Source organism: Amphibalanus amphitrite, unplaced genomic scaffold (genome assembly GCF_019059575.1).
Source record: "Amphibalanus amphitrite isolate SeventyFive unplaced genomic scaffold, NRLGWU_Aamphi_draft 000266F_arrow, whole genome shotgun sequence".
Classification (NCBI taxonomy): domain Eukaryota; kingdom Metazoa; phylum Arthropoda; class Thecostraca; order Balanomorpha; family Balanidae; genus Amphibalanus; species Amphibalanus amphitrite.
Window position 1 is genome coordinate 305,068 of NW_024881761.1, and position 72,089 is coordinate 377,156.

The following is a 72,089-nucleotide window of genomic DNA, read 5'->3' on the forward strand; positions in this document are numbered from 1 at the left end:
CCTACCAACTTTGGTGTTTCTAGGTGCCATAGGAGCCAATCGCGGGGGGAACGCATCGACCCCCCTGCCAGGCCGTGTTATGAAAATGCCCTGCCAGGGCGAGGGTTATACGATGCCTTTACCCATTATTTGATACGTGCCTGTGGATGATTTCATGAATAAACAAAGCGAAACTGAGCCATACCACCTCAAAGACATTCATCAACCGAATGACTGTTTTCAGTTGACTTACTGGACAGTGAACTAACTGTTCTCGGAAGTGACTCGGCTCAGTCGCCGCGTCCAAAGGCCGCCGGTCCGTCCCGCCCGCGGTACAGTCCCTCGGCCGTGCCAGACAACACAGCCTTGTCTAAGCAGTGCCGATTGGCCATTCACCCCTCCCACACACTGGGGGGGGGGGGGAATCCCCGGAGGCTCTGACCCGGATAGAGACTGCGAAACGAGTGACGCTATCGAACGGTGCAGCTGGTGGAGCCCCTCAGACGTGCCAGACCATGCAGCCACAGATTTATGTAAACAAATCTCCGTGCTTCACCCACCAGAGGGGACCCCAGTAAACCACAGAGGACCACAGTGGACCACAGTAAACCACAGAGGACCACAGTGGACCCCAGTAAACCACAGAGGACCACAGTGGACCCCAGTAAACCACAGAGGACCACAGTGGACCACAGTAAACCACAGAGGACCACAGTGGACCCCAGTAAACCACAGAGGACCACAGTGGACCCCAGTAAACCACAGAGGACCACAGTGGACCCCAGTAAACCACAGAGGACCACAGTGGACCACAGTAAACCACAGAGGACCACAGTGGACCACAGTGGACCACAGCAAACCACAGTGGACCACAGTAAACCATAGTGGACCACAGTGGACCACAGTAAACCACAGAGGACCACAGTGGACCCCAGTAAACCACAGAGGACCACAGTGGACCACAGTAAACCACAGAGGACCACAGTGGACCACAGTGGACCACAGCAAACCACAGTGGACCACAGTAAACCACAGTGGACCACAGTGGACCACAGTAAACCACAGAGGACCACAGTGGACCCCAGTAAACCACAGAGGACCACAGTGGACCACAGTAAACCACAGTGGACTGTAGTGGACCACAGTGGACCACAGCAAACCACAGTGGACCACAGTAAACCACAGTGGACCACAGTGGACCACAGTAAACCACAGAGGACCACAGTGGACCCCAGTAAACCACAGAGGACCACAGTGGACCACAGTAAACCACAGAGGACCACAGTGGACCCCAGTAAACCACAGAGGACCACAGCAAACCACAGTGGACCACAGTAAACCACAGTGGACTATAGCGGACCACAGTAAACCATAGTGGATTATAGTGGACCACAGTAAACCATAGTGGACTATAGTGGACCACAGTAAAACATAGTGGACGACAGTAAGCCATAGTGGACCACAGTGGACCATAGTTGACCACAGTGGACCACAGTGGACCACATACTGCCGTCAGGTAAAGCGGCAGTTTCATTTATGTGCCCGTTGTTTGTATGGCAGTTTGTTTTGTGGCCTGAAGTTGGAACTTAAAATTGAAGCATCCGAAAATGATCGATATTGATCGAAAACATGATGTTGATGTAAAATAATATGTGAAGTTGAGAGAGGTCATTTTATCCGGATACGGTGGCTTACTTCTTGAAATAATTTTTGCTTATTGACGGCTGCGCATCATCCGTCATTACATGGCGGTCGTCATAAACAAAAATACTTTCAAGAAGTAAAATACCGCATCTGGATGAAATCGCCTCCTCTTTCAACTTAACGTATTCTTCTTTTTTCATCAATATTATGTTTTCGATCAATATTGATCATTTCCGGATGCTGCAAATTGAAGTTCCAACTTCAGGCCACAAAAAAAGGTATGCTTCAACGTTGGACTACCATACAAACAACGGCCATATTAAAGCTGGTTTATTCTTCTTGCACAGGTGGCAGCACTTCTTTTCCAAAATCAGTGCTTGTATTCCCAAAATCGTGTTTTCCTCGCTAAGGAGTGAAATCGACTTCATCGTTGCCAAAAATAGCTGATGGCGTTGTCATTTTTGGCACATGGTTGCCAAAAAATGGCATGTGCTAAAAATGACAGCGATTGACCAAACCTCCCCCGACTGAATCGCCCGAAAAAAATAGTGACGTAATAAATCAACCCCAAACGAACTCACCTACTACCGGTGCTCAGACCGGCCTGGTGACCCGGCAGGCCTGCGGTAGGATACCCGACGACCGAAAATAAGACCCCGCGGGGATGACCGCCGGAGACACCGTGCCAAGTAGCTGACTTCATCTAGTCAACAAATGGACAGGCAGGGCGGCGGTAGGACTTCCCCCCCGCGCCCGGGCCCCTCCCGGCTTCTCCGTACCTAAATAAACTGGCCGCCAGCGTCGAACCGTGGGATTGGATGAGTGTGTTTGTACGAGTGAGTCATGTGCAGCCCCCTATCAGGGGCACAAAAGACAGTGGCGGCGGCTCCACCCGGTCACAGTTCCACGATGTCGTTCAGCGGAGAGACCGCCGCTGGGCCGGAGACAGCCGACGAGAAACAGGTGAGCTGATAGTAACAACTTTTTTTTAGAGGAAATATATCACTTACCCCAAATTGATTATTTTCCTACGGTTTTATAATTTACTATGCTTAGCCTGCGCCCCACTGGGGCATTTCTATAACGCTGCCCGGGGGGGGGGGCTAATCATATCCCCTCCTGACTTCAAGTTCAAACTACTGGGACGATTGTCAAATATCAAATGGCGTCCGATAACCCGCGCCCCGTTGGGGCTGCCGAGCAACGCGCCCCGTTGGGGGGAGGTTGCCCCCCCCCCAAGTTCTCGAGAGCCAAGCAACGTAGCGACAAGCGGCAAACGGCGTTGGACAGCCCTTGGTGCGAGCTATCTAAGGCATGCATTTTTTAATCGAGGTCAGGTCAAACTGAGGACAAAGAGCAAATATTATCATTTTTACTATCAATCAATCAATCAATCAATTTATTATGCGTCTTTTCGAGACAAGATAAAGCATACAGTAAAACATACGACACAATATAACAAAAGATAAACACTCATCACGACGCAAAGATACAACATCGTAGCAGAATGCACAAAGCAGGTTAGGCGCACAAAAGCCTCAGCAGGCGACGGGACATAACTGTCTGACTAGAATTTAGCACGAAGCGAATCGAGTCGACCAAACCGTCACCTTCAGTCGGGCTTCTTATAAAGCTAGGGTCAACATGGCCCCTTACAGTATCTAGGGGTATCTAGAGTATCTACTAGAGTAGGCCCCTTACAGTATCTACTATGGCGCCTACTGAGACCAAACAATGCTTTATAAACTTTTTGTTTTGTTTTGTCTCTGGACGGTCCTTAGATAGCCACAGCAAGGTACTGAAGTGCCCATGGAATGGTGCTAAGTAAAGATCAGGTCAAGGGCAGGTTGCAAAAGGTCAACTTTTAAACATGAAGAAACGTGGTCATGCGGCACAAGTTTTTAGGTCATCTTTCAAAAAGGTATTAGCTTGTAATGGTCTAAAAGTTATGTAAGACATCAAAGCGAAAAAGAATGAATGAGATTGGTCAAGGTCAGATCACAAAAGTTCCAACTTTAAAAAATAAAGAAAGATAGTCATGCGGCATATTTCTTGAGGTCATTTTTCCATACGGAATTCACTTGTTAGAGCATTGAATGTATATCCCGACAATTACAGGTCAAAGAACATAGCTCAGGTCAAGGTCAGGTCATCAAAGTCAACTTTCGTACAGTATTGAATATAGTCGTTACGGAGCGAGCGAAGCGAGCGTAGTCTTTCCTTAGATTAACGGAAATTTCTGATATGAGACTGTAAAGTCATATTTAAACCCAGGTATATTAATGATAATAAATCGTTTATAATAAATCGTTTAGCTCAGGGACAAACTAGTTAAAGCCAAGGACGTACCACCAAAGGATTTGCAAAAAGGTGTCATTTACAAGACTACTTGTGATTGTGGTGCCACGTATGTTGGCGAGACCGGGCGTCCTAAAAGCATGCGACTTAAGCCTGAAACAGACTCTTTCCGCAGTCAGGAAATCGCATGCGAGAGCCTATTCAAATACATGGAAGCACGCTCGCATCAATCGCACGCACCTCCCGCAAGCGATTGATGCGAGAAGAATTATAATGTATTTGAATAGGCTCTCGCATGCGATTTCCTGAACGCGGAAAGAGTCTGTTTCAGCCTTTAAAGAACACGTAGCAGCCATAAAGCATGGGAGGTCAGACACATCCCCTTTAGCTGAACACTGGCTCCAGTGTCGCCAACCATTTGACCCAGGTCAGGCTAGCACGCTGGCGGTCGAGCCAACATGGTCCCGCCGTGTCGTAAGGGAGGCCATCGAGATTCGATTATGCAACCCATCACTGAATCAGGGTGTCGGAAAGTTCTCGCTTAGCCCTATATGGGATAGTGTTTTGAAAAAGTAGACCTACTGGAGTACGAACTGTCTGTAAGTTGTGTCACGTGTTTTAGCATCGATCATTTTGAGAATTTCGTGGATGGCAGTATAGCATGATTATTGTTTGTTTTTTGAATCGCATTGCCCCTTTGAAGACCTGTCAATAAAGGTCGAAGTACACAAGGCCGTATAAGTTAGGTAAGATCGTCCGGGCTCGCTAATGTTACAAATCTGCAACACTACGGTGACGTCACCGGAGCATACGCTCCCTGGCTCCATCCGGACCCTGATGCGGCCGCTGGAATCGCTGCTAATCGAAAAATTACTTGTGCAATAGCGCTTTTAAATGACTTTAAAAGGGGGGAAAATATGATAGCAAAATAATAATGAGAATCCCTTGTCCTGACTGGGATTGTATGACCCCGCCACCTATCGGACAACGTCGTAATTAGGGTTGAGTTGGCGATCGCCAGGTGGCTTGTCAGTAAGCTGTCAGCCGGACAGGAGAGGGGCCGTCAGGCTGTAAACGCCAGATCATGCTCAGAAAAATGCGACACGCTTAAGAACGGTCATTTATCTCGAAAAAGATGCGGTGCCCTGTGGTGATATGGCCCACATGACTCGGGACCCGTAAGCCGTATACGGCCTACGGGTACCCTCCCGAGTCATCAGGGTCCTTATAAGGCCCCTGTGGTCACCGGCAGCTCCCAAGGCCCCTACGGACGCGATACATGCTTCGAAAATCGCTAGACAAAGGACTCAGGGGCGCAGCCAAGGGGGAGGGGCACACTAGGGCTTTAGCCCCTCCCAAATCTAGCAGGCGCCCTCTGGAAAGACGCCATCCAGGCGCCAAAGGCGCCCTGGATGCAGCGCCTTCCACGATCATTCTGTGCGCCGATGGCGCCTTTTCAGTGTCCAGCACTCTAGTCGCCCTCGACGGTAAGCCATTGCGACGTCATCATGCGGTACTGGCGCCCAGATTTACAATTTTATATCTCTTTGTGGGTGAAGATGCACCCACAATCCTGAAATGCCGGATATCCACTCCCAATCACCTGACCATCTAGCGCCCTCGGCTCACCTTCAGCGCCCTTCTGTCTGCTCGGCGCGCTTCTGATCTGTCGGCACCCTTCTCGCCCTTCAGCGCTCTCCTGGCCTGTCGGCACCCTCTTCACATTCGGCGCCCTCCGGGCAGACCAGTTAGCGCCCTCATGGACATTATCACACAGCATCCTCCTGATCTGTCTCGCCCTCCACACTTGTCAGCGCCCTCCTGACCTGGCAGCGCCTATCGTATTATAGCGCCCTCTTCACCGTACAGTGCCCTCCTGACCTGTCGCAGTCCTCACTGTATAGCGGCCTCCTAACCATACAAAGCCCTCCAGACCGGCTCCTGCTACGTTCAGCGCCCTCCTGACAAGTCGGTGTCCTTTTCACCGTAGACGGCCCTTCTGATCTGTCGGCGCCCTCCTGACCGTACATTGCCTTCCTCACCTTGTCCGCGCCCTCCTCTTTATACAGTGTCCTCCTGACCTGTCAGCGCCCTCTTCACTCGTATAGTGCCCTTCTCATCGTACAGCATCCTCCTCACCATGGGCGCCCTCCTGACCTGTCGGCGCTCTCCCGACCATACAGCGCCCTGCTGCCTTGTCGGCGCCCTCTTCACGGACAGCGTTCTCCAGATCTGTCGCAGCTCTTATCACCGTGCAGTGCCATCCTGACCTGTCAGCGCCCTCGCCTCACGCCTGTCGGCGACATCTTCGCGTTCAGCGCCCTCCTGACCAGCCTGCGCCTTTTGCAACGCATAGCGCCCTCATCACCATGCATCGCCCTGCCGACCAGTCAGCGTCGCCGTTCATCGTACATCGCCCTCCTGACCTGTCGGCGCCCTCCTCACAACACACCGCCCTTCTGAGCGGTAAGCGTTCTCCTCACCATGCAGACAATGCAACACTTTACAATTAGGAAAGCGTTAAGTAGCCTTTGCTTAACCCTCGCCGGCACAGGCCATTTTGCGTCATTCGACGGCAGGGGGGCTGGTACGACCCCCCCCCCCTCGCGCCTCTGACAGCTTCGTAACATGTTACGAAGGCACCAAAACTACTTCGTAAATGTTCAAATGGTTACTAAATTCGAAATCAGCTCCAAAAACTAGCCTAGAAACATGTAAAACTTGAAAAAGTGAACCGAGGTCACCAAAGGTCAATGACCTGACCTGACCTTGGTGACCTTGACATCCACCCTAATGCATAAGAGCAACATCAAATCACATGTTTGAACATTTGAAACCACGAAAAGCTTGCAAACGCGCGGATAATGCGAGCCGACATGCGCCGAATCGCGATTCCGGCCAAACATGGTCTCGGAAAGTAGGTCACAGGTCAAAGGTCATTTGGGTCAGGGTCATGAAATTTTCAGGGTAGGTGTACAATTGATCAATGCGAAGGTACTGAAAGTTTCGTCACGATCAGCCGCTTTTTACGCGAGTTATTCGCGAAAAACCTTAGGGGGATTGCATCAACTCAACTTCCTGTGCCGGCGAGGGTTAAAGTGATTTTAGACGCAAAGTAGTAATGAAGCAATTTCCGGAAAGTAAAAGGATCACAACGTTTCCAGCGTTTCCGGAACGTTTCCGGAAAGGAACTTGTTTACAACCGTGACCCTCAAAATCGTATTCAGGGCCAAACTTGCGGGGAAGGCCAGCTGACAAGTGTACGCCCCGGTGACGTCACGGGTAATGTTAAACAGTCTGGCGCCCGGCACATAGGAAAGCTCGGGATGACAGCCCCCTGGAAGTACAGGGAAAATAGCTTCTTTACACCCTTACACCCAGAGTCAGTCTGCTAAACGATTTATTATCGGAAATTTCTGAGTATGAGCGGCCGGCCGGCCGGCCGGCCGGCCGTGCGGACGCTTTTGCGAGGCTTATATCTCAGCAACCACTTGACCGATTTACATGCGGTAATTTTTTTAGGGTAGCTTCATTCCTTCTACCAAGTATTGGACTATTCCCGATGCATGTGGGTGACCCCTTATGCACGTGCCACGTGCAAAACGAAGAGGTGTCAGTTTTGTAATTGTTGCAATATCTCGGTAACTACTTGGCCGATTGCGCTGAAAGTTGGCATGTAGGAAGGCACCCACTAGGCAATGCATATCCATGTGCCAGAGTTGGGGTGCTGCTGCACGTGCGCACGTGCAGGGGTCGATTTCAGATCTTGAGAACGGCTGGACCGATTGCGCTCAAATTTGGTACACGGTTAGGGACCAGTTAGTAGGGTGCCGTGCACAAGTCAGTTGGGACCCATTTTGCACGTGCGCACGTGCAGGGTGCCGCTTCCAGATCTCGAGAACGGCTGGGCCGATTGTGCCCAAATTTGGCACATCGCTAGAGACCGGTTAGTAGGGTGCCGTGCACAAGTCAATTGGAGGTATCCCCTCGAAATTTCGCACGTGCAAGGCTCACCCTCTCGCTCGCTCCGTTACTCGCCCCAAAAGGCGTTATACTGGTGTAATATAGAGGATTATTCATGGCTCCGAGTGGAATATAAGGATATCTTTCTAGTTGAGGTTTATTTGCCATTGGGTCTACAGCGCAGGGATATTTCTATCTCGCAATCCTCTGAGATGCAAAGATAAGAATGTGTTATCTCTGGGTCTCGAGGGTGCTTAGCCAAAAATCAAGAGTTCAAGTGATGATGGGTCAATAGCCGAGCGACATTTTTAATGGTTGTTTATGGATTAAACTTATGAAATAAGAACAAACTACTCTTAATCTATCTTAACATAGATGAATATGTTTAAATATAATATTTAATTAATTAAGAATGAACCTCAGCATAGAAAGATATAGGATTCCTCATGGCTCAATCGTGGAAGAAAGGATATCTTTTCCTCGCGTGTTACAGAAAAACCTCGCTCCTCCGTCGCTCGTCGGTACCCCGCATGGAAAAGATATCCTTATCTTCCACTCGGAGCCATGAAGAATCCTTTTCCAAGTGGGTTACTGAAAAACCGAGCGACGAAGGAGCTAGTTTTTTTCTGGAACACGCGAGGAAAATATATCTTATCTTCCACAAGTGAGCCATGAAGAATCCTATATCGTTCTATGCAGAGGTTTATTCCTAATTCAGTAAATGTTATATTCAAATGTATTCATCTATGCAAAAAAAAATTAGAATAGTTTGTTTTAACTCGGCAGGCGGTGGGCCTCCCGGCCACCTTCTGCGCGGGTTTTTTGCCCCCCCCCCCCGTATCTCCGAAACTACATACTGGACGGATCCGGAAAATTCAAACGGCGTTCGATAGCCCTGTCTAATTTGTTGAAGGAAACAAAATTTTATTGACCTCGAGGTCACCGATGACGTCACAGGTCAGGTCAAAGATAAAATGTTTCACCGTACACGGTTCATCTAAGGAAAGCGCTATAACACCGAGTAAAACGCATTTAGTCGAAAATCAGCGATAGTGCGTCAGTTTTATAGTACATATGTTTCTATTAGAGGTCACTGGTCATACCAGGTCAGGTCACAGGTCAGGTCACCAAAGGTCACCAAGGCCCAACTTTACTAGGGTTGTGCGATGCATGTTTTATGGCCAGTTTTTCATTTCCAGCTCAATGGTGTTGGTTATAAGACCATCAGGTACGGTTTAGGTCACTTTCTGGTGGAGGTCAGGTCAAGGTCAGGTCAAAAAAGGTCAAATTTCAAAGTTGATATTTTTGCATAAAATGGGTATTGATTCGATGCACCTTGTCACGGGGAGTCTAATTGTGGTCTTTGTTTTGCGCTACGTGGTCTTGAATTGCTAAAAATTGAGTTTGAAAATTTGACGTCATCAATTTTGAAGTTTTTTTGCTATAACTTGGCCAAAAAGAGAGGTATCGATCTCAAATTTGGTATGTAGATAAAAGGCGGTAGGGACTATCACATATCTTCCGTTTTTCGAAATTCAAAAAACTTTTTGGATTTTTCGGCTATTATATTCAAAAAATCTATTTTTATTTTTGGGGGTCAAAAAAAAAATCAAAAATCCGAGATTGCAGTTTTGTAGCGCTCTAAATTCTACACCTTTTATGTTCGAAACATTTTTCTGTATCTCTAAAGTTGTAGGCCTGACAGCTCTTCTCGCGAAACCTTTAAGTCGAACATGGCAGAAATGACGTCACTCTGACGTCATAAGCGTCCAACCTATCATAGCCTTTGGAAAATTTTTGGTTACAATGTGCAATAGCTATTCATGGGAGGGTATTGAAAGTCTGGTGACGATCGGCGAAGCGGTTTTCGAGATATATCGAAAAAACTAAGGGGGCAAAAATGCCCTCCCCCACCGCCTGGAAGGTTAAAATTAAACTCATAAGCTTCATATACAAACAACTTGCAAACAAACATTAAAATGCTTCGGTTATTGACGCATTATCACTTGAACGCTTGACTTTTTTCGCTATGAACCAGCGAGACTTTATCTTTGCATCTCAGAGGGATGGAAAGCAGTGGCGTCACCACGGTTTCAGAACTTCTAGGGACAATTTTCCAGGGCGTCGCCACAAACCTTTGCTTGAGTCTGGTCGCCAATACCCACCTACCCCCAAATCTGCGTTCCTCGTTGGATTTCGGCCGCTTTAATTTTAAAACGAGGGAGAATAATTAATGTTAAGTTGAAAAAAACGAAGAAGTTACGCGGTAGTAGGCATATTCTTCGATCATGAAACGCGTGCCCACATCCTTCTGCCTATGCATGCAGGGACGGTCGCAGATTTGGCGTTTGGGCAGGGGGGGCGGGCAACTTGGCAAAGAGGCCCTGTCGACCCTCGGGAGGCCCAGTGCTAGCTTGCAGGGGTCCCATTATTACCATACCGGCCTCAAAGGCCGCTATGGGGCCCCAGAGGCCGGTGTGGGCTCTCAGAGGCTAGTGCGTGACGCTCAAAGGCAAGTCTTGGGCCCCCAGAGAACAAAATAGGGCCATCAGTGGCCGGTTTAGTGACCTCATAGGCTGGTTGGGGCTCATAGAGACCTGTTTGGGACCCGCAGAGGCTAGCGTGGGGCCTCAGATGTCAGTGTGGGTCTTTTAAAGACTGGTATGGGTCCTGAGAGACAGGTATCGATCCTTCAGAAGCCAGTACGGGGCCCTCAGAGGCACATAAGGGCCAGTCTTGGGTCTTAAGGGCAGAAACTGGGCCATCAGAGGTCGGTGTGTTTAGAGGTCGGTTTGGGCCCTCATAGACCAGTTTAACGGCCTCAGAGACCAGTAAAGGGCCTAATGGCAGTTTGAGACCATCAGAGGCCGACTTGGGCTCCCAGAGACTAGGGGTCCTTACAGGCAAGCATGAAACACTCAGGGGTCAGTACGGGCCCTAAAAGACCGGCATGGGAAGGCGTTGGACCCCATAGGCCAGCAGAGGGCCCTCAGAGCCCAAGATGGCCCCCCAGAGGCCAATGCAGGCCATAAAAGGGCCGGTATCGGATCTTCCGAATCCAGTGCGGGACCCTCAGAGGCTAATATTGGCCCTTACAGGCCAGCATGGGGCCTGAGAGGTCAGTGTGGGGTCCTAAAAGACCGGCATGGGCCAGCGTTGGACCCCAGAGACCAGCAGAGTGCCCTCAAAAGCCAAGATTGGCCCTCAGAAGCCGATGCGGGCCCTTAGAGGCCGTCATCGGGTCTTCAGAATCCAGTGCGGGGCCCTCAGAGGCTAATATGGGCCTTACAGGCCAGCATTGGGGCATCTGAGGTCAGTGTTGGGTCCTAAAAGACCGGCATGAGCCAGCGTTAGATCCCACAGGCCAGCAGAGGGTCCCAAAGGCCAAAATAGGCCCTCAGAGGCCGATGCAGGCCCTTAGAGGCCGGCATCGGGTCTTCAAAATCCAGTACAGGGCCCTCAGGAGTCAGGGACACGTAAAGGTTAGTCTTGGTACCCCAGAGACAGAAATGCCACCAGAGGCCGATGTGAGGCCCTCAGACGCCGGATGTAACCAGCCGAGTTCGTTTCAGCAATCATGCTGGGCACCTCCAGAATCGGCTCGGGTGTCTCCTCGGGTGACTGAGAAACAAACTCGACTAATTTCTCGGACGAGTGCCGGCCTGCCGTATCCAGCTTTACGGCGACCACACGGACGTGCCTGGAGGCCGGAGGGCGCCGTCACATCTGTGGGGAGGCACACCGCTCGCGGACCTTTTTATTTACCGTGGCGATGTTGACGCGACCGTTCGCAAGGCAAAACACATGTGTTCGGAGAGCTGAGCAAGTTGCGCCATTATCGTGTCCCGGGTTCTTTGCGTGTCCCCAGTAGAGGGAACTCCAAAAACTTTTAGGGACAATCCCTAGTAGTTTTCGATGACTTCAAAACTTCTAGGGACAATGTCCCTAGTGTCCCTAGTGGTGGTGACGCCCATGATGGAAAGATAACTAATTCTTATCTTTGCATCTCAGAGGGATGGAAAGATAACAAATTCTTATCTTTGCATCTCAGAGGAGTGCGAGATAGAAATATCCCTGCACTGTAGACCCAATGGCAAATAAAACTCTACTAGAAAGATACATATTTTATATAGTTTTTGAAAAAAAGAGAATTCATTACAACTGGTCTCAAAACTGTATTTCACAGTCTTCAGGGTTAAGGGTGCGTTTCACGCGTAACGCTATGAGAAACGTTTTCCGTAAATATCTAGAGCATCATTGCTTCGATTGCCTTTATTTTTGGATATGTTATGAAGGAGGTTAACCTCGTCATCACAGAGTGGCTACCGTTGTTCTGCAATCCATATATACTGAGCAATTGAGACAAACATATTGCAAAATCAAAATTTCAAACGAATAGAACTCAACAACGGGTTGTCGTACGACTGTGATGTTTGCAGTTTTGGACTGACGAAGTCAAGGAAAACATTTCCTAGCAAGCCTTTTTTCAAATTTTGTACTATGTTTTGCATGATACAATTTTCATCTTGCAGTGCATTGCATGAAAGCCATGACTACAATTTCAAAAATGTGGCTGCTAGGAATCATAAAGACATCGATTCTCTACACAATCCTGTAGAGTGAATCATCATTGCATGCATCACTATGCAGTTCTATTCATTTGAAAGTCATTGCACAGCTAGTTCATAAAATCGCCGAGAGATGTCTCTGGCTGTATGGCCCGCGCGTTTCGACGGTCCCCTCGGCTCGTCACTCAGCGGCGTTTGTTGACTCAGTGTCACACCCATTAGTTACGGCGCTCCGCTGGCGTTCGGCCGCCGTCGAGGTGCTCTGAACCCTCCCTGCTAAGTTTCGCCGTGACCAGACGGGTCGGAGACTCATCCCACGATCTATCCATGAGCGGCGCCCAGCCAGGCGTCTCCTATCGCGCGCCCCTCACTCTTGATCGGGAGTACCTACGCCGGGAAGAGCTTGTGAGAAACTGACAACTTTGAAAGAAGTCACAAGAAGTCACGGTCTCCTAATTGCGCCTTCGTCATTTTCATTGCAATTATCCAAATTACTTAGCCAATATTGGCGAATCTATGAAAGATAGCGACAAAAAACCTTCATGACCGTGTTTCTCAACGAATTAGCAACAGAATGATGTATAATTGATTGCATTTCAGTCAAAATAGCGTCTCTAGAGATAATTTTTCATGTATCACTTTTGAAGTAATAAAGCTAGGCAAAAACTGCATAATAGCAATTATAAGCATCGTAGTTCTCTCGTAATTTCGCCTCGTAGCATATATGTGTTGACTTCGAAAGGTCAAGGTCAAAGGTTGACCTCGGATCACATGACCTTAAGCCTCACACTAGTGGGGGTTAATTTTTGCCTCCCCCTTCCTCGTATCTCCGAAACTATTAGGCGAATTTGCAAAACTCAAGCGGCGTTCGATACCCCTGTTGCATTGAGAAAATTAATTTCATTGACCTCAGGGTCACTGATGACGTCACAGGTCAGGTCAAAGTTAAAATGTTTCACCGTCCACGGGCCTTCTAGAAAATGCGTTATAACATTGATTAAAAGGCATTTTATCGAAAATCATCGATAAAGCGTCTGTTGTAGTGATGTCAATTACGGAAAATCTTGATACCGATACCAAACCAAATATACCAACAATAACCATGTAAGAATACCGAAACCGAACCAGCTTAGTAAACTCAGGAAAATACCAACTTTTTACCAAATTCACAGCCACTTTTACATTAGGGACGATTCACAATACCAGCAAAATGCCAAATGCATTAGCATTGAAATACCAATTACCAAGTTGGTATCGGTTTGGTATCGGTATACCAAAAAGTTGGTATCTGATTGACATCTCTAGTCTGTTGCCTAGTACAGATGTTGCTAAAAGACGTCAGATGTTGCTAAAAGACGTCACTGATACCAGGGCCCAATATTACCAATGCCGTGAATAGGATTTGGCAGCACTGGCCGGAGTTTACGGCACTGATATCAAAGATGTCCTTTTTATTTACCTCCAGCCTCCAGGTAATCTTGTCCAATGATTTTGATAGCATGAATGATTATGAATGTCGCCAGAACGAATGAATAAGTGAATGTGGAATAGTTCTGAATGTTACCAAATGCCGTGAATGCGCATTCACGGCATTTGGTAAGATTGGGCCCAGGTCAGGTCACAGAGGTCAGGTCATCAAGGGTCAACACATGAACCCAACTTTACTAGGGCCGTGTGATGAATGTTTTGTGACCAATTTTTCATTTCCAACTTAATGGTTTGGGTTAGACGACCACGAGAGACGATTTAGGTTACTTTCTGGTGGATGTGAGGTCAAGGTCTGGTAATTAAAAAGGTCAAATTTCGAAGTTCATACTTTTGCATAAAAAGGGTAGGGAAGAGTGGGGCACATTCGTGCAAAAAATGGATAAACCCATATATCTGCTCTTTGGTTAGTGCAATGGCAAAATTGTTAATTGTAGTATGGAAAGGAACTATTGCAGATAGTTTTCCTCTTTAAAAGTTATCCTATAAAATTATTGCTTCCATTAGAAAAAATGACTTTTATTAACTCTGAACATTTGCACGAAACTGCCCCACCTATGGGGCACATTCGTTCAAGAGATGGGGCACTTCCGTTCACCCGGCAAAATTCGAGAAATTACCTGGCATTACCAGAAATTTACCAAAGGAAATTGGCAGGGGGTCATTTCACTTGATTCCTTTCGACAAGAATGCATTGCACAACAAATGTAGAAAGAATGGGCTGGCCAACAAGAATGTGCCAATTGCCGGCCTCCGTGACCTCGCCAAGTTCGCGTGAATTGCTCGTCACGACGTCGCAAGCAGTCGAGACTGAGTCAGGCGAGCGTCATTAGAGAAACCTACTACAGATAAAGTCATAAATCGCAAAAACTAAAAAAAATATGCACGAATGTGCCCCCAGGCAGTGCGTACACGAACCTGCCCCACAACGTTATTAGTAATATATTTCAAAATTACTTTTTGAAAAAATGACACTTTTTCAACAAACAAGTTTGCAGCAGTTCCGTGAATAGAGTGGTCTTCTTCACCCCCAATTTTGAAAAGCTGAACCACATTTCCGAGTCAGGATCACGAAAATGGATGATATGAGAAAAGTTTGGAAAGCTCACGAATATTACAAATTTGCGTTTTTATCAAGCATGACAGCAGGTACAGTGTTGTCTTCTACGGTGAACGAAGGGCGGCAATGATAGACATATTTCCATAATTTACCTTGAGCTCGTGCAGTCACTCGTGTTCCCATAAACTGCTGAAAACGAATGTGCCCCATGCACGAATGTGCCCCACTCTCCCCTACCTATTTCTATCTGTAAGAATCTTGCCTATTTCGATGTACCTCATCACGGGAAATCCAATCGGTCGCAAAACGTCCTCAATTTTGCTACCGATACCCCCAACCCGATTACGACACGCTGACGAAGTTTTGTAATACCTACAATTCGAAAGCTCCGACCTAAACGATTTCTTGGGGGACCTAAGTCCGGGTGAACTTATAAGATTCCGAGACATACAAGTTGTAGCCACCAATGGCCTTATTACATCGTGCACTGCAGCTTTCAAAGGACTCAGGCATCTACTGTAGCTCTGAAGAGGTGACAAAATTGAAAAAAGTGTTTTATAGGTAAAGCATATTCTGCTGTGCCTTCTGATGCGATAGTCCGGCACTATACAGTGTAGCTCATGCTGATAGCTCATGCAATAAACAACCCGAGTTTCGAACATTTAGGATATACCTGAACTGGGTGACCTAAACTTCTGAGACCGGGGTTCCACAATTTCACACACGATGAGAAATTAATGTATGATAAGCTACCTATGCCAAGTTTCGTGGCGCTTATACGGCAAAAAAAAAACTTGCAAGTTTGACCAAAAAACGCCCCACTTCCCCAAGCGAGGATTAATGAAGCTAACACTATGAATGTGACTGAAGCTGCTTTCCTGTACCTCATTCTGTTAGCCCTTTCATTTTTCCGGTCTTTCCCTATCAGTGTGTGTCGGCGCGGGTTCGGCCCAATGTGGTTCGACTGAGAGCATGATATCTGGTCCTTTCCGTCCGGCCTGACCGGCGCGGCGCGGCGGACCCGTGCCACCCCTCCCCAAACTCCCGGGGCGCGAATGGGGAGGGGCGGCCCGGCAGTCGAACGCCTCTCCGCTAACAGATGGATGGACAGGGGAAATGTGATACTTGTCCTATGACAACAAACCGGCGTTCAGCGCTAGGGCCATCTACTGGTCTAGAAACGTATCTCTATGTCGGCAAGATCCTCGCCAGGTGGTGTAAAGGTCGCGTGAAACGCACCCTTAAGTGCATAAGTTAGTCGACGTTAGTTAATAAATGGTCATATTTTCGTTCAACCACGGACATTAAAAAATCAATTTACCTATCAATAAAATGAAAAATAACAATTTTCTAGATTTTGTTTTACCAAACTTCTGAAAGTCCGGGATGGCAGGTTTGTAGATAGGGCCTCGGCTAACATGTTAACTGGTGGGCCAAATGGCCCACCAGTGACCCGAAATGGCCCACCAGCCTCAAAGATTTGGCCCACCAGTAATTTTCCGAAAATCTAAGTTTTCACATTTTACATCACGACGTAGGTAACATTGTGATACAGACAGACAGAGACAGAGGCCCTACTACATTGTTGCATTTATTAAAAGTAAGAACTTGATCGTCGTTGCCCGCGTAATACCATCACCATTCCCGGTTTCTTGAGACAGCCGTAGGTTAAGCCTCGGTCACACTTCACCGGATTGGACCAATGGACGAGAAACGGACGGCGTCCGGTGATGTCCGGGGTCCGGGGGATGTCTGTTCGTTTCCGTTGGACGTCCGTTTCTCATCCGTTAATATCCGTTCCATGTCCGGTGGTGTCCGGTGTGCTCAACCGGACACCACCGGACATGGAACGGATATTAACGGATGACAAACGGACGTCCAACGGAAACAAACGGACATCACCGGACGCTGACAGTTCTCGTCCGTTTCTCGTCCGTTGGTCCAACCCGATGAAGTGTGACCGAGGCTTTGAATTTTATGCAATAATTGTGAAAGACGTCTGCCTCTGTCAATTACAGATAGTGTCGGCGGCTTCCTGCCGATCGAGGTCTGCGAGAGTTCTTGCAAGCTTTCCGATCGATCGAGTGGTTGCAGTCACATAAGCATCTGCCGCAGACCAGTCGGTTACAAGAAAAACTACGAATAAAGAACAGACCAGTTCAGACGGTCGGGGATAAGCCTGCGAGCGATCTCAGACGGCTCGCCGATAGACACGATATAAGCCAGAGTCAAACTAGAGGTAGTGTCAGCAACTTCCAGCCGATTGAAGTCTGCAAGCGATATTATGCGTCTTCACGACCGGTATGATGCTTGCAGTCGCACATCTGACCAGTCGGACGAATTTCGAACCGTTCACAGTCAGCGTTCCAAAAAATTCTCATTTGGGCTGAAGATGACACTCAAGAATAAGAATGGATAATTTTTCACTATCACATTTTGGGTGGCTAGAATTTTCCACTCAGACACCCAAGAGAAATCTGAAGTTTGGGACACTGTTCACCAGAAGTGTACATCACTTAGTTTTTTTTTTAACCCGCGCCCTGGTGTGGGTCTGAGCCACCTTCGCCCTGGTGGGGGGGGGGGGCCAAAATGACCCCCCCGTCTAACTCGAAAACGAAGAGGGCTAGGAAGACGCGGAAAAAAGCAAACGAAAGCCCATAACAAGTACGTTCGAAAGTATTTCGGTCATTTTTTCGCTAAGGTCAATATTGAGGTCGCTAGAGGTCATCATAGGTCAAATTTCAGTGTTTTCGGTGTTGCCGGACATATTCCGCTGTAGCTCGGAAACTAGAAGAGCTAGAGAGCCGCGGAAAAAAGCAATCGATAGCTCTTTTCAAGCTCTTTCGCCAAGATTCGTCAGATTTGACCTCAGCTCAACGGTTTGGCCTACAGAGGTCATGCAAGGTCAACTTGGCAAATTTCGTTGAAAATGTTTTTAACTATAGCATGCATTCACGAGAAAATAGAGAAACGATTCATGCACCATCGTGCTTGGCTCGTCGAGACGCGTCGAATGATATATAGTTTGACCTCGAAAGGTCATTTTGAAAATTTGACCTCAGGTCAAGGTCATGACCTTACCGAAATAGGTCATGCTGCATATCATTCGATCCGCATTGACGAGACAAACACGATAAACGTCGAACGGAGTCTCTATCTCTATTCAATAACAAGTAAGTGCAGAAAAACCGCTGATGACCTCTGGTGACCAGGGAGATGACCTAGCGTGACCTCAGCGAGGTCACAAGCAAATGGTTTCACATGGGCTGTGATTTGCTGACCCAAGACACTTCAATAACGAAATATAGGAACAATCACGCCCGATTTAGCTGAAAAACAACTACTTTTCGATTCTCCCATTGACTTATAATGGGGAGCAGCGATGACCTGACCTGACCTTAGGTCACATTTATAAAAAATCCGAGATAGCCATTTTGTAGAGCTGGGTGACATCTTCAAGTACTGTAAATTTTACATCGATCGGATAAAAGCTGTGCCTTTGAGAGAGCTTTGAACTTTTTTAGAGGTGGTGTCAGTTTTGGTGACCTTGTGACCTGACCTGACCTGACCCGAACCCCCCCAAAAAGGACATGATGTAAAAATGTTGAATAAACAGCTATACAAAGTTTCAGGGCGCTAACTCAAGTGGTTTCTGAGTTATCGCTGAAAAACCACAGGGGGGGGGGGCCAAAATGGCCCCCCCACCAGGGCGAAGGTTAAGGAAAATATTAGGGTTGCGCAGTGCGCTTGGGCTTTTGAGTCGATTCTTTTCCATGCGACACCAATAGGCTTAATGATCATTTTCAAAGATGTTGGGGTTGCTGCTACAACCCCCTTTTGGGGTTCCTGCCACAACCCACTTTATATATAAAGTTGCACTCGTGCTGTTCACAATTCCTCCCGATCCACCCGACAACGCCCGATCCCGTCCGACCGCTTCCGAATCTCCGACCAGTCGGAGATTCGGAAGCGAAAAATCTAAGTTCCTCTCTCCTCTCTCTGAAGAGTCGGGGGGGGGGGGGGGGGGTCCAGCCCCGTTTTTTTTTTAAATTTTTTTAATGCCATCCTGACGTTCTTTGCAGAATAAAGTGGCCGAAATCTGGGGAGAAATCGAAAATGGGGGGGGGGGGCTATGGCTACGAAGGTCAGTCCATGTCGCTGCCCAAGTGGCCCACCAGTCAAAATTCCTTAGCCGAGGCCCTGTAATTGTAGACCTATCATTTCTCTACAAGACCACATAACAATAATAGTGCTTAGAAACTCGTAGAAGACGTCGTAATGCCAAAAGCGAGGACTGAATGGGTCCGGTACCATTGACCCACCAGGCGGTCAACATCTTTTCAGGGTTATAAGATGGGAACCAAAAGTTACATCTGCCTGAAATTGTGTGTGCTTGTGTACTATATAGTGATCTAACACATATTTTTATTTTCATTTTTTTTTAACCCGCGCCGGGCCGGTGCTCTGAGATTCCGCGCCGGGCCGGGGGGGGGGGTGTCTGAACACCCCCCCCTTCTAACTCGGCTCCTGGGCCACTTAGCGACACGCGGTAAGCGGCAATCGAAAGAACGTCCAAAATAAGGACGAAAACACTTCGGTCATTTTTTGGGTCAGGTCAAAGGTCAGGTCACCAGAGGTCACCAAAGGTCAAATGTCCACTATTTCAACATTTTGGAAACTGCCAACGGCTATCTCGGGAACCGATAGAGCTACAGCGCCGCGGAAAAGCGCATTCGATAGCCCTTTTACAGACCTTTCTGAGTAATGTTCTCAGATTTTACCTCAGGTCAACGGTTTAGCCTCCAGGGGGCAAAAACTTCAAAAATAGCCGTTTTTACGAAAAACGTTTTTTCGGTAATAACTTTTGACTCAAAAGAGTCATGACATTACTTTTGCCACCATCGTGTTCCTCTCGTCGAGACGCGTCGAATGAACTATAATTTGACCTTGAAAGGTCAACTTGAAAATTTGACCTCAGGTCAAGGTCATGACCTGACCGGAAAAGGTCATGTTGCATATCAGTCGATCTGCAACGTCGAGCCGAACACATCTAAGGCGTTTTCAGCGCTCTAGCACGTCTCTATCAGAAGTTATTAGCGAAAAACTGTTAGATTCTGTTCGTGACCTGAGATGACCTCGGGGACATAACGAGGGGTCACAGTTGCCATTTTCCGGTTCAGTGTGTCCATTTTACCTACATCTCGATGTTTGAGAGTGTCTAGAATAACGTTCGTGCAAAACAGACGCTTTTCAATTTTCTCCCATTGACTTATAATGGAGAGGTCGCAAAATTGACCTGACCTTAGGTCACCGATATCAAAATTCCGAGATATACATCTTATAGATATTGTTGTTCTAATCAATCGCTGAAAGTTTCAAGGCAATCAATCAATCGGTGTAGCTATGACGAGCATTCTTATTTTTTCTGAGGTGAGGTCACTTAGCGTGACCTGGTGACCTGACCTAAGGTGACCTGGGTCTGAAATTTTCACAACATGTGCGGAAAAGATGCACAAACAGGTGTGCGAAAAACTGCGGCGCTCCGCGCCGCCGTTTTTGAGATATCTGCGAAAAACCGCAGGGGGGGGGGTGTTCAAACACCCCCCCCCCCGGCCCGGCGCGGGTTAATCAAAGAAAAAATATTTTTACGTTAGTTTTTCTTCTTTTTTTTGGGAAAACAAACGTTGTGAAAACCTGAGATAGCAGTTTTGTAGAAAACTCTTTTTTTCTACAAGATCACATACAATTTGTAAATTGCATGTTAACTCTAGCTTTGGTGAGCGTTTGAAGAGTGCATGATTTTTGCTTATGTTGCTCGAACATATGACCTCGATTTGACCTTAGTAACTCCTGACCTAAGGTGACCTAAGATTTGAATTTTTGTGTGGAGAAAAAAATTGATGCCCGGAAGGTACCAAAAATTTGGCGGTGCTGCGCGCCGCCGTTTTCTTGCTATTCAGGAAAAAACACAGGGGGGGATATTGCCCCCCAACGGGGCGAGGGATAACTTTGGAAAACTGTCAAGCAAAACCTAACATTTTTTACCTTGAGGTCACCGATGACGTCACAGATCAGGTCAAAGTAAAACATTATCAACGTTTTGGCTTGTTCACAATTTGGGTCGGGGGAAAATTGGACTAGTTTAGCGGCAACTGAAGGACAGAGTTATTCCTTAATAGCGTCGGTGCTATGGCACGTAGCGCTACCAAATGTCACACACAACTTAGGGCATCTACTGGACACATGACCTGGGAGTTTTAGATTTCAGGGACCTGAGGTCAGGTCACAAGGTCACAAAAACCGGTACATAGTCAAAATGGCACTGAAAATGCACTTTTTTGTTCATGAAAACTAGAGTTCTTCATCGATTTGATTCAAACTTGCAGGATGTGCTTAGGTCACCAAGTGTCATCATATGCATCCCAGTTTTTCAAATTCGGTTGACCTGAGGTCATCTGGAGGTTTTTTTACATTAAAATAGTTTATTCAACACGACTCAACAGCACCGTTCATTCAGGCACAGTATTGGCCTCGTCCACGCACAGGTGCCGGCCCAGCGGCGTACAAAAAAAAAAAACAGAAACATCCTCACGACATTCGCAAAACACCGCCGGCATCCGGCACCATCGCCAAGCGACCGCCGCAACGCGCTCGCCCGACGCCGCCGCGTTCCTGAGAACGATTTATCCCTATTTACCGCACAAGTGATTCATTCAGAGACGAGTCCTTAAGTCCGTCCAGATTAGTTTGAGAGGTTCGTATCATGATGCAAGTCCGTCCGAATGAGGCCAGGAAGTTTGTCTGCCCTAACGGTATGCCGGGCGGCCTGCCCGGCCGAGCCGGGACGGCGCTGGAAATCAGCGGAGACCGTCTCAGTCCCGGGGAGGACTGCGGTCCTCAGCCGCCTAGCCGTGGGTCCTCCCCAGCCGGGAGGATCAGGGCTCCCCCCGGCGCTCCCGACAGGCCGCCGGGCGTCAGCTCCCGCCCGCGCCGCCCCGGCGCAGGCACTGGGCGGCGCGAGTCCGGGAAGACTGTACCAGGTGGCTCCAGATAAGAATAAACCCGATGGGCTAGTCGCGCCATCGCGACAGAGGACGCAGTATGGGCGCCCAAAGTTCATCGCATCTTGTCTTCCTGTCTGTAATTACACTTATGTATTTTTCAACTCTGTAAACACGGAACAATACCTTGGCCATTTCTTCAACACTTGGCCGATTTTTGTTCGACCGACATCGCCAAACATACCTACTGCTACGTCATCCGTTGTTTTGCACAAAGCATCATACACTTTGGTCCACTGCACTGCATGGAATATCGCAGACTTAAGGACGTAAATGTACTTGGTGGCTCAGTACGATTTTTTAAGCGTGAAAATATTTTGTGCCCCTTTCCCCTAGTCGTCTCCATCTCACTCTCGCTTTAAACATATTGTCATGGGTACATTTCGAAATAATTTCATCTCTTTCATCCTTAGCTGCCTGTAGCCTAATGTTTTATGCCGCGGTGGGAGATGTCCCCTGAGATATCGTGTCTATTTCTGACTGTATAGCATCAAATTTCCCACATAATTCTTTTTCTCTTCGAGTCGCATAAGAAATTATGTCTCCCCGAAGTACTGCTAAAAGAGTATCGGAGAGAAGGCGTGGTGACATTTCAGGATGTTCATTTTCTGCCAGAGTCTGTGGGATACGCATTTTTACGCTCTACGCTCTACGAAGGCATCTTCTTTCAACAGGCTATTTTTAAATTTCCAGTTCGAGCGACCACGCTCACAACTATTTACTTCTATCGTAAGACTGACTAAACTATGATCGGTGAGGTAGCCATCGACTATTTCTGACTGCGCACTATTTTTACTTAGCATAAATGCTTTGCTACACAAAAAGAAATCTATCCGTGATTTTGAAGGTGGCAACTTTCTAGAAAAAGTGAATTGTTTGCGGCAGGGATGATTGGCTCTCCAAATATCGACTAAATCATGCGCATTCGCAAAGTTCATAATGACCTCTCTGCATTTACGGTCATTTTGCGGGCATTTTTTAACCGATTGACGATCAATGCTGGTATTCATGCAGAAATTAAAATCTCCCCCTAAAACGATATAATCGCTATCGATCAAGCTTAATGTTTCGCACATCTTTTCAAAAGTGGATGGCTCATCGGCATTGGGCCCGTACACGTTACAGAGTATCAGTTTAACACCTTGCATAATTAGTTCAAGCAAAACAAATCTGCCTGTTGGGTCTCTGTGTACCTTTATTACTTTAACGCGGAAGCCTGGCTTCAAAAGTATAGCTACTCCTCTACTTATGTCAGTTCCGTTTGCGAAAAAGCCTTCTCCACCCCATTCATTAACCCGCGCGGGGCTGGGGGGTAAATTTTACCCCCCTCGCGAATTTTTGCAATATCTCAAAAACGGCGGCGCGCAGCGCCGCCAAACTTTCAGTACCTTTTCTTACATCAATTTGACACGTTCCCTGAAAATTTGAGAGAAATTCGCCGGAAAATTTTTGAGAAATTGACGTTCTAGTGACGTCATGTTCGCCATTTTCGCCTAAAAAACGGCGAAATTTCAAACGCCGCTAACATCTTCATTTTTGAAGGAATCAAGACGTAACAAAAAAGGTTATACGTAATTCTACTTTGTTTATCAAATGGCTATCTCGGATTTTTGTAAATTTTGGATTTTGGCCCAATTTTTTTCAAAAACTGACTTTTTGGGAAAATAATTAAACAATCCAAAATTTTGAGTGTATCGAAAAAACCGGAATATATATCAGAGAAGTGGTCTACGTGCACCTACATACCAATTTTTAGAAGAATGGGTTCAAAAATGTGGGAGTTATTCAAGATTTTATGACGTCACGACAAACAAAAATTTTGAAAAATGATTTTTTTTGTAAGTTCTAGACCTCGTACGGAAACAAAAATAGCACCATTCGATTCGCCGTGAAAAATTGCATCAGACAGACACCTTTTTAGGCCTTAACAACCAACTTCAAAATTTGACCTCACTTGACCTGACCTTGACCTGACCTCGACCTGAAATTCATCCAGAGGTGGTCCATATCACTTATTGAGTGTGCCTATTGAATTCTATGAGTAAAATGACCCATAAAACATGTGTTGCACATGCCCTTTTCTATATTTTGTTTTTTGGTGACCTGACCTGACCTGACCTGACCTTGACCTTGACCTCTGAATGATATTGTATGCAACGAATATTGTCTTGGTAGCCTAAGAACACGTTTTGGGCAATCAGTCTCAGTCGATGACTCCATTGTTCGGCAACTACGGTGCAAGGCCGATACTGTAGAAACTTGCAATTTGTACCCTTGACCTGACCTTGACCTTGACCTCAAACTTTAAATTAAGTACATGTTTTTATTAGTTCGTGATGAGAGCTTTCGATTGGCGTTTGAATTTTCCAAATCGGACCATTAGTTCGGGAGATAACAGGGGGTAAAATTTACCCCCCCCCCCCCCAGCCCCGCGCGTTCGGCTGGAGACCCCAGCCCCGCGCGGGTTAAAGGTAGTGTGCCACCTTTGAAAAATTTCCCATTTTATTTTTCCTAAGATAAGAAGCTTCTGTTTTTACCTAATATCGCAAAAAAAAATTAAAAATGGGCCTGGAATGGTGCCTTTTTCGCCTAAAAGTTTATCGGTTTTTCGATATGTATAACAACTGTAGTGGGCTGAGCTGCAAACAGACGTCGGCAACAATCGCGAATGCGGCGCACATGTGACAATAAGCAAAGGTCATTATAGAGTTACGACGTACGGGAATGAGTTATCAGCTGTCTAATCGTAGACAACACAATGTCGAGCCTTAAACTGTAAGCCTGTATTGGTGTTGTTTCTTTTATTTGGCTGTCGAACATTATTTATGGTTTGAAATATGATTTCATGTAAAATAATTGATATGAAAAAGCCGTCTCTTAATATGACCCCATTTCACCACACGCAAGTGGCAGAAATGACAATGATCAGCTGACGCATTTTTCTTGGCCGAAGTCAGAGCGCGCGGCCCGACGCACCACCACCGCACCACAAAGTATGAGCAGAAGCCGCGCCCAAAGCCAGGGCCCCGGTAACGTGAGGTAGCCGAGTCGGGGCAGCGTGCGCTGACCCAAGCCAGGGCCGCAGCTTTGGGCGCGGTCTACAGCATCCCCGCGGGCAGCCCCGGGCTATCACATGACACCGGGGGGACGCGCGGCCCCGGCTTGGGTCAGCGCACGCTGCCCCGACTCGGCTACCTCACGTTACCGGGGCCCTGGCTTTGGGCGCGGTCTACCGCACCACCTAACAGGCGTGTTCGAAACCGCAGGAGATGATGATGAACGGGTTTATCGAAACTTGATTGGATGAGTATATCGGTAATAGCGATTTCAGTGTGTGCATTTATTGTTCATAGTGGTGTGAAATGTGGTTGGGGTACGACCGACAACCCGTCGGGGCGAATTTCGCACTGGGGTACTCAAAATTTGAAGAATTTAAGACGTTTCCATGAGTTTTGAAGGTATGGATAAGTTCTAAAAATCCGGTTCTCCTTATCTGGGCCATTAACTCCATACGCTCCAGGAAAGCTGGCACACTACCTTTAACCCTCGCCGGCCGAGGGGGGGGGGGGCGGGTGCCGCCCCCCCAAAGGGTTTTTTCACGATAGCTCCAAACACGCTGGCGATAGAGAGCTGAAACTTGGCATACCTGACCTTTGATCCAAGCCGCATCTTTTGACACCAACCGCATTTTTGGGTCAGGTCAGGTCACTGACCTATGACGTCATAAGTGAACCTCTGCACGGTCTTCAGATGTCGCAACTTCGCAACGCCCTCACTGCCAGAGGAGATGTCACAGGGAAATGAAACTTGCAGGATCTAGTATCCATTATGAGTCCCACAACTTGTATATCTCGGATTTTTCCTAAAGGTCATATGAGGTCAGGTCATTTTCGTGACCTCACCATTATAAGTCAATGGGGAAAAATGAAAACTGCTATTCTGGCGCCGGGAACGATCTCCAACTATCTCAAGCACACAGAATCGTGATTTGATGCACTCCTTGCAAGGTTAGATGCGTCACTTTTGCAATGTTGACCTTTCGTGACGTCATTTATGACGTCATAAAGGTCATATTAGTTTTTCGTCAATAACTCTTGATCAAATTGAGCTAGCGAGTCGGGAAAGCCACCAATGGACTCAGGAAGACCTGCCGAATCGAATGATATGCGACATGACCTCTTTCGACCAACTTCGTGACCTGGGGGTGCTGACCTGACCTTGACCTGAGGTCAACACCCCAAATTGACCTGACCCGGACAAAAAGTATATCATTCGACGCGCCTGAGCGAGGCGAACACGATGCTGCCAAAATCGTCGCTCTGCGGCCGTTTTTTGCGAAGTTATTCACCAAAAACTGAACCGTACCTTGGGGCACTTGACCTGACCTCAAGAGGTCACCGGTTGACCTAGGACCTTAAAATCGGGTACCAATCTCTGCGTCTCGTAACGGCGCACACGCTCGTTTTTTCCGCGACGCGCTAGCTCCACCAGGGGCGAAACGGCGAGGGGGGGTCGTACCCGCCCCTCCCCCCCCCCTCGGCCGGCGCGTATGTAGAAAACCAATAGGTCCGGCGAGGGTTAAGCCACAATCTCTCGCAGGCTTCGTCTGCACGAGTTTCTTGCAAGAATACAAAATCTAAATTCATTTTTTTTTTAAACCAGGTAAATATTTTTCGTCTTTTGGACGCTAATGGTCTATTCGTTCTCAGCCCGTTGACGTTAACTGTCGCTAGTCGTAAAGAAGTCATAGTCGTTTTACTAACGTCTTGCAGTCGTATGGTAGTTCTCTCCTAATTATGACAGCTACGCTACGGTCTACGGATGCTTCTCGCGCGGCGTCCGGCGCACGCCCGGCGGCGACCACTTCCCGGTGCCTAGGTAATACGTGATACAGATAAAAAATTGATACATGAACGAAACATACCCTGGTGTCTCGGGCTCGGCCAGGAAACTACATTATCTGACAATTGACATACAAGGTCACACGCTTATCCTATAACAATTATGGTTTAATCTTTTGATTAAGAAGCAAATTTAGCACTAGGTGACATAGTGGCTTCGATTTCTACATACATGTATACATATCATGATAATCTGTCGCTACCTCCGCATCCCCACAACGAAGAGACACAAAAACAACGCCACTCGTCAGATCCTGCTCCATTCCCCCCCCCCCCCCCGGACCCGCAGGGCCGCGCATCGCGAGTCACCCGTATCACCCCGCGCCGGGTCGCCGCCCCGCAGCCGGCCCGGCCCGGGTCAGCGCCCAGGGCGCGCGGCGGCCAGCCGGCCGGCGCTCGGCCGCCCGCCGCTCCCAGGCGGCCGACCCCCTGTCAGCCGTCGGACAGCAGCAGCCCGCCGGACAGCGCTCAGCAGCTCGCCGAGCAGCCGGCCAGCCCCCAACAGCCGCCCAGCACCCCGCCGCCGTCACCCCGAACCAGCTCGCTGTCAGCCCGCGTCCAGGGCCTCGTTTCATAAAACTCTGCCGTAACTTACACCTTTCCGTAATTCACACCCTTCCAAACTACGGAGCGCAAATAAATCCGTTTCACAAAGCCACAACTGGAATTGTTTACACCTCCGTAACTAAGCACATTTGCGTAGTTACCGTAATTTATCAAGCGTCCTACAAATTACAATTTCATGTCAACACTTATTTTTTTACGAGAATTTATAAAACAATTATGTTGAATTTAAATCTTAAAAATTATGTATGAAAAAAACAAAATTGATATTGATGACCATCCTTTATTAAAACAATATATTAAAAACAGCAGAAAGCCAGCTAAGCAGAAGTGCCTAACTACGAAAGTGGCGCGGCGCGGCGAATAAACAAAATTCCGATAGTGGCCACAAAAAGCGACTGGTACAGAAGATTTGCAGTTTCTTTTTCTCATTTTGGCTGTTCTTTCTTCCTCACCGGGCTCAATATTATAAAATATATTAAAAATTAGCTTCGAATCTTCACATTAATTCAAAATCACGCAACATTTTTGTGCGTAGTTTACACCACTGATATCAAGAGCTTGATAAAATATTTGGCGTTAATTACGTCGTTTTATGAAACCCAAATGGCATCAATTGGTCCGGAATCGAGCATTTGCCGTAAATGAAGCTCCGTACTTGCGATGGCGTGAATTACTCCGGTCTCCGGCTTTATGAAACCGAATTGGCATCAAATACGCCAAATCTGGCATAATTGACGGAACGCCGTAAGTAATTCCTTTTATGAAACGAGGCCCAGGAGCCGAAACACTCCCCCCCCCCGCAGCCCCACCCGGCCACCAGCCGCCCCGAGCACGTGCCGCACCCGGCAGCACGGCCATCGGGGACAGGCCGGCGAGCATGGACAATCACCGACCCGCATGCTACAAAACAGACGGATCCTGCTGTAAGTACATTTACACATTTCACCTTTACGGCCGCATAAGGGGGGGGGGGGGGAGACGTGAGTACATAAAAACGAAGGGGCAGGATTAGATTCGTGCAAAAACTTGTACTCATATATTTTATCCAATACCTATGACAGCCAGCCAACGACCGCCCGAATCCCGGACCAGGACGCAAGGGGAGCGGAGGGGGAGGGACAAAGACTTCCTACTCAACAAAGGAGTTAGTCTTTCTCGTCACTCTTGTCGTCCTCCAGATCCTGTCTAGCCCACAAGTGAGTCCATCTCCCGCTCAGTGTTCACACGTATCGGTTTACCGTATCTTTCACTCGTGCGCAGGCGCAGAGCTGAGCGGCAGGTCTGACGTGGGCTCCGCGTTTGATCGCTTATACCGGGTGATTCAAAAAAGTGTCCCACGTTTCATTTTCAAATTCAAAGCGCATGGTACGACAAAAACACGTTTTGTTTGCTGTGAAAGTAAGCACGTGCAATGTAAATTTATTTGAAGTAGGTGAGAACACTGTTAATCATGTCGCCTTTGAGTAAGGAACAAAAAGCAAAGGTCGTGCAGTTTTACTGGGAGACCAAATCAATCGTCTTAACGCAACGGAAATTTCGGGCCCATTTTCAAACAAGGAAAACTCCAGATAGAAAGACAATACTTCGACTCTGTGAACAGCTCCTGAGAGAGGGATCCGTCGGAAACCTAAACAAGGGTCGGAGTGGAAGAAAGTGTTCTGCTAGAACTTCAGAATTCATCGCAAAAGTCAAGGCGGCTATCAACGACGACCCCTCAAAATCACTGCGAAAGCTCGCACAAGAGGTCAACGGTAGCTACAGCTCTGTGTGGCGAATCGCTAGAAAGGACCTTGGACTTACGCCCTATAAAGTTACTATTCATCACAAGTTGACATCAAGCGATCAAGAGCAGCGGTCTAGCTTTGCCAGATGGTTTTCTGAAAAGTGCACATCCGATCCAGCCTTTCTGGAGAACATTTGGTTCAGTGATGAAGCGCACTTTCACCTTGATGGCTACGTGAACACCCAGAACTGCAGGATTTGGGCCGCTGAACGACCTGATATCGTGATGGAAAAGCCACTCCACAGCCAGAAGGTCACGGCGTGGTGCGCTTTCAGCGCCAAAGGCATCATCGGACCCATTTGGTTCCAGAACCAAGACGGATCGACAGCCACCATCACCAAAGAGCGGTACACAACAACGCTCAATCGCTTCTGGAAACGCTTACAAGCTCAACACCAGACACAGCTAAACTTCTTCTGGTTCCAGCAGGACGGTGCGACGCCTCACACCTCCAACATCGCCCTCGAGTGGCTGGAGACGCACTTCTGTGCCCGCGTGATCAGCCGGAAAACGGCGCACCCCTGGCCGGCGCACTCCCCGGATCTAACGCCGCTCGACTTCTACCTCTGGGGGTATCTGAAGAGCCGCGTCTACCAAGGCAGCCCCCAAACCCTCTCAGATCTAAAGGCTGCCATCGGGCATGAAGTCCGCAGGATTCCTCTTGTCACCTGCGCCCGAGTGGTAGCAGAAGTCAAGCACAGGGCTGATCTGTGCCTGTCGCGAACTGGACGCCATCTGGAGCACGTGCTCCACTGACTGCACCTGTCACGTTATGCCATGCTGGCTGCTTCCAAACAAATCTCCATGAAATGCTGCTTCTTTTGATGCAATAAACATGTGTCTGCGCTACCAAGTTTTTAAATAACTCAGAAAACAAATGTGGGACACTTTTCTGAATCACCCTGTATGTAGCAAATAATCGTTTAGTTGTGGTCAGAACCTGACTAATTTTGTTGATTAAAGTGCGTTCTGATTGCTGATATTAAATTTATCACAAAATTTCGATTGTATGGCACATAAACTGCTTCATCTTTTATACGGTAAGATCAGCAAGATAAGGCTGAATGCGTCATATTTGCCCCGCCTCAGATATTCGACTGACTGAGAATCCTGAAAGTATTTTTTTTTTCAAAACGTGACGTTGTGAGCTAACGTCCCCTAATTTACAAAACCTGAATAAACCATGCATTCCTCCACCAAGAAACGCAAGGAAATTAACGGTATTGCGATGAAGAAGAAAACATCAACAAATTTGGAGCTACAGAAGAAAATGAAAATACTCCAAGATCAGCTAACCAGTCAAGGTGATATGATCGCAGCAATGAATGTCCAAATGGTGGAGCTGGTGTGCGAGTTAAAAGCACTGAAGGAAGACAAGCTCCTGTCCGCTGATCTTGCTTCAGAGCAGCTGGACACACATCAACTGTACAGCATCGTTAAGAGGATTGATCGGGACGTGAACGAGCTGAAAGACCGACATGTCAACTGTAAGAACCTCACCAAAACAGTTGATGAACTTGGGGCACTCTGCGCGGCTGCTATGGTAGCGGCTGGGACAAAACTACATCAGACGATAACCGAGCAACAGAGCGCAGCTGATTCCAACGCAACTGAGCGGCCGGATATGCCTGTGCCAAAAAACACATCTGCAGGGAGAAACGATTCTGCAGTGAAGCCTCAAACAGCTATGACCACCGAAGAACGAGAAACTGTAAAGAACTCGCAAGTGATGACAAAGGCCACCAAAGACGCCGCCACCGGTAAAAAGGCTCTACCGGGCAACAACGGAGATGACGATTCTGACTGGACTGTAGTGAAAGGGCGTGCACGGAGTCGGAAGGCCTTTCCAAGCGGAGCCATTCTCATCGGAGGCGAGCATGTACGCCGTATAAGTGCAGCAGCTAGAGAAGAATTCAACTTCGAAAAGAACGTTGTTTTCTCGTCTTCACCTGACACTAGCAACGCAGAGATGAGCCGGCAACTTATCTCCGCCGTAAGAAAAGCCAACGCTGAAGCCGTGGATGTAGTCATTCACCTAGAAGGGAGCGACGTTGTCAATTCTGAGGTAGACTGCATACTAGAAGGACTCGCTCATACGATAACAACGGCAAAAGAGCGACACAACGTTCGCGATGTTATTGTTTGCTCGCTGCTGGAAAGACGCGACTTGGGTCTAGCTGCGAGCGAAAGACTCCGTCTCGCAAACGATGAACTACCATCTCTGTGTCAAACATATGGAGCGCGGTATCTGGATATGCGGGCACGCCTCAGCGAGTGTGCTCACAGAGGAATAAACAGAACCGGCTGTTTGTACACTTGGGAAGGGGCAAGAAACGTGTCTCAGGTGATCATCAGCGAGGTGAACGGTTTTTTAGATTAGACGGGGGAAATGAAAGCAAAAAGTTTGAAATCGGGACATCCAGTTCGGCCAATACACCGGCCCACCAGCACTTTGAGGCCCTGCAACAAGGACAGAGAATCGAGGACAGACGTCGTGAGAACCACAACGACGAGGAGCACAGCGCACAGATCCCTACCACTTTGACGGCAAAGGGACTTCTTCTCGGGATACTTAATATCCAGTCAATCAAGCCCAAGCTGCTAGAGCTATCTGACGTCCTCGACTGCAATCAAATCGACCTGCTGTGTCTTTGTGAGACATGGCTACGACCGGCCACTCCGAATCGCCTGCTGGTCCTGCCGGGCTACAATCTGTACCGCGCCGACCGTCCTGATAACAGTGGGTATGGAGGGGTGGCACTGGTCGCCAGGGAAGGGTTGAACGTTAAGTTGGTAAAAATTTCCACCGAATCGGTTCCAAATAGTAAACTGGAGACACTGTGGACAATGGTAAAGGCCAAGAGCAAACGGCAGCTAATCATTGGCATATTATACCGGCCCCCAAGGAAGTTTGTGGAGGATGTCGAGGCCGATTTTATGGATCTTGACAACCAGTATCAAAGCATACTAAGTGCTTATCCACTCACTAAAATTGTGCTTTGTGGTGATTTGAACTGTGATTTGCTAAAACCACGCTCTGACCACTGTAAAAGAAGTCTTCACGATTTTATCACAGACTACTGCCTAGTGCAATGTGTGACTGATGCGACGTATTCTACAGGATCATTGCTTGATGTTTTGATGACAAACTGCAGTCAGATGATTCAGCATTGTTACACTAGTTTTTGTCATTTTAGCCCTCATAAGATTGTTTTTGCCTGTATGCCTATCCCTCGTGTCCGCCAGCCTCGTCGTATCACTAGATCTCGCTGTCTTCGTCGCATCGACTTAGATGCATTTAAGTTTGACCTCACTCTAGCTGATTGGGATCAGGTATTTGCTGCACCAGCAGTCAGTCTGAAATGGGAGTACTTTCTCCAGTTATTTTTATCTATTCTCGATGTACATGCTCCATTGAGAACATTCCGTATCCGAAATGTTGCAGCCCCGCCAGTAAGTGTGGAAACGAGAGAGCTCATGCGTTGCCGCCGTGCAGCACTCGCCACCGGCGGTCATACCTCATCTGAGTACAAAAATCTGAATCGCGCTGTACGATCGGCCATCAGACGCGACATCCGGCTAGACATTCAGCGGCGGATCAATGATGAAGGTCCAAATTCCACATGGCGAGCAATAAGGTCGGTTGTGGGCACAAAACAGGCTGATAGAAATTTACCTACAGCAACGGCTGATCAGCTGAATGAATATTTTGTTAGCGTTGGTCCACGAGCGGCGAGAGAGGCAAGGAACTCAGGGCCGACCCCTGACCTCCCATGTCGCCTACCGCGGGTGGGTGCCTGTGCATTTAAGCTCACCCCACTGACTCTCCCAGAGCTGCGTGATGTGATATTTCAGATGAGCGGATCATCTGCCAGTGGCCAGGATGGCATCAATATCCACATGATCCGTATATCTTTTGCTGCAATTGGCAATGTGCTCCTGCACATTGTCAATTCTAGTATTTCTCTATCTGAAGTACCTTCTTCTTGGAAGCACTCACTTGTTTCTCCAATTTATAAGTCAGGAGAATCCTCTAAACCATCCAGTTATAGACCGATTTCGGTAGTTCCCGTGATCGCCAAAATCGTAGAACGAGCCGTTCACCAGCAAGTTTACAGTTATGTTTCTAGTAATCATCTTTTTTCCTCTACTCAACATGGTTTTCGTCCACGCCATTCAACCGAAACAGCTCTGCTGACCGTCTCTGATTATATCCTCTCCGCTAATGATCGAGGAGAGCTTTCATTCCTGTGCATGCTTGATCTAAGTAAATGCTTTGACGTAATTGACCACTCCAAACTCCTAACAAAATTACAGCTACATGGGATTGATGTCTCATGGTTTTCAAGCTACCTTATGGGCCATATGCAAAGTGTCACATTTTCTGACAGCTTGGGAAACCTCCGATGCTCCAAGCCGCTCCCTAATAATATCGGTGTATTTCAGGGCTCAGCGCTAGGTCCATTGCTTTACTGCATTTTTGCAAACGATCTCAGTCTATTTGCTGATGATGCGATGATCGTGCAGTATGCAGATGACACACAAATTTTAGTCAGTGGTAAAAAGGCGGAATTCAATCTTGTTGTTAGCAGGCTGGAACAAGTGTTGGAATCTCTGGGGTCATGGTTCCGAGCTAACGGGCTCAAACTTAATTCTGAGAAAACTCAATTAATGTTGTTAGGTAGCCCACAGAATTTGCGAAACATTTCCAGCTATGTTGTAAAATTTAATAATTGTAATTTGACTCCTGTTTCCGAAGCGAGGAATCTTGGAGTTCATTTTGACTGTGCCCTTAGCTGGGACACTCATGTTTCTGTTGTTGTGCACCGTTGTTTCGGAATTCTTACCGGATTGTCGCAACTGAGGGGCCATTTACCGCCATCTACCATTTCTATTCTAGTGGATGCCTTAGTTTTATCTCATATCCGCTACTGTTTATCCGTTTATGGTAATACCATAAACAAAAATCTTCTTCGGATTCAGAAAGTGATGAATTATGCAGCCAAAGTCATTTTCCGTCGCAAGAAATTTGACCATGTGTCCGATCTGCTTCAACGTTTGGGTTGGTTGAAAGCTAATGAGCTCGTCCAGTACCACACTATGTGCATGGTTCATAGAGTACGTCGCGCAGGCGAACCTGAAGCACTGGCTGAAAATCTCATTAAAAGCTCAGAGACCCGTGACCGCAATACTAGACAAAACAACACATTGTACAGTCGTGTACAGGTTGATGGTCCCCTACTCTTTATCCACCGGGTTCCTATGGCTCAGCATTGGCAGCAGCCGCCTGGTACCGGTAGGCTGTGCCGCATGACCCGAGAGTGAAGCGGCACAGTCTACCCACGCCGTTTGACATCGGCTCGGGTCGCCGGGTGGAGCGCTTTGTAGACCAGCTGTTGCGTCAGACCAGCGCGGGGGGAGGGGCTCGTCTCGGTGGTTGGCGTGGGCTGGCGAGTGGTGTGGGGCGTGTTGGTGGACCATGGGGGCTGGGCGGGTGTGTGTGGTCACTTGCTGCATTGCACATTTTGCGTCGCTTAACAATTGCATTCCTGTTTTTGCTAGGCACAATGCACGGAAGATCCAGCGAATATAATTTACTTTACTTGTGCATTGTGCAAAACGTGATTTGGCACGGTATCGAGGCAACCATAGGTCTTGTGCCTATGCATGACATTTAGGCAATACGTTTATGAAAACGGTAGATTGATGCTGAATGTCAATTCGTATTGCTAAATGTCGGCACGTATTAAATGAATGAATGAATCAATCAATCAATCAATCAAACAATCAATAGACATGTATAAAACCGTTTAAATGGCTCGCAACCACTAATAGCAATCACACCATCCTAACTCGGAAAAGCAGCCGGAGCCCTGATGAGGCTCGAGCCGGGACTCCACGCTGTAAATTTTGCCAATGATCCATCATCATTCCACCAAGCTAGAGTAACCGGCACCCGAGCCCACAAAAACATTAATTGACTTTGCCGCCGACCTCCCGGCCTCGCCGCCCGCCCGGCCAGACTTTGCCCCGGCGATAGCCACCATCCGGTGTAGCTCAGCGTAGGAATGCTCGACTGTCAAACTGACCGGTAGTGAGGGGCCCGGTTCGAAACGCTTCGGATGCTGGATGTTTATTTCTCGGTGGGAGGCTTTACGTTTAGTCCACTTTTCAGAAAGATCATTTGGTGACTGACCTGTTTTCTTTCTTTGCTGCAATTCATGAGGAGACCGTATGCACCCTTACCTGTCCTTCCGCACCCCACTTGGGAGATGGGTGGTTTCCCCCCCCCCCTCACCCCACGGGTTTGGGAATATCTCTAAAACAAATTTTTGGAGGGGATACGATCGGTTCTATGCGACAAGTGACCACACACGCCCAGCCCCAGGTCCGCTCACTCCCTACCCATATCACCCCCTCCCCACACCACACTCCAGCCCGCCTCATCCACCGAGCCGAGCCATAACGAGCCTCAGCGCCCCGGGGCGCGACCTATCAGCGAACACTGTATATATATAATAACAGAGACAATATATCAAATCTGTGAACTCCTCTATGAATGTCGTCTCGCAGATCCGGCAGTTTGGGCTTCAACAACTGAATGTTGAGGTGTCCAATTATCAGGTCTGGTCCAGTGTCGCCGTGGCGGCGCCAGCTCGCGCCGCCTCGATATCCCCGAAGCCTGGACGCGCCCCTGCCCCCGCGGCGCACGCAACCGCTGGCCCGCGTCCCCGCCGGTTCGCTGACAGGTCGCGCCCCGGGGCGCTGAGGCTCGTCATTGCTCGGCTCGGTGGATGAGGCGGGCTGGAGTGTGGTGTGGGGAGGGGGTGATATGGGTAGGGAGTGAGCGGACCTGGGGCTGGGCGTGTGTGGTCACTTGTCGCATAGAACCGAGATCGTATCCTCCCTCCAAAAATTCGTTTTAGAGATATTCACAAACCCATGGGGGGGGGGCAACCACCCATCTCCCAAGTGGGGTGCGGAAGGACAGGTAAGGGTGCATACGGTCACCTCATGAATTGCAGCAAAGAAAAAAAACAGGTCAGTCACCAAATGATCTTTCTGAAAAGTGGACTAAACGTAAAGCCTCCCACCGAGAAATAAACATCCAGCATCCGAAGCGTTTCGAACCGGGCCCCTCACTACCGGTCAGTTTGACAGTCGAGCATTCCTACGCTGAGCTACACCGGATGGTGGCTATCGCCGGGGCAAAGTCTGGCCGGGCGGGCGGCGGGGCCGGGAGGTCGGCGGCAAAGTCAATTAATGTTTTTGTGGGTTCGGGTGCCGGTTACTCTAGCTTGGTGGAATGATGATGGATCATTGGCAAAATTTACAGCGTGGAGTCCCGGTTCGAGCCTCATCAGGGCTCCGGCTGCTTTTCCGAGTTAGGATGGTGTGATTGCTATTAGTGGTTGCGAGCCATTTAAACGGTTTTATACATGTCTATTGATTGTTTGATTGATTGATTGATTGATTCATTCATTCATTTAATACGTGCCGACATTTAGCAATACGAATTGACATCCAGCATCAATCTACCGTTTTCATAAACGTATTGCCTAAATATCATGAATAGGCACAAGACCTATGGTTGCCTCGATACCGTGCCAAATCACGTTTTGCACAATGCACAAGTAAAGTAAATTATATTCGCTGGGTCTTCCGTGCATTGTGCCTAGCAAAAACAGGAATGCAATTGTTAAGCGACGCAAAATGTGCAATGCAGCAAGTGACCACACACACCCGCCCAGCCCCCATGGTCCACCAACACGCCCCACACCACTCGCCAGCCCACGCCAACCACCGGGACGAGCCCCTCCCCCCGCGCTGGTCTGACGCAACAGCTGGTCTACAAAGCGCTCCACCCGGCGACCCTAGCCGATGTCAAACGGCGTGGGTAGACTGTGCCGCTTCACTCTCGGGTCATGCGGCACAGCCTACCGGTACCAGGCGGCTGCTGCCAATGCTGAGCCATAGGAACCCGGTGGATAAAGAGTAGGGGACCATCAACCTGTACACGACTGTACGTACCAATGTCACATACAGAGATGGGACGAAGGCGTTTCTGCTGTCGTGCACCTCGCCAGTATAATGCGCTGCCACATGATCTGACGTTACGCTCGACGCCAGCTTTCCGGAGTCACTTAGTAAGCCACCTATGTGACAGTCGCACCGTGACTGGGCAAGAGTGACGTGGTCCGATGTCCGAACTATTAGAGCAATGACTATCGAGCGATTGTTGTTAAATGTGGATGATTCGTCTCGTGTGTGTATAAGATGTGCTATTTTTTTACAGCAACCTAGGCGTGGTTTATGATAGGGCAGGAAATGCTGTGTACATACATATGTTGCATGTTTTGTACTACATAGGTAACTGAGACTGTAATAGCCCCGAGTACATCGAGGATTGTCTCATTAAATACATTACAAAGTGCAAAACACATGGCCGCCGCGGGAGAACACGGAGAACAGCTTACCGTCTTTTTTTAGGCCCAGAAGTCTACCGAAAATTTCTGCTCGCTGCTTTGTGAGACACTCGTTTATGTATATGTCTTTACCCTTGAGTTCCACCCAGCGGTAGTATATCTGATCGCGCAGCGACCCCCTTCCCGAGCGCACAAAGCGGCAGATGACTTTCTGCTCGCCGGGCAGACGGTGTGCTCTCGCGATGTCGCTCGCGTTGATGTTCAGGTCGTGGAAGTTCTCCCGTACCACGGACAGCACCGTCTTCTCTACATCCTCCGCTTCCGGCTTGTTCGCGTCCCTGTGCTTTCTGGCGAACGGCTTACCGGAGAAAACCAGCGAAGGAAGTCGGTTTACAACTTCATTTTCCTCCACCCTGTCCTTCAGCAACTTGACCTCCTTCTTCGTTTCCTGCAGACCGAGGGAGAGGGCTTCGATCTAACCGCATGAAACTCGGTTCGTATCGTCTCACTGAACAAGCCAAAATCCTGCTGAATCTGCTCCCTCAGCTTATGGATAGCCCTTTCCATCGTGTCCTCCAGGTCATCTGGATGTCATGACAATTTTTAAGTAAGATTTGCCCAAATGTGTAAAGATAAGAGATTTGTGCATTCTTTTAACATTTTTGTGTTGTTCTACCTTGATTTACATTTGCTTGGGGTTCGCAAGCTGCAAGAACGCTTGGGTCGGGTCAACTGAGGTCAACTAAGGTCAAACTACGTTTTTGCCAATAACTTGGCACACAATGAGGCTCGAGCTTCCAAAACGGTGTCGTTGTGTTCCTTGTGATCAGGCGGTTCGAATGATATGCGATATGATGCATTTTGATTAAGTTAAACGTAATTAATTACCTTAAGTTCACTTTATTTTAAAGAAAATTTAAATTTCATTTAAATTGGTAACAAAGTATATCATTCGATGCGCACGGACGTCCAGAGTTCACTGGTGCTTTTTTGCTCTATCTTTACTAGGTAAAAAATTATAAGCGAAATTTTTTGACATGTATTAGCGAAATGTTTGCAATTATACCCCAAAAATTCCCATAAATATTGACATAGGGTCACTAAATTTTCACGAGGGCGAGATCTCCTATGGATCCACCTACCCTGTAAATTGGGCGTTTCTAAGTGCCATAGGAGCCAATCGCCAGGGGTCGTACCAACCTTCCTCGCTGTCCGTGTTATGGAAAAGGCCCTCGCCTGGCGAGGGTTAACCCTCGCCCGCACATGCCATTTTCCCATCCTAGAACGCACATTTTCAGGTCAAGTTAGGTCAAGGTCAACGATATGTGTTTGTATGTTTGTGTGTGTCTGTGTGTACACTGATGTGTGCACCTAGTGTTTATGTGTCCATATTAGGTAGGATGAAATCATGACCTGAGAAGCTTTTACCAAAAATGCAGTCAAAGAACTTCACGGAAAGTAAATTCAGCTTGCCTAAAACGCAATTATTTTAGATGACCTAGGTTGACCTTGACCCTGACCTTGATATCTGTACATCGTCGAACAACATGTTCCATGATAGGTGGGAGGTAAGACTGGCAAAAAAAAAAAAACGAAATCAAGGTGTCAAAAGCTCACAAGGCCCATAGCCAACGCAAGATGTTGATAATCGGCCATTTGGGTCATGACATGACCTGAAAAACAAGGTCATATCTCCGAAACAAAAAACCACAGAAACTTTAAATTTTCAGTGGACATCAAAAAAGGATAGAGGAGCAGCTATACCAAAAATCAGGCTTCTAGCTTAAAAAATGTTGAGTGCAGAGCAGAAAGACTACCTGGGGGGGGGGGGGTGGCAACCAACCCCCATGTGCGGGCGAGGGTTAAGCCAGGTCGGGTCAGGTCAAGTCAGGTCAACCAGTAGGGGTCCTGCCGGGTATTCGTAGTACGTGCCAACCGCCTCTGACAGCTTCGTAACATGTTACGAAATCACCGAAACTACTTCGTAACTGTTCAAATGGTTGCTAAATTCGAATTTAGCTCGAAAAACTAGCCTAGAAACATGTAAAACTCGAAAAAGTGAACCGAGGTCATTAAAGGTCAATGACCTGACCTGACCTGCGGATGACCTTGAAACCCATCCTAATGCATGGGAGCATCATCATATCCCATATTTGCACGCTTGAAACCGCGACAAGACTGCAAACGCACGACAGATGCGAGCCGGCATACGCCGAATCGCGATTCCGGCTAAACATGGTCTAAAAAAGTAGGTCACAGGTCAAAGGTCATTTGGGTCAGGGTCATGACATTTTCAGGGCAGGTGTAAAATTGATCAACGCGATTGTACTGCTTAAAGCTTAGTCGCGATCGGCCGCTTTTTACGCGAGTTATTTGCGAAAAACCTTAGAGGGAGTGCATCACCCCCCCCCGTGCCGTCGAGGGTTAAAAGCATAAAAGGTGTAGAATTAACAGAGCTATGAAACTGCTATCTCGGATTTTTGAAATTTCTAGATTTTTACTGCCAAAAATCAAAAAAGTATTTTTTTTTTTAATAATAGCCGGAATTTTTTCATTAAAAAATCGTAATATGTATGATGGTCCCTACCACCTTCTCTCAACATATCAAATTTGAGATTGATACCTCTGTTTTTGGCCAAGTTATCGCGAAAACACTGTTCAAAGTTGATGACGGTAAATGTTCAAACTCAAATTTCAGCAATTCTAGACCACGTAGCGCAAAACAAAGACCACCATAAGAATTCCCGTGAAGAGCTGCATCGAATCGACACCCATTTTATCAAAAAATATTTACTTCGAAATTTGACCTAATTTGACCTAACCTTGACCTGACCTTTACCAGAACACAACCTAAACTGGCCCCAAATGTTGCCTGACCAACATAATCGCATTTTTCATGTAAAATGGACCATAAAACATGTATCACACGACACTTTCATATTGTGACCCTCAGTGACCTGACCTCTGTGACCTGACCTGGTATCAGTGGCCTCAATTAGTAAAAGATGTGTTTGACGGACAATTCTTCATTGATGATTTTCAATGGTATTCCTTTTTACTGGAATTTAGAACACATTTCTTGAAATGCCTGTAAACGGTAAAATTGGACTTTCGACCTGACATGTGGGCTGTGACGTCATCAGTTAGGCCGAGGTCAATGAAATTAGGCCACAAGGTAGTTCCCTGTTGGGGCTATCCAACGCCATTTGAATTTTGAAAATCGGTCGGTAATTTTCTGAGATCTTAGGGGGCCTAAACGCCCCCCCCCCCTACGGGTGGTAGGGTCCGGCGATAGCCCTACGGGGCGCTGGTTAACGGTGTTGGTGGCACCGCTAATATCCGTATGACTAAAAACTCAAGACTTGCAAACCGTAACGTTTCCGTATTTTCCCATTTCAGACGACATCAAGACAGTTCCTGTACGTGGACGACACCGGGCAGGAGAGAAAGCTGCGGCTGAAGGAGGAAGTCCTCCGCGCCTTCCTAGAAAGTGATGACGTCTCCGACAAGCCTGTGGCGGTGATTTCGGTGGCCGGAGCATTCCGAACGGGCAAGTCGTTCCTGTTGAACGAGATGTCCAGATATCTGACAGCCAAAAACAAAGGGCAATGGCGTGACGTGAAAAAGGGGAGCTTCACATGGAAAAATGGAGCAAAGTCTCATACCAATGGCATGTTCATATCGCCTCCAATCAAAATCACTTTGGATTCCGGACAAGAGGCCATCCTCTTCCTTCTAGACACGCAGGGGCTGTTCGATGAGGATTCAAACATGTCTGACGCGACCAAAATATTCGCACTGAGCACCCTCCTCAGCTCAATGCAGGTGTTCAACCTTCAGGGCAACTTGAAGAGCGACGACCTGGATCACCTACAGCTCTTCGGCGAGATCGGTCGCATGGCCAGAGATCGCTCTAACAGAACGGCCTTCCAGAACCTACTCTTTCTGATTCGCGATTGGGATCATCCAGATACACATCCGTTCGGGAAACAGGGAGGCGATGCTTTGGTCCAAACACGTATGGAAAGTGGCAAGAAGGACCTCAATCAGAGACGACAGCACATTGAAACATGCTTCGCAAAAATCAGTGGATTTCTCATGCCCTACCCGGGAAGTACAGTCGCCCGGGGTTCGACCTTTTCTGACGACGAAATGGGCAAAGAGTTTTCGGATGCGCTGGACAAGCTGCTGACCTTGCTGCTTTCTCGAGACAAGATCCCGCTGAAGATGAACGGCAACCGTCCAGTGACGTGCGGAGAGTTGGCTACACTCATTAGGAGGTACGCAGAGCTCTTCCAAAGCGGCAAGCTCCCGGAACCAAAGAGCATGCTCCAGATCGTTTCCGAGGCGTGCAACGCCGCGGCCGTCGATGCTGAGCTCGGCAAGTACGTGACGAAGATGAACAAACTACTGGCCGAAGACGCTCCGCCGCTAACCGAAGAAATTATCATGAAAAAGCACAGCGAGGAAAAGTTGGCCGCGGTCGAAGGTCTGAAAAACAGGGACACCGTTCCAGATTCCACAAAGTCTGAAGAACATTATTGCTCACTGCTTGCTCACAAGATAGAAGAATGGCTGGAAACGGCGCGAAACAATTTCACAGCAAGGTGCGCAAACGACAGAGAAAATGCAAGGAAGGCGAATGAAAATCTGGTGAAAGAGTGCATGGAGACATTCGACGCATCGATGCGTAACTTGGAGAGTGACATGCCTGTTGGGGAAGAGAAGATCAGAGAAGCCTACTACGAAGCAGGAAAGGTCGCGGTAGATCGCTTCACACGGGACATGATATCTCTGGGATCGTACGTACCAACAGACTGCAAACACAATCTGGAAACGAGTTTGAAGGAAAGGCTCGACCAAATGTTGGCAAGAGACGAGGACTTGTCGAACGCAACGGAAGTGGAAAGACAGTTCCTTAGGTACAAAGCTCAAATGGAAGATCTTCTAGCTGACGGTGCCCCGAGCCTGGACAATGGCATGGTTGAAGGCCACCACGGCAAGGAACTACGCTTGTCTCTGTCAGCCTTGCAACCACTGATTAGCATGAAACATTCAACTAACTCCGAAGACCACTACTCTGGACGCCTTGAGAGCAAGATACTTAGCTGGTTCGAAGAATCACAAGAACTGTTCCACGAAAAGTGCACAGCAGACAAAATGAGAGCGGATGAGGTGAACTGTGAACTTGTAAAGGACTGTACCATGTCATTCAAACACGCACTTATTGCTATAGAAAGAGACCAGGCTGCCAACAAAACGAAGATGCAAGAAGCAATGGAGGTAGCCGAGCGGAACGCCTGGCAGCGTTTCGAACGTGAATTGATTATCTTTGGGTCGTACGATGCTGATGAAGGTCGTCAGCAGCTGCACGAGAACATCCGGACAAGTAGCCAGGATCTTCTGAAAAGACAGGAAGAGATGTCGAACTCGGCAGTGGTCAGGGACCTCTTAGAAAAGTACACCGGTTTGATGGAACTACTAGCTGATGGCGACTCACTAATTAATAGTGAGCTTGTCACACGCACCCACTCACAGGCGAAACAACATGTGCTTGATGTACTAGAAGGCAGGCTCAGCTTGCAGCATTCCACGAAGTCAGCAAGTGAGTACTGGCGTCTGCTGCACAACCAAATAGATGAATGGTTCAACAAACTCCCAAAGAAGTTCGAAGCCAAATGTGAAAAGCAAAATATAAATGTAGCTGTCAATGCCCTCGAGGATTTTTTCAAGAGTTTTGAGGAAAAGCTGCCAAGTGTGTCCGAAAAGAACTATCTCAAGAGTCGCGATGAAGAAAAGCAGATTGTGCTGAGAGACTACTCTGAGCAAGCGGCGTCTCTGGGCTCCTACAGTTCAGAGGGCCTGAAAAATAGACTCGATCAGGTACTAGATGAACTAGCGGATCAGATGATCTGCATCGAGAAGACGCGTCGGAGAGGAACAAAGCTAAAGATTTTTACCGGGACCTGCGCAGCAGTCACTGCCGTGGCCGGCGGAGCACTCGCTGTCGCGGCTGCACCCGTCGCTGTGGCAGCTTTGCCATGGTTCCCATCAGCTCTGGCATCAGTTCTGGCCACCGAGGGGGCCGTCGGAGCAGCCATAGTGGGTGGTATTACCGGTTTGTATGGCACTGTGTTGGGAACCATCGGCATACTGAAAAGTGACTCACCGCAGGACGTCAGAAAGAAGGGATTTGTGGCCTTGATGCAAAAGAAAGAGGACGACAAAAAGTTTGACAGGGAAGCAATCAGACTGATCCTCAAGTTCAAACCAAGTTTTAGAGAGGCAGCCGAATGAGAGACAGTTGCGGGTGGCGAGATTAGCGAGTTCTGCCGACATTCTGGAAACGTGTTGATTAGTTGATTTGAGCGACAGTTTCAGGCCTCGGAGTCGTTGGAGTCTTGACAGCTTTCTGAAAGCAGGCAATGCATTGTCTGTAGTTGACTGACTTCATTATTTCCTTTGATCATATGCTATGCTGATAATTGATATAGCGTGATTAGCGAGCTTCTGATGTGCAGTTGTGTCCTGGTATATGCCGATGACCAAACAGTGAAATGTTGGTGTTGTCTGAATCATCATCCGCACCGAATTCCGGCATGCCGTCCATAGACCCACGTGTCGTGGAGTGCAGTGTAGTGCGTCACAGGGTGCTGTGGATGGCTTCTGGTGACCCCTCAGCTGTCGTTCATAATAACAGATTAGAAATGCTGAAGGTACGTAAAATGTGATGCTTTGTGATTTCTTGGCATTGATGGCAATCCAATTCGTATCATGTGATTTTGTTGATAACGCGTAGCAGGAAATGTATGAATGTACTATGTAGCATGGTGTAGCAAAAAGTGAACAGATGTAGCAGGATGCAGCAGAAAATGTAAGGATGCAGCAGAAGGTAGTAGAAAATGTATAGACGTAGCATGGTATAGCAAAAATAAACGTATATTGATAATTATTGGAATAGTTGTAGAATAAGGAAGCACCTAGCGCATGTATAAGCAGCACAATATATTCCCATTACTCAACAAATATAGTTTTAGTCATGCATTAGCTGATGAAAATGTGCCATAACACAACAAAATGTGTCTAATGAATGAAAATAAACCACATACGCAACTGTGAAGCAATACGTTTCAACACTTGAATAAAGAGGTTTACTCAAAACTTAGATACGATTAAAACATCCAAGCAAAAGCGAAATCAAACTTGACGGCGCGCATACCAAGTAAAATTATCCAGGGTTAAAAACGCAATTTACAGGGTGTCCCATAAGTTCGTTCTCACCTTATATTTGCATGTAAAACAGAGTACATTGCGTTTTGATATGTTTATGACCCCTCAATGTGCTCCCCATTTCATAGGCAAACACATGAATACATGCTGTGGCATGCCAACCGGCATGTTTGGCAGTGTTAGGATGTGTTAGTGCACTGTGTGCTCGGTGCCACCTCTCGGCGCGCTGCTGGGCGCGCCACTGCGGACCGCCTCCCGCTGGGCGCGCCGCTGCCACCGGCGGCGCGGGGTCACGGCCGCAGCCGGGGGCGGCGGTCATTCAGGACCGGGGAGCCGCCACGCGCGGGTGCTGCTGCTGGTGCTGCTGCTGCTGGTGCAATGCCTGTATTGAGCACCAATACACGACTGATGGATACGCTGCCTGTGGCCTAACATTGGCGCGGTCAAGGTAAGCTTATTTACGCTCCCTACTTTTGAATTATGCTTGTTTAAACAATAATCGTTTTAGCAGCTCTTATGCTATCGATTTACGATAGATGAGCTCTTAGCCTACAACCTGAAATTTGGAAAAGGTGCAGTCGTTCTCGACCCAGATTTTGCTGATTTCAGGTCGATTATGTTAGGCAAATATTAAATCACGCTGAGGCACTGGCAGCGCCTACAGCTCATAAAGCACAGATAGCGTGGTCGTTTAACCCTCGCCGGACCTATTGGTTTTCTACATACGCGCCGGCCGAGGGGGGGGGGGGCGGGTACGACCCCCCCTCGCCGTTTCGCCCCTGGTGGAGCTGGCGCGTCGCGGAAAAAACGAGCGTGTGCGCCGTTACGAGACGCAGAGATTGGTACCCGATTTTAAGGTCCTAGGTCAACCGGTGACCTCTGAGGTCAGGTCAAGTGCCCCAAGGTACGGTTCAGTTTTTGGTGAATAACTTTGCAAAAAACGGCCGCAGAGCGCCGATTTTGGCAGCATCGTGTTCGTCTCACTCAGGCGCGTCGAATGATATACTTTTTGTCCGGGTCAGGTCAATTTGGGGTGTTGACCTCAGGTCAAGGTCAGGTCAGCACCCCTAGGTCACGAAGTTGGTCGAAAGGGGTCATGTCGCATATCATTCGATTCGGCAGGTCTTCCTGAGTCCACTGGTGGCCTTCCCGACTCGCTAGCTCAATTTGATCAAGAGTTATTGACGAAAAACTAATATGACCTTGATGACGTCATAAATGACGTCACGCAAGGTCAACATTGCAAAAGTGACGCATCTAACCTTGCAAGGAGTGCATCAAATCACGATTCTGTGTGCTTGAGATAGTTGGAGATCGTTCCCGGCGCCAGAATAGCAGTTTTCATTTTTCCCCATTGACTTATAATGGTGAGGTCACGAAAATGACCTGACCTCATATGACCTTTAGGAAAAATCCGAGATATACAAGTTGTGGGACTCATAATGGATACTAGATCCTGCAAGTTTCATTTCCCTGTGACATCTCCTCTGGCAGTGAGGGCGTTGCGAAGTTGCGACATCTGAAGACCGTGCAGAGGTTCACTTATGACGTCATAGGTCAGTGACCTGACCTGACCCAAAAATGCGGTTGGTGTCAAAAGATCCGGCTTGGATCAAAGGTCAGGTATGCCAAGTTTCAGCTCTCTATCGCCAGCGTGTTCGGAGCTATCGCGAAAAAAACCCTATGGGGGGGGGCGGCACCCGCCCCCCCTCGGCCGGCGAGGGTTAAGACACGATTTTCAAATTATCTGGTTTTGTCATTGCACAACGTATCGTTGGGCGGTACGATCATAGGGCTATATAGCGTTGTCGTTGCACGACACGATTTTCAAATTACCCGTTGGTCATTGCATACCGTATCGTTGGACGATACGATCATATTTATTAGTCGTCGATCATACACCGCCCAAAATGGCGAGTGAACTATACTTAAAAATTCACAGCACAGCAAAATTTAGCGGTCGCGAGGAGGAAAACTGGGAAACGTGGATTTTCCGTTTTGAGACGCGTTTTGGCGACTTGAAGGGGGCAAAACTAGCAGCTGCTCTGCTAGACTTGCTGGATGGTGCTGCTTTGGACATTTGCGGGAACTTGGACAAAAGAGCCAGGAGCGACTACAGGGAACTTAAGGGGGTCCTACAAGAGAAATTTGGATCTAGTTGCGACACGCGACGGGCTCGGGCTCAGTTGCGTCTTATCCGTCAACTGCCTGCAGAGAATAGGAGACATTTTATTTAGGGGGGAGGTGTGTTAGGATGTGTTAGTGCACTGTGTGCTCGGTGCCACCTCTCGGCGCGCTGCTGGGCGCGCCACTGCGGACCGCCTCCCGCTGGGCGCGCCGCTGCCACCGGCGGCGCGGGGTCACGGCCGCAGCCGGGGGCGGCGGTCATTCAGGACCGGGGAGCCGCCACGCGCGGGTGCTGCTGCTGGTGCTGCTGCTGCTGGTGCAATGCCTGTATTGAGCACCAATACACGACTGATGGATACGTTGCCTGTGGCCTAACAGCAGCATAGCAGGCTTGAAGTTAGCCCAGACTGACTTGACATGCGCCGTGAGCTCCTCGACGCTGGAACAGCGCTTCGCTTCGACGAGCCTCGATTTCAATATTTCCAACACATTTTGATGAAATTTGGATCCGATGAGTTGCCTGGTGTGTGATCTTGCCACAGACGCCTATCACAGTCTCCTGGCAGTTGGCACTGCTTTTAAGCTTTGCTTGACCTCTGAACTGATGCACTGTCTTGCTTGAAGATGGGCCTACGACCTCCCGGATGCCATTTTCTCCTCCAAAAATGTGTTAATACTTGCGGTTCGAGTTAAGCTAGAAGGCTGAAAATCCTCCTAGATCTTCTTGGAGAAGCCAGGAGTAGCATTCTGCGTCCCAACACTGTTTCTGGGCTATCAATCGCAACCTGCTCAGCGTCTGGACGCATATTACCCCACATTACCGTGACCCTGGCCTTTTGCATAGGAATAAAGCGGGATGACACGAAGGCCTTTTCCGTCGCCCATATGGGACCGTTTTGGGGTTTGGACGGGTGTTTTATCTCGAACACGGACTAGGTAGTCCAGATGACCACATTGATGTCATCGGCCCTCCAGTTTTTTAGCCTCAGGCATAACGAAACAAATGTTTGGCCATTTTAACCCTCGCATGTGTAGGGGGGGGGGGTCGGATGGACCCCCCCATGGTTTTTCGCAAATAACTCGCGTAAAAAGCGGCCGATCGCGACGAAACTTTCAGTACCCTCACATTGATCAATTTTACACCTACCCTGAAAATTTCATGACCCTGACCCAAATGACCTTTGACCTGTGACCTCTTTTCCGAGACCATGTTTGGCCGGAATCGCGATTCTGCGTATGTCGGCTCGTATTAGCCGCGCGTTTGCAAGCTTTTCGTGGTTTCAAACGTTCAAACATGTGATTTGATGTTGCTTCCATGCATTAGGGTGGGTGTCAAGGTCACCTGAAGGTCAGGTCAGGTCATTGACCTCGGGTGACCTCGGTTCACTTTTTCGAGCTGTACATGTTTCTAGGCTAGTTTTTTTTTTAGCTGAATTCGAATTTAGCAACCATTTGAACATTTACGAAGTAGTTTTGGTGCCTTCGTAACATGTTACGAAGCTGTCAGAGGCGGTTGACACGTACTACGAATACCCGTCACAACGCCTACTGGTTGACCTGACCTGACCTGACCCGACCTGGTCAAAATGCTTAAAGACATCATCTGTGATCAAAACTAACACGATATTCGTGATCAGCACCCCGAAAAACCACTTAGCAGCCACACTTTACGACTTTCTAACAGGTCCCGATTTTCCCGACTTTGGGTCATTGACCTGACCTGTAAGGTCAACCAATGACCTAGGACCTTAAAATTGGATATCATCGGCTTCCTCTCGTCACGGGCAACACGCTCGTTTTTTTCCGCGAAGCTCTAGATCGATCAGGGGCCAAACGGCAAGGGGGGGGGGGTCCAACCGACCCCCCCTACACATTAGAAGCTGGCAAACGCCGCACACATGCGAGGGTTAACTCGCGTCCCACTGGGGGGGGGGGGGGGCTATTCATAGCCCTCCCTCCAGTTTTTCTGCAAAAACTTCCAAATCGCTTGACGTATCGACGCCAAACTCTCAGTACCTTCGGCTGCATCAATTTGACACCTTGTGTCAAAATATGAACTTCGTAGCTAACATAGGTCGGCCAAAAATGACGTCAGAGTGACGTCATGTTTGGCCGATTTCGACGCAAAACATTGAACCACGGCAATCGCTCCCAAGAGCTCAGTTTTTAAGCTAGATCCAATTTCTTTGCATAAAAAGGACTCAAAATAAACTGCGCTATCAAACTGCTATCTCGGATTTCAAAATTTTGAAAATTTCGAAAATTTTATGAAATAAAATTCAAAATTTATATTTTTGTATTTTTGTTTCAAAAAGTTCTTGATATTTCGAAAAAAAACGGAATATATGTGATAGAACGTATGCTTATAACTTACTCTAGCAAGTTTTAGCTAAATATCTTTAAAAATGGCCAAGTTATACGCATTATTGCAAAAATCAATTATTAACCCGCGCCCCACTGGGGGGGGGGGCTATTCATAGCCCCTCCCATTTTTCTAAAATAACTTCCAAACCGCTCGACGTATCAACGCCAAACTTTCAGTACCTTCGGCTGCATCAATTTGACACCTTGTGTCAAAATATGAACTTCGCAGCTACCATAGGTCGGCCGGAAAGGACGTCAGAGTGACGTCATATTCGGCCGATTTCGACGCAAAACATTGAACCACGGCAATCGCTCCCAAGAGCTCAGTTTTTAAGCTAGATCCAATTTCTTTGCATGAGAGGAGGCAGAATAGACTGCGCTATCAAACTGCTATCTCGGATTTTCAATATTTTGAAAATTTTGAAAACTTTGTGTAAAAAAATTCAAAATTTATATTTTTATATTTTTTCAAAAACTTTTTCACTTCGAAAGAAAAAAAAAACGGAATATATGTAATAGAACACATGCTTATGACTTAGTGTAGCAAGTTTTAGCTAAATATCTTCAAAAATGGCCAAGTTATACGCATTATTACGGAGCGAGCGAAGCGAGCGTAGTCTTTCGCAGAATAGCAGAAATTTCTGAGTATGAGCGGCCGGCCGTGGCGACGCTTTTACGAAGCTTATATCTCCGCAACCACTGAACCGATTTACATGCGGTAATTTTTGTAGGGTAGCTTCATTCCTTCTACCAAGTTTTGGACTATTCCCGATGTATGTGGGTGACCCCTTATGCACATGCCACGTGCAAAACGAAGAGGTGTCAGTTTTATAACAATTGCAATATCTCGGTAATTACTGAGCCGATCGCGCTGAAACTTGGCATGTAGGTAGGTACCCACTAGGCGATGCATATCCATGTGCCACAGTAGGGGTGCCGCTGCACGTGCGCACGTGCAGGGGTCGATTCCAGATCTCGAGAACGGCTGAGCCGATTGTGCTGAAATTTGGTACATGGTTAGGGACCGGTTAGTAGGGTGCCGTGCAAAAGTCAGTTGGGGCCCATTTTGCACGTGCGCACGTGCAGGGTGCCGCTTCCAGATCTCGAGAACGGCTAGGCCGATTGCGCTCAAATTTGGCACATTGGTAGGGACCGGTTAGTAGGGTGCAGTGCATAAATTAGTTGGAGGTACCCCTTCGCAATTCTCGCACGTGCAAGGCCCATCCTCTCGCTCGCTCCGTTGGTCGCCCCAAAAGGCGTTTTACTGGTTGCAAAAAATTCACAATTATAAATTTTTTAAATCAATTTTTCAGTACGTATTTGACATCGTACACCAATATAAATAGCACCATCGTGTTCCTGAGCTCAAGCTGCATCAAATAGACACCTTCTTTGTTTAGAAATTCTAACTTCAAAATTTGACCTTTTTTACCTGAAAGTGACCTGACCTAAGCTAAATTCAACTAAAATGACCTCAAATGACACAAACAACATCAAGTTCGAAATCTGTGGCCTAAATGAACCGTAAAACATGTGTCAACTGTCACGTAACCGACGCATAATATAATATTTCCGTGACCTGTGATGACCTGACCCTAACCTGAAAATCAAAGTACAAGTTTGGTACCCTCCGGGTATCTAAAACATCTATTCACGAGTGTGTAAACCAAAAATGAGCCTGATCTGACTTCTAAGACGGCGGCCAGAGCCCAAAATGTGAACAAGCCAAAATGCTAATAATTTTTACTTTGACCTGACCTGTGACGTCTTCGGTGACCTCGAGGTCAATGAAATTAGGTTTCCCTCGACAGTTTTTCCTGGGCTATCAGACGCCCTTTGAATTTTGACGATCGGCCCAGTAGTTTCGGAGTTAGGAGGGGGGCTATGGACAGCCCCCCCAGAGGGCGTGTTATACGCAGACCCCTGTGGGGCGCGGGTATTTCAAATCAATTTTTCAGTACGTATTTGACATCGTACACCAATATAAGTAGCACCATCGTATTCCTGAGCTCAAACTGCATCTAATAGACACTTTTTTTGTTAACAAATTTTAACTTCAAAATTTGACCTTTTTTGACCTGAAAGTGACCTGACCTAAGCTGAATTCGACTCCAAATGACCTCCAATGACTCAGACGACATCAAATTCGAAATATATGGCCTAAATTGACCATAAAACATGTGTCACGTGACCGACGTATGATATAATATTTCCGTGACCTGTGATGACCTGACCCTGGCCTGAAAATCAAAGTACAAGTTTGGTACCCTCACGATATCTAAAGCATCTGTTCACGAGTGTGTGAACAAAAAATGAGCCTGATCTGACTTGTAAGACGGCAGCCAGAGCCCAAAATGTGAACAAGCCAAAATGCTAATAATTTTTACTTTAACCTGACCTGTGACGTCATCGGTGACCTCGAGATCAATGAAATTAGGTTTCGCTCTACAGTTTTTCCAGAACTATCAGACGCAGTTTGAATTTTGACGATCGGCCCAGTAGTTTCGGAGTTAGGAGGGGGGGGGGGCTATGAAGAGCCCCCCCCCAGTAGGGCGTGTTATACGCAGACCCCAGTGGGGAGCGGGTTAACCCGCGACCGCCTGTGGGGGGGGGTCGGATCCGACCCCCCCTCCGTTTTTCTTGAAGAACTCATGAACCGCTTATGCCATCAACTTGAAACTTGGCATACCTTCTTCCCCATCAATTTGACGTCTCCTGTGTAATTTTTATGATTTTTTTTTCCCAAAAACTTTTTGAGATATATCGATTTTAGTGATGTAACTACATGGCGTTTTTAGTCAAAAAGTGATAAATGTTTAAAAAATCGCCAAAAATCAAGGTTTAAAGCAAATTGCAAATTAAGGACATGAATAGACGTAGCTCAACGAGTTCGTTAAATGGCTATCTCGGATTTTCCATAAAATGCGTTTTTCACCCCTAAAAATTCAAAAAAAAAAAACTATATTTTTTGGAAAACAGCTTATAAAATCCAAAATTTTTGAGAATTTCCCAAAAAACTGAATACATGTTATAGAGCTCTATTTGAACATCAGCTGTCCCAAATTTCAACTTTCTATCTTGATTTTTGACCCCCAAATTGTAAAAAATAGCTCCAACATGCATAGTACATGGTGACGTCATAAGCATTTTCGTGAATTAGAGGCACTTCTGAACATCGCATGTGAAAACAAATGGCACCACTAGATTCCTGGGAAAAGCTCGTCTAGAAAAGTGCATTTTTATGTCAAAAATAAAAAGTTGAAAAATTGACTTTTTTCTTAGCCCTCGTTTAGTTATGTATGGTATAAACGATTTTTTATGCTTTCAATGCACACTTATCACCAAGACAGTGACTTGGGGTCACATATAACCATTACCATCGGATTCGGCGTGAAAAAATAAGCCATAAAACATGTGTCGCACGCCCATGTAGCAGAAAGTGAAAATTGTGACCTTTCGTGACCTGACCTGACCTTGACCCGTACTTAGTATGACCCCTATAAGCACATGGTACCTTCACTAGGTCTTTGAGGTCATTTTTGGTGAGATTCGAGCAGCAGCTATCGATTCCGCTGTCCGTAAGCCTAATCATGCAAAACCCCAGAACTTGTTTTCAGTTTTATTTAGTTTTATTTACATACTTCACATAAAAACACCGGCAAAAATAGGCATAAAACATTGTTGTGCTCACCATCGGCGACGCGCCTGGCGAGGCCGGGACGCGCATTTACAAACTGTATACACGCCTTCGGAGCGCCAATCATATTGCACCAGCCGCTGGCGTGACGTCGGCCATGACGTCAGAGAAGGGGCGGAGCGAAGTTGGTTAGCCAGCTGTTTTCACAGCGCGGCGGGCGGCGCAGTGCGGCGAGCGCGCGATTTTGTTTGTAAACAATCGTTGCCAAGGCCGTATTGGTATAGATGGTTGCACCGTGATTGATTTTGATTGTTTGATTGATGTGATGCGACGAGTATCATGGATGAGGATACTTACGATAGCATAATTGGTAAACACAGTTGCCTGCAAATTTTGAATGTCAATCAGACCGTTCTTCCACAAAGTGCCCGTGGCCAAGTGGCTATGTTCCTCCCATATCACCCAGACGAGCCGAGTTCGATTCTCGGGGCGGCGAGTTTTTCTCATGAGCTCCGACGTCTAATTGAACGGTTTTACGTAAGCCTATAAGTAATATAAAGCAAACCCCTCTTATTGACGAACGCGGTTGGCGGCTCACACGCATGTTGCAGGTCAGAGTGGGTGGTATGAAACGACGCGTCTCGACCGTGTTGTTTGCTAGGTGTGCACGCTGTCAGTGCACGGGTTTTGTGCATTTCGCCGAAAATCATTCTGGATTCTAATGAAATCGGACGTCTAAATAGGCCGACTCGGCGGCGCTCTGAACGGCAGACGGCTTAAAAGATCAACTTGAAACTTATACGCCCGTCTAGCGGCATCGATTTTGGCGAGGCACTTTTCGGATCTCTAACTATGCTCCAAAATGCCGAAGACCCGTGCACTGACAGCGTGCACACCTAGCAAACAACACGGTCGAGACGCGTCGTTTCATACCACCCACTCTGACCTGCAACATGCGTGTGAGCCGCCAACCGCGTTCGTCAATAAGAGGGGTTTGCTTTATATTACTTATAGGCTTACGTAAAACCGTTCAATTAGACGTCGGAGCTCATGAGAAAAAATCGCCGCCCCGAGAATCGAACTCGGCTCCTCTACGGGATATGCGAGGACCATAGCCACTTGGCCACAGGCGCTTGGTGAACGAACGGTTTGATTGACATTCAAACTTTGCAGGCAACTGTGTTTACCAATTATGCTATCGTAAGTATAACTTGGTCTTTCGGATGAACTATTTTCCCAAACAAGATCAGGGGTTTTAGCTAGTTGTAAATATTCAACACAACATTACAATTTCTCATCCAGTAGGTAAGCTCCACGATCCGCGAGTCTTCCGCTCCGCCCCTGCACTTGACGTCACCTGCCAAGCGCCGCTACAGCCTTTCGCTCCGCCCACTGGCATGACGTCACGGCTCGGTCTCCGAAGACGTGTATACAGTTTGTAAATTTGCGACCGGCCCCTCACAGGAGGGGCCAGTCCCGGGTTGGCTCGGATGGGTCATAGGGGGGGGGGGTTTGTTTCGCGCACATCGTTTTCCACTAGCGGGGCTCGATACGACCATTGGTTCTCGAGATAACAGGGGGGTGGGGTCGGATCCAACCCCCCCCCCTCCAGGCTGTCGTGGGTACGGAAATAGCCCAGGCGGTGCCGGGTTAACCCGCGCACCGACGGGGGGGGCGGATATCCGCCCCCCCCTGAGGTTTTTCGCGGATAGCGGGAAAACCGCGGCGCGTAGCGCCGCGAAATTTGGTATGACTATTCTCTCATCAATTTTACACAGGGTGTGCAAGTTTGAACCTCCTAACTTTTAAGGTCAGGTCACCAGGTCACTTTGAATGACCCAACCTCAAGTCACTTTTTTGCAACTTTGTCACCGTGCCAGAGCTACAGTAGATGTCGGAGGCCTTTGAAAGTCGCAGGATGGTATTAGGTCATTAGTAGCTACAATTTGTATATCTCGGAATTTTGATGTCGGTGACCTAAGGTCAGGTCAATTTCGCGACCTCCCCATTATAAGTCAATGGGGGAAAAATCAACTCCCTGTTTTTACCACTAAAACGGGTCGGAATGGCCCCATATACCATACATGATTTCACATACGATCAACCTTCACTACCTTGAGGTCTGTTTTGCTGTTGGGCAGCTGTAAGGTCATGTGACGTCATCAAAGGTCACCAAAGGTTTTTTGCCAATAACTCCTTACAGGAACAAGATACAGCCGCGCGGATGGTCTCATTGTGTTCAGCTCGTCAAGACGCATCGAATGATATATATGATGACCTCGAGGTCACGTGACCTGAGGTCAACCTTTGACCTTGACCTTTCGAGGTCAACATATATATCATTCGATGCGGATTGACGAGAGGATCACGATGATGCCCTTAGTTTGTTCCTATCTTGACTACTTCGAAAGTTATTCGAGAAAAACCCTCTCCATATCTAGCGCCGCCATTTTGACTTTTTCGACCCCTGTGACGTCATCTTTGACCTGACCTGAAAATGACCTTAGTAAAAATTGTAGACCTTGTCCGTGCGTATCCGATGCCGTTTACCGCTTGTCGCTATCTTGCTTCGTTCTCGAGATCTCAGGGGGGGGGGCGGTCATCCGCCCCCCCCGTCGGTACTAAGGTGGCGCAGACCCCCGTCGGTGCGCGGGTTAAGACATTTTCGACTGTTTTGCGTCCTCCGTTAACCCGCGCCCCTGCTGGGGGGGGGGGGGGGCAGAATCTGCCCCCTCCCGTTTTTCGCCAATAACTTCTAAACGCGTTAAGCCAGCAACGTCAAACTTTCAGTACCTTATTATACATAAATTTGACACGTTCCCTGAAAATTTGAGCGAAATCCGTTGGATTGTTTTCAAGAAATTGACGTTTTAGTGACGTTATGTTCGCCATTTTCGCCTCAAAAACGGCAAAATTTCAAACGCCGCTAACATCTTCATTTTTAAATAAATCAAGACGTTACAAAAAGGTTATACGTGATTCTACCTTGTCTCTCAAATGGCTATCTCGGTTTTTTGAAAATGTTGGATTTTGGCCCCTTTTTTTTCTCAAAAAACTGATTTTATTTGGGAAAATTATTATAAAATCAAAATTTTGAGTGTATCGAAAAAAGCGGAATATATGTCAGAGAAGTGGTCTATGTGCACCTACATACCCATTTTTAGAAGAATCGGTTAAAAAATGTGGGAGTTATTTAAAAATTTATGACGTCACGACACACAAAATTTTTGAAAAATGATGTTTTTTGGAAGTTCTAGACCTCGTACGGAAACAAAAATAGCACTATTCGCCGTGAAAAACTGCATCAGCTAGACACCTTTTTAGGCCTTAACAACCAACTTTAAAATTTGACCTTACTTGACCTGACCTTGACCTGACCTCGACCTGAAATTCATCCAGAGGTGGTCCATATCACTTATTGAGTGTGCCTATGGATGGAATCATATGAGTAAAATGACCCATAAAACATGTGTCGCACATGCCCTTTTCTATATTTTGTTTTTGGTGACCTGACCTGACCTGACCTTGACCTTGACCTTTGAATGGCATTGTATGCAACGAATATTGTCTTGGTAGTCTAAGAACACGTTTTGGGCAATCAGTCTCAGTCCATTCTTCGGCAACTACGGTGCAAGGCCGATACTGTAGAAACTTGCATTTAGTACCCTTGACCTGACCTTGACCTGACCTCTGACCTACTTAACCCTATTCCTGGCGGGGGGGGCCTCAGGAGCCCCCCCCTGAGGTTTTTTGGTTCTTTCTCCCAAACGCGTTGAGCTAGGAAGCTCAAATTTTCTGACTTTTCCTAAAAGGCTTCTACGCAACATGTCTGAAAATTTTGAGTTGATCTGACCTCAGGTCAGGTCACCAGAGGCGGTTTGGTGACCCTACCTCAGAAAAGTTTGCAATCACGCCAGAGCTAGAGTTTTTTACCGATCAATTTCTTCTCTTCAGGCTTTAGTTAGGGTACCAGTATGTGCAATTTGTATATCTAGGAATTTTGATATCGGTGACCTAAGGTCAGGTCAGTTTCGCAACCTCCCCATTATAAGTCAATGGGGGAAAAATCAACTCCCTGTTTTTACCACTAAAACGGGTCGGAATGGCCCCATATACCATACATGACTTCATATACGATCAACCTTCACTACCTTGAGGTCTGTTTTGCTGTTGGGCAGCTGTGAGGTCATGTGACGTCATCAAAGGTCACCAAAGGTTTTTGGCCAATAACTCCGTACAGGAACAAGATACAGACGCGTGGATGGTCTCATTGTGTTCAGCTCGTCAACACGCATCGAATGATATACATGATGACCTCGAGGTCACGTGACCTGAGGTCAACCTTTGACCTTGACCTTTCGAGGTCAACATATATATCATTCGATGCGGATTGACGAGAGGATCACGATGATGCCCTTAGTTTGTTCATATCTTGACTAATTCGAAAGTTATTCGAGAAAAACTCTCTCCATATCTAGCGCCGCCATTTTGACTTTTTTGACCCCTGTGACGTCATCTTTGACCTGACCTGAAAATGACCTTTGTAAAAATTGTAGATCTTGACCGTGCGTATCCGATGCCGTTTACCGCTTGTCGCTATCTTGCTTCGTTCTCGAGATCTCAGGGGGGGGGGGGCCGAATCGGCCCCCCCCGCCAGTTTCTTGTCCCGGCGGAGCCCGCCAGGAATAGGGTTAAGCAAAAAAGTTTGGACTCTTAAGATTCGCCTTGTTGAGAGCTTTCGATTGCCGTTTTTCCCGTCTTTCTACGACCATCGGTTCGGAAGTGAGACAGGGGGGACAGAATCTGCCCCGCCCCCCCAGCAGGCCGCGTATGGCTGAATAGCCCAGCGGGGCGCGGTTTAAGTTTAACCCGCGCCGGGCCGGGGGGGGGGGGGTGTTTGAACAACCCCCCTGCGGTTTTTCGCAGATATCTCAAAAACGGCGGCGCGGAGCGCCGCCGTTTTTGGCACACCTGTTTGTGCATTTTTTCCGCACATGTTGTGAAAATTTCAGACCCAGGTCACCTTAGGTCAGGTCACCAGGTCACGCTAAGTGACCTCACCTCAGAAAAAATAAGAATGCTCGTCATAGCTACACCGATTGATTGATTGCCTTGAAACTTTCAGCGATTGATTGGAGCAACAATATATATAAAATGTATATCTCGGAATTTTGATATCGGTGACCTAAAGTCAGGTCAATTTTGCGACCTCTCCATTATAAGTCAATGGGAGAAAATTGAAAAGCGTCTGTTTTGCACGAACGTTATTCTAGACACTCTCAAACATCGAGATGTAGGTAAAATGGACACACTGAACCGGAAAATGGCAACTGTGACCCCTCGTTATGTCCCCGAGGTCATCTCAGGTCACGAACAGAATCTAACAGTTTTTCGCTAATAACTTCTGATAGAGACGTGCTAGAGCGCTGAAAACGCCTTAAATGTGTTCGGCTCGACGTTGCGGATCGACTGATATGCAACATGACCTTTTCCGGTCAGGTCATGACCTTGACCTGAGGTCAAATTTTCAAGTTGACTTTTCAAGGTCAAATTATAGTTCATTCGACGCGTCTCGACGAGAGGAACACGATGGTGGCAAAAGTAATGTCATGACTCTTTTGAGTCAAAAGTTATTACCGAAAAAACGTTTTTCGTAAAAACGGCTATTTTTGGAAGTTTTTGCCCCCTGGAGGCTAAACCGTTGACCTGAGGTCAAATCTGAGAACATTATTCAGAAAGGTCTGTAAAAGGGCTATCGAATGCGCTTTTCCGCGGCGCTGTAGCTCTATCGGTTCCCGAGATAGCCGTTGGCAGTTTCCAAAATGTTGAAATAGTGGACATTTGACCTTTGGTGACCTCTGGTGACCTGACCTTTGACCTGACCCAAAAAATGACCGAAGTGTTTTCGTCCTTATTTTGGACGTTCTTTCGATTGCCGCTTACCGCGTGTCGCTACGTGGCCCAGGAGCCGAGTTAGAAGGGGGGGGGGGGGGTGTTCAGACACCCCCCCCCCCGGCCCGGCGCGGAATCTCAGAGCACCGGCCCGGCGCTGGTTAAGCCAAAGTGACCGTGAGTTATGTACCCCGAAATAATACTCTTAGACAGCTGGTAATCCATCCTGAAAAGCCTGCTTACCAACTTTCTAACGCTAATACCTTTTTGACGGCCACTTTGGCGCCACGCAGTTTTGGCCACATGGCTCACTTCTGAGAGCTGACAAAAGAAGGGCATAAACTTGCAGCGGTTGACTCCCGACAAATCATCGGCGTCACTTGCTGACTGTGCGTCCAGTTAGCGACAGACATTGGCTACAGACTGGATGGCCTCAATCACCCTCAACCGTCGCGAATGGCCCACGTGCGGACTAAATACCGAGACGTACCCGTATCGGAGACCTCTATGTTGCGGCGTAAGCCGTCTCCACAGGAAGTGAACTCTAGCAAAAAAATATTTTGTCTAGACGAATAAGTTACCATGGAGCATATTCACAGTTGCCTACAAAATAAATTAAGCGTGGCTTTAAATAAGAGAGCCTCTAAAAGAAAAATTTAGGTGAGAAGGAAATTATGGGACACCCTGTATATAATAACACAACATACAAAGGTTTACAGTCACATGGTGCATTGTACCGGAAACAAAACATAAATACGCAACACAATGTAACTAGTGTACAAGTATCACGGCAACGATTCAGAGCATGCAGTGCGAAGAATAAAACCGAACTGTGCACAAAACAGCAGCAGACGGATGGAGTGTTCAGTGTTCACCGTTCAGTGTTCACATGCTACAAAATCGCACCATCGCGAACCACACCATCCTATTTCCAGAGCCACACCATCGTATTTACAGAACCACACCATCGTATTTACAGAACCACACCATCGTATTTACAGAACCACACCATCGTATTTACAGAACCACACCATCGTATTTACAGAACCACACCAGCGTATTTACAGAACCACACCATCCTATTTACAGAACCACACCATCGTATTTACAGAACCACACCATCGTATTTACAGAACCACACCATCGTATTTACAGAACCACACCAGCGTATTTACAGAACCACACCATCGTATTTACAGAACCACACCATCGTATTTACGGAGCCACACCATCGTATTTACAGAACCGCACCATCCTATTTACAGAGCCACACCATCGTACATTACAGAGCCACACCATCGTACATTACAGATCCACACCATCGTATTTTGAGTCAGACATGCACAGACTGATGTCGAGTGAACGTCTTTTTATCGTTTCAGAATGTGGAAGAGCAGAGGCGTGGTGGGGGGACCTTTCAGTAAGCCGCGGAGTAGGCTTGAACACTGCTGGGCACAAAACAAATATTTATTCATTGAACGTATAAAACATAGGTACCTTTCCTCTAAAAAAGGGAAAAACATGTTTTCGTCACACGAATAAAGCAGACGGGAGGTAACTAGGTCACTGGCGGATCCAAGGGGGGGGGGGGGGGGGGCAACCGGGCCAAAGCCAGGGCTAGGGGCGGCCAAAACGTGATTTGCCCCTTCTTTCCAAATCAAACTCGCCCTTTAAAATTTCCTCAGGAATGCAATCCACAAAAAATGACGACATGCGTGCAAGATAAGTCAATAAATCCTCACTTCCGATCCCATTTAATCCATGTATGTATATGAAAAGCGCGGGAGATTTTGTCATTGATAACCTTCGGAGACCTGACCTATTGGCCGGCTTTGGCCCCTCCCTTTGAAAATGGCTGGAGCCGCCAGTGAACTAGGCTGAGAATGGTGGTACGGTTGTAATGCTCACTTCACACAATCACGTCACATAGAGCACTCGGTGTAAACAGTGGCACCGGTCAGCTGTTGTCACCGGCGGCTGCAGACCGGCACCGCTCGGACCACGAAGAGGGGCGGGGACAGGCGGCTGAGATGATACCGGACAACAGGACAGGGTGATTGGCTCTGACCCTCGGGGCGCCGGCGAGGCGACCTCGGGGCGCTGGTGAGGTGACCTCGGGGCGGTGCACGGGGCTTGTGCGAGTCGGTCTGGGTGTTTGGCGCGTGAACGGCGTGTGCGCTGGGTGCGCGGCACCGGCTTAGGTCAGGTGTATCCCGGGTCAGGGCACCCAAGAGTCGTCTTAGCTCAAGTGTGGCGTAGAGCTAGACTAATACCAAGTGGCGGGAAAGGCGCGACATTGAACGGTAGCGAGCCTTCTCACTATCATCATCATCATCATCATCATTTATTTCATAACCCGCACCCCGTAGGGCTATCGGCGGACCCTACCACCCGTAGGGGGGGGGGGCGTTTCGGCCCCCCTAAGATCTCGGAAATTTACCGGCCAATTTTCAAAATTCAAACGGCGTTCGATAGCCCCACCGGGGAACTACCATGTGACTGAATTTCATTGACCTAGGTCAAACCGATGACGTCACAAGTCAGGTCAAAGGTCGGATTTTCACCGTTTACAGGCATTCCAAGAAATGTGTTGTGAAATCGAGTAAATTGGAAGTTATTGAAAACCATTGATAGTACATTGTTCGCCAAACACATACTTTGCTATCTGAGGTCACTGATACCAGGTCAGGTCACAGAGGTCAGGTCACTGGGGGTCACAATATGAAAGTGTCGTGTGATACATGTTTTATGGTTCATTTTACATGACAAACGCGATTATGTGGGTGAGGCAGCCTTTGGGGCCAGCTTAGGTTACGTTCTGGTGAAGGTCAGGTCAAAAAAGGTCAAATTTCAAAGTTGATATTTTTGCATAAAATGGGTATCGATTCGATATAGCTCGTCAGGGGGAGTCTAATGGTGGTCTTTGTTTTGCCCTACGAGGTCTAGATTTGCCAAAAATTGAGTTTGAAAATTTGACGTCATCATTTTTGAACAGTTTATCTTCGCTATAACTTGGCAAAAAAGAGATATCGATCTGAAATTTAGTATGTAGATGGAAGACGGTAAGTACTATCATATGTAATTCTTTTTTTAAAACTCAAACAACTTTTTGTTTTTTGTGGGGGGCTAATTATCCAAAAAATATATTTTTTATTTTTGGGGCTCAAAATTTAGAAATTTAAAAAAATCGAGACCAGTTTCGTAGCCCTGTAAATTGTACACCTTTTATGTCTTGATCATTTTTTTTTTTGTTTTTGTATCTTCAAAGCTGTAGGCCTGACAACTCTTCTAGCGAAGCTCTTTTTTCGGTCGAAAATGACAGAACATGACGTCATTCCGACGTCCTGTGTGGCCAACCTATCATAGCCTCTGGATTGTTTTGTCACAATGTGTAAAATTGATGCCCGGAGGAGTCCTGAAAGTTTGGTGGCGATATCTGCAGCTGCTTAGGAGATATCGACGGAAAAGGACAGGGGGCCGTTTCGCCCTCCCCCCCATACGGGGCGTGGGTTAACCCTCGCATGTGTAGGGGGGGTCGGATGGACCCCCCCCCATGGTTTTTCGCGAATAACTCGCGTAAAAAGCGGCCAATCGCGACGAAACTTTCAGTACCCTCACATTGATCAATTTTACACCTACCCTGAAAATTTCATGACCCTGACCCAAATGACCTTTGACCTGTGACCTCTTTTCCGAGACCATGTTTGGCCGGAATCGCGATTCTGCGTATGTCGGCTCGCATTAGCCGCGCGTTTGCAAGCTTTTCGTGGTTTCAAACGTTCAAACATGTGATTTGATGTTGCTTCCATGCATTAGGGTGGGTGTCAAGGTCACCTGAAGGTCAGGTCAGGTCATTGACCTTTGGTGACCTCGGGTGACCTCGGTTCACTTTTTCGAGCTGTACATGTTTCTAGGCTAGTTTTTGGAGCTGAATTCTAATTTAGCAACCATTTGAACATTTACGAAGTAGTTTTGGTGCCTTCGTAACATGTTACGAAGCTGTCAGAGGCGGTTGACACGTACTACGAATACCCGTCACGACGCCTACTGGTTGACCTGACCTGACCTGACCCGACCTGGTCTAAATGCTTAAAGACATCATCTGTGATCAAAACTAACACGATATTCGTGATCAGCACCTCGAAAAACCCCTCAGCAGCCACACTTTACGACTTTCTAACAGGTCCCGATTTTCCCGACTTTGGGTCATTGACCTGACCAGGAAGGTCAGCCAATGACCTAGGACCTTAAAATTGGGTATCATCGGCTTCCTCTCGTCACGGGCAACACGCTCGTTTTTTCCGCGAAGCTCTAGCTCGATCAGGGGCCAAACGGCAAGGGGGGGTCCAACCGACCCCTCCCCTACACATTAGAAGCTGGCAAACGCCGCACACATGCGAGGGTTAAGACTTCCACTGATAAATGGCTTTTCGAGTCTAGCGTCATATACAAGATCATAAACCGCTAAAAAGGCGAACGATAGACATATAAGCAAACGCTTCAACTGACATGCACTCGCTGATAAAAGCATTTAGTTTCCCTATTAGAAATCATAAAAAAGACCTAAAAGAAGACCCCAAAAGAGCAGACAAAAGTCGTAAAGAAGACCTAAAAGTAAACCAAAATGCTACCAGTATAACGCCTTTTGGGGCGACCAACGGAGCGAGCGAGAGGGTGGGCCTTGCACGTGCGAAATTTCGAGGGGTACCTTCAACTGCCCTGTGCACTGCATCTTACTAACCGGTCTCTAGCGATGTGCCAAATTTGAGCGCAATCGGTCCAGCCGTTCTCGAGATCTGGAATCGACCCCTGCACGTGCGCACGTGCAGCAGTACCCCAACTGTTGCACATGGATATGCACTGCCAAGTGGGTGCCTACCTATGTCCTATATGCCAACTTTCAGCGCAATCGGCCCAGTAGTTACCGAGATATTGCAACTATTACAAAACTGACACCTCTTCGTTTTGCATGTGGCACGTGCATAAGTAGTCACCCACATGCATCGGGAATAGTACAATGCTTGTTAGAAGGAATGAAGCTACCCTACAAAAATTACCGCATGTAAATCGGTCAAGTGGTTGCTGAGATATAAGCCTCGCAAAAGTGTCCGCACGGCCGGCCAGCCGCTCATAATCAGAAATTTCTGACTATCCCACCTTTACATTAGGTTTGAGTTGAGATAGCCAAGTGTGCGGCGAGGTTCAGAAACCGCTATCTATCTTGGTCGCAACCCCCGCAGCCTCGTGCCGTGTTGAAGAAATTCGTTCCCTTGATTTGAAAATGTTCCCTGTGAAAGTCCCAATCTCTTAACCATTAACGGCAATCTGGAGACGTCATTTGCCTTTTGAACGCCTGTTCAAGTGAAGTATCACTTGATTTACGAATAAGTCAATCAGAGACACTTTTGTTATTGTATGAGCCGAGTCATATTTGAGAGCAAATACCTATATTTGCTGCCAAATTTCCCCCACATTGACATGAAGTAAATCCTTCATTACGTCACAGATCCGATCTAAATGACGTCACGATGAAATATAAAAGTCGCAATATCTAAAAAAGTATACGATGAAAACGCGTAAAAACTTGCAGAATTCGTCACAATATCATGAGTAACATTTCCGAATCCTAAATGGTACTTTTTGAAGGTGGGACAGTCCCTTTAAATCTAAGGAAAGACTCCGCTCGCTTCGTTCGCTCTATAAACATTATCATTCTCGTAAGACACCATCTACTCCGCTGTCACAGCAGCGATCCACTTCTTGCATTTTTCCGACATATCGCAACCGTCCTGGCGAAGTAGCGGCGGAACACCTTCAATTAAGGGGGGGCACTGCCGAATTTTGGTCCCATTCTTTCCATGCAACGCCCATAGGGCTAATGTTAACCCGGCCGGGCCCGGGGGGTAATCCCAACCACCGCAGCCCGGGGGGAGGCGTTTTTCGCCCCCCCCCCCTGTCTAACTCCGTAAATAAGGGAGCTACGGAAACAAAAGCGATACCAAACGAAAGGTCCTTACGAGACGATTCTAATGCACCCACAATTTTTGACCTCAGGTCAATTTTTAAGGTCAGAGGTCAAGGTCAAAGGCCAAAACCGGCACATGTGTAGTGATCTCAAAGTAAGCATTTTAGAGGACGGCAGGCTGCATCAAACCGGCAAAATTGGGTGTCAAACGAAAGAAGAGGATCTGAGGATTCTGAAAATGTGCTCCAAATCAAAGGTCAAAGTCAAGGTCACGCTCAAAATTGACATCAAACTTGACACTTTTTCGCACATCTTGCGTGCTAACTTCCAAGATGTTTTGAAATGTTTTGAGGCTTATCAGTTCCCTATTTGTGGTTCATCTTGCGATACAAGGCTGCTCAAAGATCAAGGTCACAGAAGAGTATCCCTGCTAGAGGCTATTTCACTGATTCAAGTTAGTAATAATAAATAAGTCAATTTTGCCATCCGGAAGCTCTAAATGAAGGCTTAGAGGAAAATAGATGCCAGATTCGTGATCAGCGGGTAGAAATCCATCATAAACGACCTTTCATGTGTCAAGGTCAACCAGAGGTCATTCGAGTCACATGAGGTCAACATGAAACTTGACCTTTTCCAAACAAAATATATATCATTCGACGCGGCTTGACAAGGCGAATGCGATGGTACCACTGCCGTAGTTCTAGGACCATTTTTGTCGAAGTTATTTGCGAAAAACTAAAACCACATTTCGGGGTCGTTAACCTGACCTCTGACCTCAGGTCACCGAAACTATTTTTCTATTTTTCTCTAGGTCAAACGCTACACAGCCGTGCTCGTAATTTGTCTTTATCTCTAAAACTCTATTTTTAGCAGCTATTTGAAGTTTGCGTCCGTGACGCCGAAGTTTGCCGTGCAGGGGTCTAGAAAAATGGACCTTGTGACGTCATCAAGGGGGCTAGGTCCAAATTTTTTACTTCAGAAGATGTCAAATTGATGGGAGAAAAGGTACTGAAAGTTTCGCTTTCCTATCCCTAAACGTTCGTGAGTTATCGCAAATATTCGCCAGGGGGGGGGGGGCGAAAAACGCCCCCCCGGGCCCGCGAGGGTTAACCCTCGCCCATGTAGGGGGGAGGGTTGGTGCAACCCCCTGAGGTTTTTCTTAGCTACACGCCGAACCGTTTCAGATAGCCTACTCAAATTTTCAGTACCCTCTGGGCATCCTTTGCGCAACTTTTGGTATTTTTTTGTCAAGGTCACGTCAGGTCACGGAGTTATGACGTCATAAAGGGAACAACCTCCGGCCAGATTTACGCTAAATTGGAGATTGCTTCACATTGGTATAAATGCCGATTGACCTGACACACTGATGGATTGTTTTAGAATCACAACTGGCTGATTTGACATTGGCACAATGTCCGTTGACATTTTGAAGGTTACTAAAGGTCAAGGTAAGGTCAGTGACTTCGGTTGACCTGTACTTGTATGGTCAACATACAAGTCAACATACAACTTGTATGGTCAACATACAACTTCTTGCACTTGTATGCCTTTTCGGGGTATTTTGATGCCCTGAATTCGAAATTGCTATCCATTTCAGGCATCGTCGGTTTTTTCTTGTAGTTCATTTTGGGTCAGGGTCAGGTCAGTGACGTCACACGCCTGACGTGACCCAATGCTACAATGACTACAATGACTTCCGATGCTCCCAACACATCATTTTTAGAGTTATGACATCGAAATACACACCAAACGATAGAGAATTGACCAAGGATCACGATAGTGTAGGTTTCAAGTCGATATCTCTTACCGTTTTGCCGCAATCGGCGCGGAAATCTGAAAAAGTTAGATTTTTCCGAAAATTTGACCTTTGACCGGTCATAAGTAGGTCAAAGTTGACCTAGGACCAAAAAATATACCACCAATCGCGAGATCTCATTGAGAGCAATCCGTTGGTCTTTTCCGCTAAGCTCTAAGACGCTCCGTTTTCAAACGCCAGGGGGGGTCGCACCAACCCCCCCCCCCCTGCATGGGCGAAGGTGGCAAAACACCGTTTACGGGCGAGGGTTAAAATGCCAAAATCAAAGGGGGGCACGGTGCCCCGGTGACCTCCCCTTTCCGCCGCCTATGTCCTGAAGTCTTTGAATTGCAACAGGGCCGAGTTCCACTTTTTTACTGCCCGGTATGTGAAAAAACGCTTGGAGTGCTCACTTCGCACGAGTGGTAGGCGTAGCTGCAGATTTCCTGCCTGGACAGCACGTGATTTGCGCCGGTATGTGCACGTGGCTGGCTTGTGTGATTTGAATGGAGTGTGACGGTTGGAATTGTTTGGTGTTTTTCATATTTCCGCCACATGCAAGTATCATACCTGGATTCAGGATGACAAATAGTCAAAGAATGTGCAAAATTTATGTCTGAAAAGTGAATCGGACCCTTTCTGTAATTTTACCAGCTTCTCTCTCCAAGCGGCTGATTTTTGAACCATTTGTCGTTGTTGCTGTGGTCGATGGCCAGGTATAAGGCCCTAAATGCAAGGTCGCACGGACTATTTTCTACTAAACCTACCAGAATATAGTTTCACGGTTCAATATTCGAAAAGTGTTCAATCAACATTTCCTTATTATTATCTCTTAACCCGCGCCCGGCTGGATTTCCACGCCCTGCTGGGGGGGGGGGGGTGTTTGAACACCCCCCCCCCCTTGTAACTCGGCTCCTGGGCCACGTAGCGATACGCAGAAGGCGGCGTTCGAAAGAGCGTAAAAAATAATGACGGAATCACTTCAGTCAATTTTTTGGTCAGGTCAAAGGTCAGGTCACCAGAGGTCATTGAAGGCAAAATTTCGCCGATTTCCAGGTCGAATGTCGAAAATTTCCAAGAAGCCAACGCATAACTCGGGAACCAATAGAGCTACAGCGCCGCGGAAAAGTGCATTCGATAGCCCTATAAACGCTCTTTCTGAGTAATTCTCTCGGATTTGACCTAACTTCAACGGTTTTGCTTGCAGGGGGCAAAAACTGCAAAAATAGCCGTTTTTTCGGGAACAGTTTTTCTGCAATAACTTTTGACCCAAGCCTTGTACGAGCTTACTTTTACATACTGGCATCGTGTTCCTCTCGTCAAGACGCATCGAATGAACTATAACTTGACCTTGAAAGGTCAACTTGAAAATTTGACCTCAGGTCAAGGTCATGACCTGACCGGAAAGGGTCATGTTGCATATCAGTCGATCCGTATCGTCGAGCTGAACACATATAAGGCGTTTTCATCGCTCTAGCATGCCTCTATCAAAAGTTATTTGCGAAAAACTATTAGATACCATTCGTGACCTAAGATGACCTCAGGGCACAAACAAGGGTCACGGACACCATTTTCATGCTCAGTGTGTCTAAACCACTTGTAATTCGGTGTTTGGGAGTGTTTATGATGTCTTTCGTCCAAAAGAGGCGCATTTCAATTTTCTCCCATTGACTTATAATGGGGAGGTCGCAAAATTGACCTGACCTTAGGTCATCGATATCAAAATTCTGAGATATACATGTTGTACATGCTATTGCTCTTAGCAATCGCTGAAAGTTTCAAAGCGATCGGTCACTCGGTGTAGCTATGACAGACATTGAAACGTTTTATGAGGTGAGGTCACCTAAAGTGACCTGGTGACCTGACCTTGAAAGACCTTGGTCTGAAATTTTCACAACATGTGTAGAATTGATGCATGATAAGGTGTACCAAAAACAGCGGCGCTCCGCAAAGCCGTCGCGAATATTCGCGAAGAACCACAAGGGGGGTGTTCAAACACCCCCCAGCAGGGCGCGGGTTAACCCGCGTGGGGCTGGGGGGTAAATTTTACCTCCGCCCTCGCGAATTTTTGCAATATCTCAAAAACGGCGGCGCGCAGCGCCGCCAAACTTTCAGTACCTTTTCTTACATCAATTTGACACGTTCCCTGAAAATTTGAGCGAAATCCGTCGGAAAATTTTTGAGAAATTGACGTTTTAGTAACGTCATGTTCGCCATTTTCGCCTCAAAAATGGCAAAAGTTCAAACGCCGCTAACATCTTCATTTTTAAAGGAATCAAGAGGTAAAAAAAGGATATACGTAATTCTACTTTGTCTATCAAATGGCTATCTCCATTTTTTGATAATTTTGGATTTTGGCCAAAATGTTTTCAAAAAACTGACTTTTTTGGAAAAATTATTATAAATCCAAAATTTTGAGTGTATCGAAAAAACCGGAATTAATGTCAGAGAAGTGGTCTATGTGCACCTACATACCAGGTTTTAGAAGAATCGGTTCAAAAATGTGGGATAATAAAAAATTTTATGACGTCACGACACACAAATTTTTTGAAAAATGACTTTTGTGGAAGTTCTAGACCTCGTACGGAAACAAAAATAGCACCATTCGATTCGCCGTGAAAAACTGCATCAGATAGACACCTTTTTAGGCCTTAACAACCAACTTCAAAATTTGACCTCACTTGACCTGACCTTGACCTGACCTCGACCTGAAATTCATCCAGAGGTGGTCCATATCACTTATTGAGTGTGCCTATTGAATTCTATGAGTAAAATGACCCATAAAACATGTGTCGCACATGCCCTTTTCTATATTTTGTTTTTGGTGACCTGACCTGACCTGACCTGACCTTGACCTTGACCTCTGAATGATATTGTATGCAACGAATATTGTCTTGGTAGCCTAAGAACACGTTTTGGGCGATCAGTCTCAGTCCATGACTCCATTCTTCGGCAACTACGGTGCAAGACCGATACTGTAGGAACTTGCAATTTGTACCCTTGACCTGACCTTGACCTTGACCTCAAACTTAAAATTAAGTACATGTTTTTAGTTGTTCGTGATGAGATCTTTCGATTGGCGTTTGAATTTTCCAAATCGGACCATTAGTTCGGGAGATAACAGGGGAGGTAAAATTTACCCCCCAAGCCCCGCGCGTTCGGCTGGAGACCCCAGCCCCGCGCGGGTTAACCCTCGCCGGACCTATTGGTTTTCTACATACGCGCCGGCCGAGGGGGGGGGGGGGCGGGTACGACCCCCCCCCCCTCGCCGTTTCGCCCCTGGTGGAGCTAGCGCGTCGCGGAAAAAACGAGCGTGTGCGCCGTTACGAGACGCAGAGATTGGTACCCGATTTTAAGGTCCTAGGTCATCCGGTGACCTCTGAGGTCAGGTCAAGTGCCTCAGGGTACGGTTCAGTTTTTGGTGAATAACTTCGCAAAAAAACGGCCGCAGAGCGCCGATTTTGGCAGCATCGTGTTCGCCTCGCTCAGGCGCGTCGAATGGTACACTTTTTGTCCGGGTCAGGTCAACTTGGGGTGTTGACCTCAGGTCAAGGTCAGGTCAGCACCCCCAGGTCACGAAGTTGGTCGAAAGAGGTCATGTCGCATATCATTCGATTCGGCAGGCCTTCCTGAGTCCATTGGTGCCTTTCCCGACTCGCTAGCTCAATTTGATCAAGAGTTATTGACGAAAAACTAATTTGACCTTGATGACGTCATAAATGACGTCACGCAAGGTCAACATTGCAAAAGTGACGCATCTAACCTTGCAAGGAGTGCATCAAATCACGATTCTGTGTGCTTGAGATAGTTGGAGATCGTTCCCGGTGCCAGAATAGCAGTTTGAATTTTTCCCCATTGACTTATAATGGTGAGGTCACGAAAATGACCTGACCTCATATGACCTTTAGGAAAAATCCGAGATATACAAGTTGTGGGACTCATAATGGATACTAGATCCTGCAAGTTTCATTTCCCTGTGACATCTCCTCTGGCAGTGAGGGCGTTGCGAAGTTGCGACATCTGAAGACCGTGCAGAGGTTCACTTATGACGTCATAGGTCAGTGACCTGACCTGACCCAAAAATGCGGTTGGTGTCAAAAGATCCGGCTTGGATCAAAGGTCAGGTATGCCAAGTTTCAGCTCTCTATCGCCAGCGTGTTCGGAGCTATCGCGAAAAAACCCTATGGGGGGGGGGGCGGCACCCGCCCCCCCCCCCCCCTCGGCCGGCGAGGGTTAAACATTTATATGCGATTTTGTTAATCAACTTTCAATTTTGTTGCCCTTTACTAGCAAAATAACTTTCTAGTATTGGGCCAAAATAGCGGTGTAGCAGTAGGAACCATATCCGGCAAAACTCCCATACCTACATACAGGGTTACGGACAAAAGTACGTATCGCTAAAGTACGTAGGACAAAAGTACGTAAGCGAAATTACGTAGGATTAAAGTACGTATCGCAGAAGTACGTACAGTATAAAGTACGTATGGACAAAAGTACGTCAGGGACAAAAGTACGTATCGCAGAAGTACGTACAATATAAAGTACGTATGGACAAAAGTACGTCAAGGACAAAAGTACGTATCGCAGAAGTACGTACAGTATAAAGTACGTATGGACAAAAGTACGTCAGGGACAAAAGTACGTATCGCAGAAGTACGTACTATATAAAGTACGCATGGACAAAAGTACGTCAGGGACAAAAGTACGTATCGCAGAAGTACGTGGGGTATAAAGTACGTATGGACAAAAGTACGTCATGGACAAAAGTACGTATAGCTAATGTACGTTGGGTAAAAAGTACGTATGGACAAAAGTACGTCACGGACAAAAGTACGTATCGCAGGAGTAGGTAGGGTATGAAGTACGTATGGACAAAAAGTACGTCACGTACAAAAGCCTACGTATAGCAAATGTACGTAGAGTATAAAGTAGGGTACCCTTGGGCAAGACGCCCCAGATAATTTTTTTTTGCTACATAGGTACCTACTTTTGTCTCACACCACCTGGAAGGCCAAATTTGTGCTCAATGTGTTCTTTGGACATTTTACTTTAACACGCGCAGTGGAAGGGTTGCGAGTTCTACGCCCAGTGGAAGGGGGGGCGGATGTCGCCCCCCGTAAGATCTCAGCTCCCACTGGAGCTAGAAAGACAAAATTTGGAGGGTAGGTGGGGGCCCAGGGGAACTCTGTTGTGTGTGAATTTCATGACCCTAAGTCAATATCTTCAAGGTCAAATGAGGTCAAAAGTGGTCAAATCTGCCATATTAGCGACTTTTTTGCGTTTACACGCCGATAACTCAAAAAGTGACCGGCCGATTTTCTTCTTTCACTATACGAAAGAACAT

At 47.3% G+C, this 72,089-nt stretch overlaps 1 protein-coding gene across 1 annotated transcript; it reads left to right on the forward strand.

Moving 5' to 3' along the window:
- Positions 1–2,513: 2,513 nt before the first annotated feature.
- Positions 2,514–44,855, forward strand: LOC122386895. Its single transcript, XM_043376607.1, has 2 exons — positions 2,514–2,586; positions 41,135–44,855. Exons 1-2 carry the CDS (start codon positions 2,533–2,535, stop codon positions 44,030–44,032), a joined length of 2,952 nt encoding a protein of 983 aa, XP_043232542.1. The 5' UTR covers positions 2,514–2,532; the 3' UTR covers positions 44,033–44,855.
- The last annotated feature ends 27,234 nt before the right edge of the window (positions 44,856–72,089 follow it).

Coding starts and splice junctions, on each gene's coding strand:
- LOC122386895 (XM_043376607.1), top strand. CDS start 2,533: ATGTCGTTCAGCGGAGAGACCGCCGCTGGGCCGGAGACAGCCGACGAG. Junction 2,587..41,134: donor AGACAGCCGACGAGAAACAG/GTGAGCTGATAG, acceptor TTCCCATTTCAG/ACGACATCAAGACAGTTCCT.